The sequence below is a fragment of the Muntiacus reevesi genome, chromosome 2 (genome assembly GCF_963930625.1).
Source record: "Muntiacus reevesi chromosome 2, mMunRee1.1, whole genome shotgun sequence".
Taxonomy (NCBI): domain Eukaryota; kingdom Metazoa; phylum Chordata; class Mammalia; order Artiodactyla; family Cervidae; genus Muntiacus; species Muntiacus reevesi.
Window position 1 is genome coordinate 151,433,065 of NC_089250.1, and position 72,089 is coordinate 151,505,153.

Below are 72,089 nucleotides of genomic sequence, written 5' to 3' on the forward strand. Positions count from 1 at the left end.
GGGAGAAGTATAAATAACCTCAGATAATGCAGATGACACCACGCTTATAGCAGAAAGTGAAGAAGAACTAAAGAGCCTCTTGATGAAAGTGAAAAAGGAGAGTGAAAATGTTGGCTTAAAACTTAACATTCAGAAAACTAAGATTATGGCATCCAGTCCCATCACTTCATGGCAAATAGATGAAGAAACAATGGAAACAGTGACAGACTGTATTTTTTTGGGCTCCAAAATCACTGCAGATGGTGACTTGGCCATGAAATTAAAAGACGCTTGCTCCTTGGAAGAAAAGTTATGACCAACCTAGATAGCATATTAAAAAGCAAAGACAATAGATCAATGGAACAAAATAGAAAGCCCAGAGATAAATCCACATACCTATGGACACCTTATCTTCGACAAAGGAGGCAAGAATATACAGTGGAAAAAAGACAACCTCTTTAACAAGTGGTGCTGGGAAAACTGGTCAACCACTTGTAAAAGAATGAAACTAGAACACTTTCTAACACCATACACAAGAATAAACTCAAAATGGATTAAAGATCTAAATGTAAGACCAGAAACTATAAAACTCCTAGAGGAGAACATGGGCAAAACACTCTCTGACATAAATCACAGCAAGATCCTCTATGACCCACCTCCCAGAATATTGGAAGTAAAAGCAAAAATAAACAAATGGAACCTAATTAAACTTAAAAGCTTTTGCACAACAAAGGAAACTATAAGCAAGGTGAAAAGACAGCCTTCAGAATGGGAGAAAATAATAGCAAATGAAGCAACAGACAAATGATTAATCTCAAAAATACACAAGCAACTCCTGAAGCTCAATTCCAGAAAAATAAATGACCCAATCAAAAAATGGGCCAAAAATCTAAACAGACATTCCTCCAAAGAAGACATACAGATGGCTAACAAACACATGAAAAGATGCTCAACATCACTCATCATCAGAGAAATGCAAATCAAAACCTCAATGATATACCATTACACGTCAGTCAGAATGGCTGCTATCCAAAAGTCTACAAGCAATAAATGCTGGAGAGGATGCGGAAAAAAGGGAACCCTCTTACACTGTTGGTGGGAATGCAAACTTGTATAGCCACTATGGAGAACAGTGTGGAGATTCCTTAAAAAACTGGAAATAGAACTGCCATATGACCTGGCAATCCCACTCCTGGGCATACACACTGAGGAAACCAGATCTGAAAGAGACACGTGCACCCCAATGTTCATCACAGCACTGTTTATAATAGCCAGGACATGGAAGCAACCTAGATGCTCATCAGCAGACGAATGGATAAGGAAGCTATGGTACATATACACTATGGAATATTACTCAGCCATTAAAAAGAATTCGTTTGAATCAGTTCTAATGAGATGGATAAAACTGGAACCCATTATACAGAGTGAAGTAAGCCAGAAAGATAAATACCAATACAGTATACATACTAATGCATATATATGGAATTTAGAAAGATGGTAATGATAACCCTATATGCAAGACAGAAAAAGAGACACAGATGTATGGAACAGACTTTTGGACTCTATGGGAGAAGGCAAGGGTGAGATGATATGAGAGAACAGCATTGAAACATGTATATTATCAAGTGTGAAACAGATCACCAGTCCAGGTTGGATGCATGAGACAAGTGCTCGGGGCTGGTGCACTGGGAGGACCCAGAGGGATGGGATGGGGAGGGGGGTGGGTGGGGGGTTCAGGATGGGGAACACATGTAACTCCATGGCTGATTCATGTCAATGTATGGCAAAAACCATTACAATATTGTAAAGTAGTTAGCCTCCAACTAATAAAAATAAATGGAAAAAAATAATAAAAAGCAGAGACATTATCAATGAAGGTCCATATTATCAAAGCTATGGTCTTTTCATTAGTCATGTATGAATGTGAGACTTGTGCTATAAAGAAAGCTGAGCACTGAAGAATTGATGGTTTTGAACTGTTTTGTTGGAAAAGACTCTTGAGAGTACTTTGGACTGCAAGGAGATCCAACCAGTCAATCCTAAAGGAAATCAATCCTGAATATTCAGAAGGACTGATGCTGATGAGCTGGTGATGGACATGGAGGCTTGATATGCTGCAGTCCATGGTGTCACAAAGAGCTGGACATGACTGAGTGGCTGAACTGAACTGAACTGATACTGAAGCTGAAATTCCAATACTTTGACCACCTGAGGCAAAGAACTGACTCACAAGGAACTGACAGGCAAAGACCCTGATGCTGGGAGAGATTGAAGGTGGGAGGAGAAGGGGATGACAGAGGATGAGATGGTTGGATGGCATCACCGACTTGATAGACATGAGTTTCAGTAAACTCTGGGAGTTGGTGATGGACTTGGAAGTCTGGCATGCTGCAGTCCATGGGGTCTCAAAGAGTCAGATATGACTGAGTGACTCAGCTGAACTGAACTGAATTCCTCTCCTAGTCTTCTGCCTTGGGCAAAACATCCACTAGATTTTGGTGATGTTCAAAGAAGAGAAGACCAGATAAGTTCCTAAATGGTTTTCATGAACCAGATGAAGGTGGAACCAGATGACAGTTGGGCGTCTTCATTTCTCAGTAATGTGAGAATGTGAAACAGATGTCAGATTACTGAGTGGTTTGGAATGCCTGACCTCAGAACTGCCAGCTAGCCAACCTTTGGTTGGAAAGTTTGGGGCAAGAGCAAGAAGTAGATATTCATAAACCCACACTCCACCATTACCATCGGCCCACTGACCAGGTCACTCAAGAAGACACTGACTTTCCTTCACACAGAAGAGACCAATCAGGAGACAGTCACTCTTAAACACAAAGAACCATCTGTCCCATGATATCATTTAGAAAATACCTGACACAAAGAAAACCAGACCAACTATTTTGAAAAATTAAAGTAAAACACTGAAACAACAACAACAACAACAACAACAACAACAACAACCCACAAAGGGGCATCTATCTGCCAGAGGTGTAATGGTACCTTTTTGTATAGAAAGCACTGCCAGGCCTTTTTGTGAGCTCTTGAGACACGTACTCAAGGCAATATTGAATATTATCCAAGATATAGACTTAGTCGTTGTAGTATTGTTTAAAACAACTGAATTTACACATGTTGCTTGTGATAGGTTACATTTTGGTGGGGCTTGGGATCTTTAAGTTTCGGTTGCAGACCTATATTACCTGCAAACTCATGAAGACATTCAGAGGGACTATCTTGGAAAATGTATTATTTTAAATGTATGTTGTCCGTTGTTGTTCAGTCATCTAGTGGTGTCCAACACTGTGGCCCCGTGAACTGCAGCACATCAAGACTCCCTGTCCCTCACCATCTCCTGGTGTTTATCCAAGTTCATGTTCATTGCATTGATGATGCCATCCTGCCATCTCATCTTCTGACGCTCTCTTCTTCTGCCCTCAATCTTTTCCAGCACCAGGGACTTTTCCAATGAGTCATCTATTTGCATCAGGTGACCAAAATACTGGAACTTCAGCTTTAGCATCAATTCTTCCAGTGAATATTCAGGGTTGATCTCCCTTAAGATTGACTGGTTTGAGTTCCTTGCTGTCCAAGGAACTTGTTAGGAGTCTTCTGCAGCACCACAGTTCGAAGGCATCAATTCTTTGGCATTCTGTCTCCTCACAACTGTCATGACCAGTGGGAAGACCATAGCCTTGACTATATGGACCTTTGTCAGCAAAGTAATGTCCCTGAACCTTAACTTACCTCCAACTCTAGAAAAGACATCCCCAGCCTTATGGGAACAGAGCTACAAGAGATATGAGATTGTTGCCAGTTGGTGTAGGCATCTAATGTAGGTGTACCTATTGATGTAGGCAGACATCCCCAGCCTTATGGGAACAGAGCTACAAGAGATATGAGATTGTTGCCAGTTGGTGTAGGCATCTGATGTAGGCATACCTATTGATGTAGGCATCAAAATTCTATAGAAGTCAAATTTTGAGAGGAGAAAAAAACAGAGAGAATAAAATTGATAGAGAAGAGAAAGGAGCATAAGAACAGAAGGAAAAATGACTAAAGGGCATCAGAGACTCAGAGAGGAGTGTGTGTATGTCCTAAGTTGCTTTAGTCATGTCCAACTCTATGTGACCCCATGGATTGTAGCCTGCTAGGTTCCTCTGTCCATGGGATTCTCCAGGCAAAAATACTATAGTGGGTTTCCATTTCCTACTCCAGGGGATCTTCCCAACCCAGGGATGGAACCCATGTCTCTTATGTCTCCTGCATTAGCCATCAGATTCTTTACCACTAACACCACCAGAGAAGTAGAGACTGGTAAACTGGGATAGAAATGAAGACAGTTTAGGAGAGATCAGAAACAAAGAGAAGGAGTGACTATTTTTATCTCCTTATAGTTTTCTACCTTCTAATTCCATACCTGTGAGATTTCCAAACACACTGTATCCTTAAAATAACCCCCATCCCCATGGCCTACTCTTTCAGGTCCTTTATATCCCAAAGACAAGTGCATGTCCTCTTCTGCACAGAGCCACAAATTCAAGGTCCCACCCCTTCCCAGAGAAGTCTATTTAATCTTTGCCAAAATTCTTTGGAGTAAATATTAGCATTCTCCCCATTGTTAGGGTACCCATGAAATAAATCTTGCAAACCAAAAATAGTGAACATGGGCATAAACTAAGAGTGTCCCTAGCAAAGCAGAGAACAGAGTAACGAGATTCATTACCATTGCAGAAGAGGAGTTTCAGAGGACATATGATTCCTTGATGATCTGACCAAGTCAAGGTATCAGGAGGCTCAGATCAGGTATTTCCATTTTGCTTCTGAAGCTTCTGACTCCTTCTCACAGTCTTGTCTCCATTTTTTAGCACAACTGCTTACAAAATCACAGCCAGAAAGACAAAGCTGATCCATGTTACCCTATGATTAATGACCAAACTCTAAAACCAAAAGTTGAGAAATGCAATTAGGGTCCTTAAAGTAAGAAAATAAGCAACATATGCAAGTTTAAGAGGTGCTCCTTTTGACTCTAGTCCATAAATCACAGACAGGTCTGTCTCTGCAGCTGTTATTTAAAAGAACACAGTTCTGGAACAAAGGGAAATAGTAAAGCTGACCTAGCCATCCTCCCTATGAGCTCAAGTGCCTGGCAATTGATGTAGACATGGAAGATAGCTGCATTGTACTGCTTTTCTGTCCTTGTGATTCTGAAGAGACTGGACTGGAACCATTAGGAGGTCAAGTCATCTCTGCTCTAAGAAGAGTGGTGAGATGTTGATATGAGTTTCAGTTACATCTTGTGATGTTTAAGGAGTCCCTGGTTGTCTTAGAATAGAAGGGTGGAACTGTAGCTCTTTGCATCTTTAAGAACAAAGTAGCCAACTCTCCCTTTCTCTCATGGGTACCTAGAATGGGATTTGGGGCAGAAAAGAAGGTATAGTCAGCTGGCTCTAAGTTTAAAAATGTTCCAATCTATCCACTATTGTCAGCCACTCTAGTGCTTGTAAGCATGGACACTGAAGTCAGATAGTATTGGGTTTAAATGCTAACTTTATCACTTTTATTGTTGTTTAGTCACTAAGCTATGTCTGACTCTTTTGCGACCCCATGGACTGTAGCCCACCAGGCTCTTCTGTCCATGGGATTTCCCGGGCAAGAATACTGGAGCGAGCTGTCATTTCCTTTGCCAGGGAATCCTCTCAACCCAGGAACTGAACCCGCATCTCCTGTATTGGCAGGTGGATTCTTTTCCACTGAGCCACCTGGGAAGCCAACTTTATAACTTACTAGTTGCATAACCAGAATAAGTTATTAACCTTGCTGATCCTCACTATAAATGAGGATATTGACTACTTACTTCATGAGTTTACTGAGGTGAATGAGCTAAAAGCATGGAAAATGTTCACAAGACATTGTACAAATTCACTTTTGATAAATACTTGCTGTAATAAAAAATAATAAACTTAGGACAGACTTATGAAAACATTCTCCAGAACCAAGATGAGAAGTAACCTAGTCATGCTTTAAAAATTTCTGTGAAGAAGGGGAGAGAAAGGGAATAGGTCTGGGAGTGGTAGTTTTAATAGTTTTTCAGGTTTCTACTGAGTGCAGATAAAGGAGCAGGTTTACAGCTTTGCTGCAGATTTCTAAATGAGAAAAGCCTTGTACATGCATGCACACACACATGAACACATGTGTACACACACACATACACACACTCACACAGTCCTAGATCCCTCTATATAAGATGATGCCATCTTGGAGATCTTATCGTCTTTATAGATACCTGTTTCAAATTTTATATTTGTCTAGATGAATTATAATTATCCACTCCACTTCTGTTGAATTGCTAGTAAAATATCACTTACTGTTGTGTAGATGACAAGAAGCTAGAGAAGATAAGAAAAAGCTGGACATGTTGCCAAAAGCCTGATCTTCCAGGGCCTTGTAGTTCAATGCAAGAGACTAAACTTGTATTAAAAGAACATTATGGCAAAATCTAAGGAAGTATATTCATTAAAGGCTTTGTTTTGCTAAAGCAATCAATCCTACATAAAACATCTTCCTATACATCTTTAGGCACACATGCATATAGGTACTTAAGAACAATCTCTAGAAGTAGAATTACAAAGTAAAAACTCTGAACACTTTAAAAGTTAATATATATTGAAATGAAAATATTTTGCTAATACTCTCAGCCAAAGTGTATGAGAGCCCACAGCCAAGTTTAGCTAACTCATTATTATCAATAATTCTAAGAATTGTCAATCTTTAGAGGAGAAAAATAACAAAATGAAATTGCTACTTTTACTAGCGTTAGGTTCTCTATTCAGCATGTAATATGGAAAATACATGTTGTCAAAATTATTCTGGAATGTCTCTTGAGTCACTCACAATGTGTAATATATACAGCTGGAAATACACCGCCCTGAACAGTAATACATATGCATCCTGATGTGAAAGAATCACTGAACCCAAGAAAAGGAAGGAACAGAAAGAAAGCACCCACGCTAATGTTTGGCAACTCAAACCATCCTGCTCTCAAGAAAACTGTTAAACACTTTCAATTTTTTCATGAGCAGTGGAAGGTCTCCCACACCCTATTGTTTATGCCCAGGTGAAAAGTGACCCACATTCTATTTCCACGAGAGCTACCACAGCAGGTGAAAACATCTCTATAAATAAAAAAGTCTCCATTAGCTACACCTATATTAGAATCTACACCTTCACACTTAATTATGTCCTAACTTAAATATACCCTGCTGCTCATCATGATGGAGTACATCGTCTTTTTTGTTCTTGACCAGCACTGGGATCATAGTAAGTCTCTACAATATTAGCTTCAACCAAGAGAAATCCATAAAACAGCCCCCTCTCGAAAAGAGATACAGGTCCATGGGAGGGCCCTCAGTCAGCCTGCAGTGTAACATGCTGCCACAGATGTTCGTTCAGCAGAGTCCTGAGGAGGTGGCCCCCTTACAAGGCTGTGTGTCAGAGGAACAGGGTGAGGCTGGAAATGCAGTCATTCATGACAATGTTGTTTAACTTTGCTCCTGATTGTTCCCAGTGATCAACCCAAGCCTCCTTTTTTAAGGGGGAACTAATCCAAGGTAAAAATGCAGAACTAGACAATGTCAGTGCTAGAAAGGGTCTTATGCCAAACTGTAGCACTCTGTGAAGAAGGCAACTGAAATGCATGATGTGCCGCATGTAGTATTACCCAGAAGAAAAACTGTATCTCCATGACTAATCTACCTTTTAATTTCCCATTGAAGATATTCTTGTTGCTGCATTCATTTTATTTTCATTTTTTCCAGATCTAGGGAGAAGTGAATCCTCATAAGGAAATCACTCCTCTCTCACTTGAACACAGGAACGTATTCTTTGATAATGCTATTTATTTTTATCAATTGTTCCTTTAAATGCCCACGTAAAAATCACTTTTCTGTACTGTATGGTGTTCAAAAACCCAAAGAACAGCAGAGGAAGCCAAATGACTGATAAAGAGTTTCACATTCGCACCACTTTTAAATTCCATTGAGATATTGCACAGAGTGGGTGGATTGGAGTTAAAAATTAATGAGATTCTACTGTTATCCAGATACTGTATGGAAGTCTTACTGCACATTCTCCACCTTACAGTAATTCCGTGATGCCAGTTCTGGCATCCTTATGACCATTTGACATATGAAACAACTTAATCCCAGGCAGTTTAAGGAAATCATTCAAGATTACTTGGCAGAAATTGAGCAGAGATTTAGACCCAAATCCTGGTACTTCTAAAGCACATACTCTTTCAACTCCTACATATCACTTACAAGGCACAACTTTAGGAATTCTGTCTTCTACAATGCTGTTTATTTGGGTCACAAGAAGGTGCAATCTAGTGTCTTATAGAGTGGATTGTCCTCAGAATATAAACAATATGGGGGATATGTGTGTATACCTAGCTCTTTATATATAACATTGTAAAAACTTTTCAAATACATTTCATAACACTCCATAAGGAAAATAGTATACATTTAATATCCCATTTTTACAGGTGGGAAAACAGAAAAGTCACATGAACTCCAGAGGATCCCAAGGTGAGTGGCCAGCCTGGAAAGCAAGCCTCCTACCCCCAAGTCCAGATCTCTTCTCATCACATTAAGCTACTCAGAGATGTGAACAGCGGGAGCTCCAGGAATTCTGACATTTCTGACATTAAGTCCTTTCTCCCCCGTCCCCAAATAAGCTAATTTGTCTCCTTCCACTCAGTATAAGAAGGTGGGAAGTCAAATACTTAATCCACCTCCAGGCTCAGTAGCTGTTGGCTCGTCCTGAACTTAGCACCCCCTGCCTCCTGCTCTCACTCCCTCCTGCTCAGAGAAGCTACAGTAGGGAACATCTCCCCGCAGGGATAGGGTCAGACGTAGAGGAGTTCTGATGGGCTTCATGCTAGGAGCTGGCTCACAATGCTCGGATGCTTCCAGATGCTCTGTGGGGACAAATAGCAGCAGGAGAGGTTCCTACTGTGCCCCATTTGAGCATTGATCTGTTTACCGTATACAAACTTAGCCTCCAGATGGTCTCTGGGCTTTGCAGTCTTTTTAATAAATAAGTAAGCTAACATTTATAAAGAGCTTTACAAAACTCTGCCACATCCATAATAATCTAATTAAGTTCTGTACCCAATCCAATGCATATGTATCTGCATTTTTGTCATGTAGGGTAACTGCTTAGTGATGAAATTACTGAGTTGACTTAATTTGTACTGTTTGGCCTCCAAAAATCTCAGGCTCTTTTTCCCTAAATCATTCTTTCCATTTACTTAATGACATCAGACTAACTCTTGGTCATGGTAATTTCGCTAAGAAAGCGTTCAGAAACTTCACCTCTTAGTATGTAAGGTGTCCAGACAGCGAGCAGCTCTTGAATGCTACATGAGAACCCTTTCATAAGGACATACTTTAAAGGGAAGCAGAGACTAGATCACTCAGGCATATGTCCCCCTTTCTACTGGGTGGAAGTAAGGGGTTAGGTTTTGTGTGTGCTCCTGACTTGAAGTTTTTTTTTTTTTAATTTTTATTTTATATTGGAGTACAGTTGATTAACAATGTTGTGTTAGTTTCAGGCATACAGCAAAGTGATTCAATTATACATACACATATACCTGTATCTGTCCTTCTTAAAATTCTTTCCTAGTTAGATAATTATAGAGTGTTGAGCATAGTTCCCTGTGCTATACAGTAAGTCCTTGTTGGTTAACTATTTTAAATATAGTAGCCTGTATATGTCAATCCCAACCTCTCAATCTATCTCTCCCCCTAGCCTTCCTCCCCTAGTAACCATAAGCTTTTTCTCTAAGCTTGTGAATCTATTTCTGTTTTGTAAATAAGCTTGTTTGCATCTTTTTTAAAAAAATTCTGAATATAAGCAATAATATAAGATATTTGTCTTTCTCCATCTGACTAACTTCACTTAGTAAGATAATCTCTATGTCCATGCTTGTTACTGTGGCATTATTTCATATTTTAATGACTAAGTACCTGTTCATTGTATATATGTACAACATCTTCTTTATCCATTCATCTGTTAGTGGATTTTAGGTTACTTCCACAATCTCCAAAGTTATATTAACAGTCACGCATCTCAATATCAAAACCAAACAACAGCAACAACAACAACAACAACAACAAAACAACCCAATCAAAAACTGGACAGAAGACCTGAACAGACATTTCTCAGAAGAAGAAATGCAGATAGCCAACAAACACGTGAAAAGATGATCAATATTGCTAATTATTAGAGAAATGCAAGTCAAAATTACAATAAGATAGCATCTCACACCAGTCAGAAAAACCATCTTCAAAAATTCTACAAACAATAAATGCTGGAGAGGATGTGGGAAAAATGGAACCCTCTGACATTGTTGGTGGTAATATAAACTGGTTCAGCCACTATAGAGAAGAGTATGGAGATTCCTGAAGAAACTAAAAATATTTCTACATATGATCCAGTGATCCCACTCCTGGGCATACATCCAGAGGAAACCACGGTTCAAAAGGATATACGTGCCCCGATGTTCACTGTAGCACTACTTAAATAGCCAAAACAAGACTTGAATTTTTAATCTCCTCTTTTCTCTTCATTTGCTACAACAGGCCAAAACCACCTCATCACCAAAGCTCCAGTTGTCTTCCTCTATGCTAGTTTATTCTAAAATAAACTTCAAGTGCTTAATTAGTTTCTGAATTTATTGTTGTAGAGAAAGAAGCCTGTGTACGGGAAGCAGGAGGGAGGAGGCATGGCAGAGTGGTAGATTGGGCTTTGAATGTAGCTTCCTCTCTCATGCAGTTTAACATTCTTTTAGTAGAAAGGGCTTCCCTGATGGCTCAGCAGTAAAGAATCCACTTGCCAATGCAGGAGACACGGGTTCAATCCCTGGGTTGGAAAGATCGCCTGGAGAAGAAAGTGGCAACCCACTCCAGTATTCTTGCCTGGGGAATCCCATGGACTACAGTCCTGTGGTCCTGTAGTCCCTGCGGGGCTATAGTCCATGGGTCACAAAAAGTCAGAAACAGCCTAGCGACTAAACAATAACAAAATTAGTAGAAAGCCAGGCATATCATGCCATGCCACCTCTTCCAATCAATTGTGCTGTACTGTTTTCTGCCTTGATCCTCTGCACTTTGTTTCTGTTAATCTATGATTTCTGACTCCACTTCTTGGATCCCTATATTTCTGATCCTTTCCTTTGTTAAAAAAAAAAAAAAAATTCTCTCTATGGCTTAGCGATTTTACTGTCATTGTCATTTCTGCAGTCATGACCCTAATTTTTTTTCTGTGTATTTTTATTCCCACTACTCCTTCCTAACAACTGTATATAAAATATTCCTTTGAAAAAACCTGATTTTAAAGCACCCTAACATACAGCTACCAAGCCAGAGTGGGACAAAAATCATACAACTTTTGAACAGTTGCTATGCCTCAGTAGAATTTGTTTCCATTTATAAAATGAGGGAGTTCTACTACATCATGTCCTATGAAGAAAGGGAAAAAAAGAAGAAAAGTAAAAAGCAAGGAAAGAAGTAACTCAGTGAACACACAAGATGAATAATCAGAATCTGGGAGATGGAGTGAAATTTAGGGAAAATGAAATATATTGTCTTCAATTATACTAATGGAGAAACCATTATGTCAGTAGATCTTAGAAGGCACCAGTCATGGCTTTCATTGAGAATCATATGAAAGCTATGAACACTTAACAGAAGAAATGTATGCACATATAATTAAAGACATATGCATACAATTCCACTGAAGCCTACCCTAACCTTAGCTTGAGAAACCTGCAACTGGCATTCAGCTCAAGTCTCAGTGCAGTTGGTATTTGGGCTATACAAGATATTTAACTTGGAAAGCATGCTTATACGTCATCTTGAATTTTCTGTAATTATTTCATGTATATTAAATTAGTATGTTTAACTATGGCACTTGCTGAATATTTTTACATCAAATATGTAGGGGGAAAAGGCCAGAAGACAATATATAAACATTTAAGTCAAATTAAATAATCAAATTTATGGTAAAGATACCACTGTACAATAAATCCATTGAATTCTATGAAGATAATAAAACTCTTTTAAAGTGCATTTGCCAATCAGCAAACAAAAATTGTTTATCACATGTTTATCTACTTTTAATGTGGGTAATATGACTCACCTATTAAAAGCTTAGATGATTTGAGTTCAAATTATTATCCTTAGATATTTGAAGCTGAATGACAATCAGGTTAGGTTTTATATTAAATTGATACAATGAAAGTTAGAGAAAGAAAGAGGTGTCTGTTTGCATGATAAATGATTGTGTATCTAAAATGTTATTACAACTTCACTGAATTATGAAACATCATTAATATTATTAATCATGAAAACATACCAAATCTACTAGAGAAGGAAAAAAGGGAGAAAAGAAGGAACTTAGTAAACACATGATCAGAATCTGGGAGATGGAATGAAATCTAGGGAAAAAAATTTCTATCATCTTCGGTTATACCAATGGAGAAGCTATTATGTCAGTAGAATGTAGAAAGCATCCATTATGGGCTTCATTAAGAATCATATGAAAGCTGTGAACACTTAACAGAAGAAAAGTGTTCTAAAGAGAGAGAAAAAAAAATAACTCAGCATTATTACAAAGCATAATAAAGGATGTTTAAATTATTGATTTAACCTAAAGTATTTTCAGGTGATTTTATAGTCCTATTTAAAAATAAACATTGTACTAAAAATAGTCATTACACTCCTCAATAAAAATATATAATGCAATTGACTAGGGTTAATAGACTTAAGGTAAAAAACTATAGGCAGTATCTGAAGGCCAAATAAATGAGAATATATTCAAATGTCAAGAACTCTGGAACAGACCCATAAATGTGTTTTCTTAACATGTTCAGAAAGAAAGGCCAGTGAATATCAGATAAGGAGAAGTTGTCCAAATAACACATGTGACAGAATTTAAACTTTAGTATAATTGCTGGTGCAGCAAAATTGTTATGAAAATACACAGATATCTTTTTTCTTCCTACAGTAAGTGAAATGTGGCATGTAGTCACTACACAGGAAAAAAAAAATTAACACAAGTATCTGAACATGAGTAAGAATTTAAATGGGTTCATATCTGGCCATAAGATGAATAAGATGATGACTTTATAACCTTGTTACACTAGAAAATCCAGCTTCCCAGGTAGTGCTTGTGGTAAAGAACCTGCCTGCCAATTCAGGAGACATAAGAGACACAGGTTTGATCCCTGGATAAGGCACATCCTCTGGAGGAAGGCAGAGCAACTAACTCCAGCATTCCTGCTTGGAGAATCCCATGCACAGAGAAGCCTGGTGGCTACAGTCCATAGGTTTACAAAGACTCAGACACGACTGAAGTGACTTAACATACATGTATAAAATCCATTGTCTGATAAATTTTATTTCAGGGAGTCAGAGGAACTTACTTATTAAAATATCAGAAGTACTTTATAAAGTAGACTGTCACATAGATGTTCTAGAAAATACACTTCATATATTAAGCATTTATTAGTTTGTAGAGGGACTTCCCTCATAGCTCAGTTGGTAAGGAATTTGCCTGCAATGCAGGAGACCCGGGTTTCATTCCTGGGTCAGGAAGATCCCTTGGAGAAGGAAATGGCAGCCCACTCCAGTATTCTTGCCTGTAGAATCCCATGGACAGAGGAGCCTGGTGGGCTACAGTCCGTGGGGTTGCAAGAATTCGATACGACTTAGTAACTAAACCACTACCATTAGTTTGTACAGAACAAAATAGTCTGCAGTGAAAAATATGAAGTGCCAATATGAGTTAGAACACACTGGTTACAAGCATCAGAAAACCACACTCAAACCTCAAATAATAAGGAAATTCATTCTGTCACATGATAGAGATCCAAAGTTGGCCAATTTCACTGAGTTGGGCGCTCAGTGATGTATGTAGTCAAAGATGAGATTATTTCTGGACTTCGCTGGTGGCTCAGACAGTAAAGAATTTGCTTGCAGTACAGAAGACCTGGGTTTGATCCCTGGGTCAGGAAGATACCCTGGAGAAAGGGATGGCTATCCCACTCCAGTATTCTTGCTGGAGAATCCCATGGATAGAGGAACCGGGGGGCTACAGTCCACGGGGTCACAGAGTCAGACATCATTGAGCAACTAACACACTAAATAGGCTATTTCTCCACTTTCCATTCTTGGAAGTGTCTTCTTTCTTGGAGTGTTAGCAAGAGGCCAATTCACGTACTGCATGGTGATGGTGACGATCTCTTCTTGAGTTCTTTCATTTTGTCTAACTTTTCATGATTCTCTTTTACCAACTCAAATTGACCTGCTATTGTGATATAGTATTTCTCAATTTCATTCTGTCGCTTATGGTGATCTTTTTTAGCTAGAAGATGTAACTAGATTTTTTATTCGATTTCACTCACTCGCTTTTGTAAAGAATATTTAGAAATATGTAATGCTTTTAATGTTCCTTCAATCCCTTTTTCTTTTATTTCTGTAGCAAGTTGATATTTGCCCTTTTATTATTCTAAAATGCACATCTTCATTTGTAACTACATTTTAAAAATCTCCATTTTTTTGGTTTGTTTTATTGCTTTGCTAATGTTTTTCTTTAATTCTGAAGAGTTTCTTTTTGCAACTTATTTTCCTGTAGCTTGACAATAATTTTGTCACTCTGCTCTCTATATTGAGTGTCTGTTTCCTGGGAAATTCGCCACTGAGTACTGACCATGCTATAACAGATTATAGCTTGGAACACTATTGTGCTATATAACACTTTATTGTATAGTTGAAATTAGCTAAGAAACTTAAATGTTCTCACACAAATACATATGGATATATTTCAATATATTTCATGTATATATTAATATTTGAGGTGATGGATGTGTTAATTAATTAGTTGGGAGGAATACTTTCACAATATATGCCTGTGTCAAATCATCACAATATACAGCTTAAATATCTTACAATTTTATTTGCCAATTATGCCTCATTAAAGCATGAGAAAATAGTTTAGATGACCCAGAGTCCAGTTCTAATCTAGAGAATTCAAACTCAAAAAGACTCATATTAATTTCAGACTGGGATATAAAGGGGTATGCATTCCTATTCCCAGCCATCACACCATTTCACTGGATGATTATGGGAAAACCATAGATTTAATACTGGTAGGTAGACTATGGGACTTCCCTGATGGCTCAGCAGGTAAAGAATCTGCCTGCAATGCAGGAGACACAGGAGACAAAGGTTGATCCCTGGGTTGGGAAGATCCCCTGGAGTAGGAAATGCCAACCCACTCTAGTATTCGTGCATGAAAAATCCCATGGAAAGAGGAGCCTGGTGAGCCATAGTCCTAGGGGTTGCAAAGAGCCAGACATGACTGAGTGGCAAAGCACAGTTAAACTATACGCTACCTTCACCAGAATTATTTTTATTTAAATTGAGAAAAATCCAACCCAGAAAAGCTTAAGAAGACAAAAAAAAAAAAAACCACAACAGGAGAAAATTTGTTTAATGCCCAACAAAACTAGAAAGTTGAAGGAAATCTGCAGGTATATCTTTGGTTACACCTGAATTCAAACTCTGAAATAGTATCCAGAGGGCTTCCCTTTATTCCTCAGATAAGTATATTACTCCATCAACAACAGTAACATACTTATTTAAGTCCCAGAATCTAACAGAAGCAAGATAACTGATCAGATGGTCTCTATAACCTGTTCTCATCTTTAGATTCAGATTTTAAGAATTATTAGCATACTAATGCTCAGCATCAGAGCATTTGAGAGTCATGCTATTTTGAGTTAATTACTTTATTTCAATTTTAAAAGTATTGTTGAGTCTAACAAACTGTCTCAATTTTTGTCTTGATTCCTAAATATTTAGGTAGCGGTTCATGTTGAAGTCAGCTCAGGAATACTTAGGAGGCACTTTGAGATTTGGAGCTACACAAGCTCAGGGACAGTTGCTTCTTTACCAACCATACAAACTTAGTCAATTCCCTTAGCCTTTCAATTTCCTCACTGAAAAATAAGGATAGCAATATCACCCCCTACTTCATAGGTTTATTGCAGCTAATAAAGGACATCATGTATGTAAACTTCTAGAGCAGTGCCAAACATACAGGAAAAAAATGAAACAAAAAACTACTCTAATTCCAGTCCTTCTCCAAACCTAATCCTAACCTTGCAGTTTCTGTTTGTTTAAAAATACTTGAGTGCCTACTATGGACCGGCCCCTATGGTAGACATTAGAAATTCAAAGATGAGTATTACATTTTCTATATTGTTCAAGCTATTAAAATCTAGTGAAATGAAAGGATAAAATGTTATCAGAACCCTCATGGATGCATGCTCTAAACCTTCCATGCCACGCTGAGAAACAATCATCTCTTTCCTGATGAGGTTTTATAAGAACTCCATCTCCCTGAGAATTCTCTCTCAGGATGCAACCTGGTCCCACATACAGATAACTAATTGGCATGCTGTTCCACCTGTCAGAAAACACACCCTAACATATAAGCATGGTTGTGGCAACACAGGACACAAAATCAAGATGATGATCTCATTCCAAAATAAGATTCAGCATGTGATAAAAGATTGGGCTGACCCAGCCCTCTAAATTTAGCCCTAGCATATATGGTTTGGGGCCAATTATTTACTCACTTGCTAAGAGGAAGTCAGCAAAATTCTCTAATGGCCCAGAAAAAGACGATCAGTATCAAGTGTCGTCAACTTGAATTGCAGTAGTTTCTCCCAAGCAGAAAGTCCTGCAGTTTGGCAGTCAGTTCAGTTCCTGAGGGAATTTTATATGTCACTGTCACTGAAGCTAAAATGTGTATTCAGCCTCCTTGAATATGGACTAATGGAAGTTGTATTTGAACCCACAGTTCATGGACTGAGACAGTTGCTGAGGGACTGAGTTTCTAAATATAAATACGATAACTATGGCTACAGCTGAAGCATCTCTCAGCCCCTAAAATTGATGCATTCTGCCAATCACAAGGGACAGTGGAGAGAAGTATTGAGAAGTAACTTTCTAAGTTCACAATTTATTCACTAACTTTACTTGGGCATCTGTGTAGAATACAAGACTACCCGATTATAAATTATAAGAGAACATGGATCAGGTATATCTTTTCACCATTGTGTGTCCCTGATTTTTAAAAAAATGGTGTTCGATAATGAACTTCCAGTGTAGAACATGACACTCTGTAGAAGAGATATTTTCTTTTACAGGGGTCTTCTGAAGACCGCAGTTCACTCTATGACTTGCTTCCCTCTTCACACTCTGGGAAGCCAACTCTATACAAAGTGCTATTCAATATCACCATCTTACAGTTTTGTCTATTGATCTCAGTGGTAGAGCTGAGGAACTCTGGGGTTGAAATTCACATTACTCAGGAATATGTGGAAACCTGTTGAGCCAGTCAGTGCTGAAAAATTACGATAGCATGGCAGGCTGGATAAAAGCTTCATCACACAGAAGTTGAGGCGAGAAGAAATTTACAATGAGGAAAAAAGAGAAATACATGTGTAGGTCAAAGTTGCTACTCCATTTGTACAAAATCTTTCATTACTCTGAAAATGAAATGTGCTAATTTTGAATAAGTAAGAAAAAAAAAAAAATAAAGACTCCATGTACTATGACAAGGAATAGCATTGGTAAAGTACAAATGTCTTTTCTTTTTTTTTTTTTTTTTAAATATTATTTTATTAGTTGGAGGCCAATCACTTCACAACATTTCAGTGGGTTTTGTCATATATTGACATGAATCAGCCATATAGTTACACGTATTTCCCATCCCGATCCCCCCTCCCACCTCCCTCTCCACCCGACTCCTCAGGGTCCTCCCAGTGCACCAGGCCTGAGCACCTGACTCATGCATCCCACCTGGGCTGGTGGTCTGTTTCACCATAGATAATATACATGCTGTTCTTTCAAAACATCCCACCCTCACGTTCTCCCCCAGAGTTCAAAAGTCTGTTCTGTACTTCTGTGTCTCTTTTTCTGTTTTGCATATAGGGTTATCGCTACCATCTATCTAAATTCCGTATATATGTGTTAGTATACTGTAATGTTCTTTATCTTTCTGGCTTACTTCACTCTGTATAATGGGCTCCAGCTTCATCCATCTCATTAGAACTGATTCAAATGAATTCTTTTTAATGGCTGAGTAATATTCAATGGTGTATATGTACCACAGCTTCCTTATCCATTCATCTGCTGATCAAGGATATACAATGGAAAAAAGACAATCTCTTTAACAAGTGGTGCTGGGAAAACTGGTCAACCACTTGTAAAAGAATGAAACTAGAACACTTTCTAACACCATACACAAAAATAAACTCAAAATGGATTAAAGATCTAAATGTAAGACCAGAAACTATAAAACTCCTAGAGGAGAACATAGGCAAAACACTCTCCGACATAAATCACAGCAAGATCTTCTATGACCCACCTCCCAGAATATCGGAAATAAAAGCAAAAATAAACAAATGGGACCTAATGAAAATTAAAAGCTTTTGCACAACAAAGGAAACTATAAGTAAGGTGAAAAGACAGCCCTCAGATTGGGAGAAAATAATAACAAATGAGGAAACAGACAAAGGATTAATCTCAAAAATATACAAGCAACTCCTGAAGCTCAATTCCAGAAAAATAAACGACCCAATCAAAAAATGGGCCAAAGAACTAAACAGACATTTCTCCAAAGAAGACATACAGATGGCTAACAAACACATGAAAAGATGCTCAACATCACTCATCATCAGAGAAATGCAAATCAAAACCACAATGAGGTACCATTACACGCCAGTCAGGATGGCTGCTATCCAAAAGTCTACAAGCAATAAATGCTGGAGAGGGTGTGGAGAAAAGGGAACCCTCTTACACTGTTGGTGGGAATGCAAACTAGTACAGCCACTATGGAAAACAGTGTGGAGATTTCTTAAAAAACTGGAAATAGAACTGCCATATGACCCAGCAATACCACTTCTGGGCATACACACTGAGGAATCCAGATCTGAAAGAGACACGTGCACCCCAATGTTCATCGCAGCACTGTTTATAATAGCCAGGACATGGAAGCAACCTAGATGCCCACAAATGTCTTTTCAAATGATTTTATCTCTTATTCTGCTTTCTCCTTTGTAAACTGTGCATAGTAATTGTGCTAACCTTATAGAGCTTTTCCAAGAATTAATTCAGAAATTGTCTGCAAATGTACAGTTTAACTGAGTTTGACTAGGTAAAAATGATGTACAGTTTTACTTAGATGACACAACGTTTCAGTTATTAAGCAGGGAAGAGCAATAAGTTGTGATAATCAATGATTTTGGAAAAAATAAATTACATTAAGTTGAATAGTTATATTTTCTGTAGGGTATCTGAGACCAGAGTCAATAAAATGAAATATAATTTTCTGATATGGGGATGCATTAATCTACATTTTCTAAACTCAGCTGCTCTCACTTACAGAACCTCATTCTCTAAAGCAGCCAAAATCTCTTGCTCTATGTGTCCCACTTTGGGAACTTCTAATTAAGGTCAAACCATTCACTGGGAGACCAGCAGGGCCAGGACCGAGGTAAACCAAGTTCTTAGGGTGCAGTTCTCAGGGCCAACACTGTGCTTTCATAAAAAAAAACACTGAGAGTGTTTTTTTGTTTGTTTGTTTGTTTTAAGGGCCTCTTTAAATGTTGTGCCCTGGGCTTCCTACTTGCTTCAGCCGAGGACTAAGACCCTGAGAAAAAGTGTCTGCCCATGGACCTGAACGCTGTCCAGCACCATCCTGCTTTTCACTCTAATCTCTTCTCGTAACACTACCTTTGAGGATAACTTGAAATTCCTTAGAAACAAACACCTGAAACACCAAACTGTCTGCTTTCTAACCAGCCAGACTCATAATTACTATACCAATTATGTCAGCTTTGGGTCCATACCTGGGCTTTTTTAAAGAAACTATCAAATATTGATCTGTTTAATTTATCTTGGAGTTTGGGAGAAATATCAATAACCTCAGATATGCAGATGATATCACCCTCATGGCAGAAACCAAAGAAGAACTAAAGAGCCTCTTGATGAAAGTGAAAGAGGAGAGTGAAAAAGCTGACTTAAAGCTCAACATTCAGAAAACTAAGATCATGGTCCCATCACTTCAGGGCAAATAGATGTCAAAACAATGGAAACAGTGAGAGACTTTATTCTTTTGGGTTCCAAAATCACTGCAGATGGTGACTGCAGCCATGAAATTAAAAGACGTTTGCTCCTTGGAAGAAAAGTTATGATCAACCTAGACAGCATATTAAAAAGCAGAGACATTACTTTACCAACAAAGGTTCATCTAGTCAAAGCTATGGTTTTCCAGTAGTCATGTATGGATGTGAGAGTTGGACTATAAAGAAAGCTGAGAACTGAACTAATGCTTTTGAACTGTGGTATTGGAGAAGACTCTTGAGAGTCCCTTGGACTGCAAGGAGATCCAACCAGTCCATCCTAAAGGAAATCAGTCCTGAATATTCATTGGATGGACTGATGCTGAAGCTGAAACTACAATACTTTGGCCATCTGCTGCGAAGAACTGACTCATTGGAAAAGACCCTGATGCTGGGAAAGGTTGAAGGTGGGAGGAGAAGGGGACGACAGATGATGAGATGGTTGGATGGCATCACCAACATAATAGACCTGAGTTTGAATAGGCTCTGGGAGTTGGTGTTGGACAGGGAAGCCTGGCATGCTGAAGTTCATGGGGTCACAAAGAGTCAGACACAACTGAGCAACTCAACTGAACTAACTTATATTAGAATTTAAAATAACACAGAACTGTCATATGGCATTTATGAATGTTACCGAAAGACTCATGGATGCAATTAAGATCCTCTGCAAGGTCTTATATTCCACTTCTTTCCCAGACTCACACACTTGCATCGGCTAGTAATTTTATGCTTTCCTCAGTAAGTTGAAATTTATGAAAAGTAGCTTATAACATTCATTTACTTACTGAACCCTCAAGGGAAATTAATGGGAAAAGTTTATGGCCATGTGATTGAGAAGGGGCTTTTGGAAATATCAATAACAGCAACAAGGCTTTAGATTTGCAAAGAAGAGCTCCATCACAATGCCCTTTGAGAATTGTGAGTATTATCATGGGTTGGTAGAGCGGGGGAAAAGAAGAGAGGGCTAGAGGGAAGGAAAGAAACTCAAACTACAAAGTTAGTCTTCTTTAGGAGAACCCAGATCACATGATATGAATCCAGATTCATTACTTTGATAATTCACAGACAGAGCCCTGAACCCTCTCTTATGCTTAATATTCAAATTAATATAATTTAATTAAAATAATTTGAGATTCTATTTCCCCAGTTCATGCCAACCTTGATATTAGAATCAGAAAGTACCTGCTTGGAGCAGGCAAAATCAGAAAACTAGATAAGTAACAACCAGAAGTGAAAAATAAATATAGAGAGACTGTAAAAAGTAGACATGAATGGCACAAATACAGATGTTTAATAGATGGAAAAATAGTCCTAAGCATTTGAAATCCTGGAGGACACTGCTAAAATGCTGCTGCTGCTGCTGCTGAGTCCCTTCAGTCGTGTCTGACTCTGTGCGACCCCACAGATGGCAGCCCACTAGGCTCTGCCGTCCCTGGCATTCTCCAGGCAAGAACACTGGAGTGGGTTGCCATTTCCTTCTCCAATGTATGAAAGTGAAAAGTGAGAGTAAAGTGCTAAAATGCTACACTACATAATTAACAGTAGTCATAATATTCATTTGCTGTTTCAACACAAAACACCTGATTATGTGTCAAGCACTGTTCTAGTTAAGAATATAGTCTGAAATGATTAAGAGGGCCGAAGTCACCACTCTTGCAAGTTTAAGGTATCATAATGGAGGAAAATGAGATGCAAGAAATGTAACATAAAAATAATATTACATATATATGTGCATATTAATTAATATATATGCACATATTAATAACTCTGTTACCAAAGACAAGACATTCATTTGAAAAAAAATGTAATTAAAAGGATATCTTCAAAAGTCTGACACATGGAAAAATGTACTGTATGATCTCACTTTCTGTAGAATCTTAAGTCAAATGCTTTGAAGCAGAGAGTAGAATGGTGGTTACCAGGGACAGGGAAGTGGGTGAAATGGAGCCATGTTAGTCACAGGTACAAAGTTGTGGTTATGTGGGATGACTAAGTCTAGCAAACTAATGTATAGAATATGATTATGGGCTTCCCTGGTGGCGCTAGTGGTAAAGAACCTGGCTATCAAAGCAGGGGATGTAAGTGATGCATGTTCGATCCCTGGGTTGGGAAAATGCCCTGGAGGAGGGCATGGCAACCCACTCCAGTATTCTTGCCTGGAGATTCCATGGATAGAGGACCTTGGCTACAGTCCATGGAGTCCCAAAGAATCGGACATGACTGAAGTGACTTAGTACACAGATTAGCATTTTAGTGGTTTTAAAGAGAGCACTTGGTGTATGACCAGGAGTACTGAGAACAGACTATGGAAGAAAAGCATTTTCTTTGCATGTGCATTTCTATAGTATATGACTATAGCTAATAATACTGTACTGATACTGGAAATTTGCTAAATTTCAGCTTCTTTCATGATACACGAAAATGGTAACTATAGGAGGAGATGGTTATGTTAATTGGCTTGACTGTAGTAATTGCAGAAGACATGAGTTCAATCCCTGGGTCAGGAAATCCCCTGGAGGAGGAAATGACAACCAACTCCAATTCTTACCTGGAGAGTTCCATGAACAGAGGAGCCTGGCTGGCTACAGTCCATGGGATTGCAAAGAGTCAGACATGACTGAGCAATTGAGTGCACACACATAGTAATTATTTTACTATGAATACATTATTAAAATGTCATATTGTATACCTTAAATATATACAATCTCATTAAAAATGTTTTTTTCTTCCTTTCTTTTTCTTCATTCATAATTGGATCTTAAATAAGTGCATACTTCTTCCTTGACCAAAAGCTACCATTATCTGAAATTTGACTATATTTGCCTTATACTTTCTATGTCCATTTCTCCTTTCTTTCAGTGGAAAGAAAAATAGCAAGTAACAATGTGATCTCTAGAAAGCTGGCAAAAGAGAGACAGAAGATAAGGATCAAACATAATTAATCCATAGACTGGTACCTAAGCTCAGGGAAACAGAGTTAACTTTGCACATGGTGATACCAGAGGGTAACTGAACTGTGATTTGTTACAAAGGTCTTTGGAGTTCTGCAGACCTGACTTCAAATTCCAGTGTAACTACCTAGTAACTGTATGTACTCTCTGAGCCCCAATTTCTTTACCTGTAAAACCGGGTTTTTAGTAACACCTTTCTGACGGCATTACAGGGAAATTTACTTGAACATGAGGTAAGAACTTTCATGTTCAGTCCTAAAACATTAATGGGAGCAACATAAATGGTAGCTTCCTTTTATTTCTTTCATTTTTCACTTATTCTGCCAAAGTCCTGAATAAAAGTCAGATTGATTGTCCAAGCACTACCTCAGATGTATCCAACAAGATATGTGAATTTCTGGCTTGGAACAGGAGAGTACATGATCTGTGTTCAGGAAACACAGGTTATCATCAAGGCAAAAGAACCTACCTGGGAAGTTCTACTCTATAAATCCTAGATTCATTATTCACAATGCTAAGCTCAACAGTTTTGACAGCTCAACATGAAGTACCATCTTGGCTTCAGAAGCAAAAGAAATGCGTTTCTTCCATGGTCTGTCCACAGTCCACTTGGTCATATGCTAAAGTGCCCTCTCTAAAATCTCTAAAACCCTAATGATCCTGAACATGAAAACATGTACTGAGCTGCCATAATCACTAATGATCAAAGGCAAATGAGAAGAAAATGAGAGTACTAAAGAGAATTGACCAAATTTTGGATCCTGGCCAGATGTTCAAGGCGTGCCAACTGCTTTCGGCACAGGTCAAACCTGCTTAATTAGCAATAATGAGAGCTTTTGGAAGATCGCAGGTAAACTGAATGGTTACAGATAAATGATCTAACAGTTATATCTCAACCAGAGAAAGGACAGGATGCTATTTAACAACACACAGGTGGAACTGTAGGTTAATGACCTTGCATTTTATAATTTAATGGGGCACGCATAGTACCACACTGAAAGTAAATGAATTGTCAGATACAAATGCTTACAATGGCATTTTATAAATAAATTATTATAACAGTAGTTGCAATTAAATTGCTGTATTTTAATATGAGCTACTAGTTAAGTCATGAGTGGCTTGCTGCCTGGGTCTTGCTTAAACTGGCACCAAATAAAACTATTTGAGTCAGTTAAAACATTTTTGATTATACCCTCAAAATCTGTACAGCAGTAGAAGTACATAGGAATCCCAATTACGTAAATAAGAATTATTCATTTTTCCCCTTGCCTTTTTGATGGATTTCTACAAAAGAAAACAGTATCACAGTGAACTGGGTAAATCTGAGCCCTCTTTCATCTCAAGAAATACTGTCAATTCTGAATCAGTCTTCTAAAAAATTTTTCCCACAAAGCTCAGAATAAATCACAGCCATGTAATTTCATCATCCATTTATTCTTTACTACTGGAAAGATAACCCCCTTGTCAGAAATGTCACCAGTTGTGAGCTCTGGTCCTGTGCGATGGGGTTCCTTTGGGTCACCTGCCTCTTGTGTACTCCCATTGCGCCTGTGTTGGTCACCTTCTAGTACTGTTCTTCCCACGTTCCAATCAATTATTCATTCATGGGTCTATTTATGTTGGGCAAGGCCATGACCCACCTTGTTTCCACAGAAACTTAAATCTAATACATGCTAAAAATTATTAAAAGGAAAGAAGAAAGGAAAGCAAATTCACAGCTCGTCGCAATCACTAAGTGCCTATCTGTAATGACTCTGTTGTTGTTCAATTGCTAAATTGTGCCTGTCTCTTTGCAACCCCATCGACAGCAGCATGCCAGGCTTCCCTGTCCTTCGCTATCTCCCAGAGTTTGTTCAAATTCATTTCCATTGAGTTGGCGATGCTATCTAACCACATTCATTTTAGTGTTTGCCAACTGCAAGCATTTTCGTAGATGCAAAGATTTACATGTATAATTCCTGCCCTTAAATGAAGCACAGTCCATTTACTAAAATGTGTACCACGGGTGGCACTACTTGTAAAGAACCCGCCTGCCCATGCAGGACACCTAAGAGACACAGGTTCAATCCTTGGGTCTGAAAAACCCCCTGGAGGAAGAAATGGCAACCCACTCCAGTATTCTTGCCTGGAAAATTCCATAGACAGAAGAGCCTGATGGGCTACAGTCCATAGCATCGCAAAGAACCTGCCTGCAATGCAGGAGACCCAGGTTAGATCCCTGGCTTGGAAAGACCCCCTGAAAAGGAAATGTCAAACCACTCAAGTATTCTTGCCAGGAGAATTCCATGGACAGAGCAGCTTGATGGGCTACAGTCCATGGGGTTGCAGAAAGTTGGACATGACTGGACAATTAATACACACACATACTCACATAAAGGTAAAATCACTTTTTGCAGACACTACATTAAAAAACAATATGAGCTCTCCAGTCCTCACCAAGATGGCATGAGATAGGTACTATTATTATCTCTACTTTGTATATGAGGAAACTGAGAGAGAGATTAAGAAAATTTCCCCAATTCTCTCTCCTAGTAAGTGACACAATTTTCTGTCCCAAATCAACTGGCTCTACACTTAAATCAACAGCCTGCACACTTAATTCCTATAATGAAACTATCAAGACACTATATATTTAAAGAAAGTAAAGGCCTTTTTTCTCTATCCATTAGGGTGTTCAGAGACACTGATAGAGCGGAGGTTGACAATGTCTTAAAGGGTTGGAAGAGTCAGATGGAGAAAGACATGACTTAGTGGCTGAGCACGCACACGCAGTGTCAGTGACGACTACCTTAACTAAGACTCTCGTAAGCAATAAACAAGGAAGGAAAATGCTCATGCACTCACCTCTTTTGTCATTGTTCTGCTTTTTTTTGGGGGGGGGCAGAGCTGAATAAGGTTGAGAACAAAAGTTTCATGTGTCAATATTTTGATTAACAAGATATTTTACTAAATCCGGGTAGTGGGTAGTGGGTGATGGGGATGATTTTAGACCCTCTCAGTTATGAACTGCTTGAAGGAAACAAGATGGGCCCTCTCTTGCTGGATATCAGTCGGGTTGCTATCTCTGCAAGGACTAGATTTCTGGATTAGTCTATAATCAAGTCTATCTTACTGATCCAGGCACCAGTCTATTGGAGTCATAACACCTTGTGCTTAGTCTGACTTATTGCAGAGGACAGCTTCCTACAGGGCAGGCTCTGACCTTAAAGAAGGCCCTGGGGAAATTGCACTTAAGATCAAATTCCTGGGAAAACAATGAATCAGGGAAAGGGTCCTACAGAGCTCTTTGCAAGACAGAGTTACCTGGGAGTCATGAATATATGAAGATAATTTTAAGTATTTCAGGTCAAGTGAAATGAGTGAAAGTCACTCAGTAGTGTCTAACTTTTTGTGACTCCATGGACTATACAGTCCATGGAATTCTCCAGGATGGAATTCTGGAGTGGGTAGCCTTTCCCCTCTCCAGGGGGTCTTCTTAACCCAGGGATCAAACCCAAGTCTCCCACACTGCAGGCAGATTCTTTACCAGCTGAGCCACAAGAGAAGCCCATTTGAGATCAATGTTATCAATGATTACAGCTAATAACAGCAAAGGTATTTACTAACCAAATTACCATCATTTTTATCATAATTACTTCCTGACATCATTGGCCCCCTGACTCTGCTTTTGGGAGTTTTAGTTCCCATTGCTAAGTTGATTAGCAGAGGATAAGTACAGTTTGATGTCAGAGTGGTTGGAAGGTATTTGAGATAAAATTTAGGTACTTGCTACTCAAGCACTTGATGGGAATTCTTCCCACCTATAGTTTTCTGCAGAGTGACTATTTTAATATTATGTAACCCCATATGGCTAACTCCTATCACCTGAACTGGATAAGGGATAAACACCTGAGTAAGGGTGGACTACCCATAAACTGCCTATTCCTTGGCTTCGAAAAATGAACGAAGGCTATTAGACCTACGACTTGGAAATCTGAACCAACATATACAGAAGGGAATTTCTGATGGTGGAGTTTTAAAGTCCTGTGATCTTGATGTTGAGGCTGCTATTACCAGACGACACAGACACACAGCTTGTGGGAATAGTGTCTAGGAAAAATGGAATGAGCAGAAATGAGCATATGTGCAGAGAGTCTACCAAGAGAAGACAGAAGAGAAATTAAGAGAATATCACATAGCAGAATTGCCCTTCTCGAGAGCTGATTCTTAAACTTCCTGAGGTTTAGCGCTGATCTCTTTTCAGATTGTCTTGAGAACTAAGGTCACACAATAATGCCTCTTCCGGCTTCCTTCTGTTTGAGCATGTTTGTCTTCCTTAATATAAAAGTAGATCTCATTAGAAGAGAAACCCCATGTTTCTCTGGACTAACAACAGAACAAAAATTTGGCTTTCCTAAATATTCACTTCATAATGGTCAGTGCTGTGAGAATGACCTGGAAAAAACTATAAGCAGAAGTACCCATTAACACTTGAGAAAGTCATGAGGAAGCCATTCTGAATCTAGAGGTGATCAGGGAAGATCTGGCGCCTTGGTGGGTGCAGTGAAGGTCTCCACACTCGGAGGAAACAAGAAGGGGCCATGCAGCCCCACAGTCAAGATGTGCATCTGACTCCTCCACTGATATGTCATCCTAGGCTAGCTAGGACTTTTCTGAGCCTCAGTTTCTGCATCTGTGAAATGCAGATAGTAAAATCCAACTTGGGCAGGTTGGGGATAGACTAAGTATAATTGTATCTGTGTAGCTTCTAATATAGTTTTTCTCATGAATTTGAAAATTTTAATCCGTTCTCTTGCCAGACATTTTGTCAAGGAGAGAGTAGAGTGAACTTCAAGTCCCATTTAGACCCTCAGCTCTGTGCTCCTGTGTACGATGCATCTGAATGATGGTCCTAAATACATGGTATTTTGTAAATGTCATGTTGTCATGGGCGATTTATGTCAGGAAAACAATAGATTCATTTAAGGCAGTTACAGTTGATACTACTTTCCCTTATAGAAAAGGAAATAACTGCTAGAATAGTTGGACTGAAAATTTTAAAAGAATCAGAAAGGTTTTAAATCACTTAGGAAAGTCAGTACAGGTCAATGAGTTGTCAAAAGAACCAATTACATCTTATTGGTTTTAATGGAAAGTGGTTTGCACTTATGTATTTCAGATTAGTTTTTAACCTGATAAATGACCAATTTGCACCAAATCAGAAATAGGTTGACATGGAAAGAAAATGTATCCCAGATAAGCAACCAGCCAAGAAATAGTTGATCTCTATATGATGCAGAGTGTATAATTCAACATGAAGTGGAATGGGGAGGGGGGAAGGTTTGCCTAATTTTATGAACCTGGAGGATAAATTCTGCTGATAGATTTATGGGTTATAACAAACTGAAGTCCTTTTGTTGAAATGTTCACTTACTTCCTATGAAACCAAATGTTCACTTATTTCCTTTGAAACCAAAATCAGTTAATCTTGTGGCCCTTCAGATGGTATTTCCCCAGGATTTGATGGACTTTAAATCTGAGAGGAACTTATCCAATCTGACTCAACACCACAGATGGTAGTTGATCTGAGGCCTTGAGCTGTAGTAACTATAAAAGTGATAGAGACCTTCTCAAATGGTGTTTACGTGGAGGACAGAAAATCTGTTATAATTAATACAATCTTAGCTAGAAGTAGATGGGAGCATTATTTATAAATCCTGATTCCCTTTAAGGTGTCCACTGATAAAACTGCTGAAACTCTGTGAGAACTTGTTAGTTTCACTGTGTTCCTTTTGCTCTTTTTAGGAGAAATAAAAATTTAAAAAAACATCGAGCCATACAATTCTCATCTTCAAAGCAAAGGAATATGACAGGCAAAAAGAATATCTTGAGTAAATACTGCAAATTTGTTAAAAAGCATCATCCAAAGACAAATCAGAGGAAATGGTTTTATTTCCTGGTTTGGCAGATCCCATATTTATGTTTTAAGTTACCACATTCAGGAAAAAAAAGTTCAATTATCACTGACAGTCATGGAAATTTAAAAAAAGCAAGACCTTTTAAAGTTCCACTAAACTGAGTTACCTCAGCTTTGTATTTTCTGTCTATCTACATTATTTTGCCAACAAAGTCCATCTAGTCAAAGCTATGGTTTTTCCAAAAGTCACGTATGGATATGAGAGTTGGACTATAAAGAAAGCTGAGCACCGAAGGATTGATTATTTTGAACTGTGGTGTTGGAAAAGACTCTTGAGAGTCCCTTGGACTTCAGGGAGATCCAACCAGTCAATCCTAAAGGAAATCAGTCCTGAATATTCATTGGAAGGACTGATGAAGCTGAAACTCCAACTTTGGCCACCTAATGTGAAGAACTGACTCATTTAAAATGACCCTGATGCTGGGAAAAATTTAAGGCAGGAGGAGGATGACAGGGTGAGATGGTTGGATGGCATCACCGACTCATGGGACATGAGTTTGAGTAAGCTCCGGGAGTTAATGATGGACAGGAAAGTTTGGCGTGCTCTAGTCCATGGGGTCACAAAGAGTCGAACACGATTAAGCAACTGAACTGAACTGATTAATCACACACACACACACACACACACACACACACACACACACACACACAGGGACTTCCCTGGTGTCTCAGTGGTATAGAATCCATCTGCAATGCAGGAGATGTGGATTTGATCCCTGGGTCAGGACAGTCCCCTGAAGAAGGAAATGGCAACCCATTCTAGTATTCTTGCCTGAGAAATTCCATGGACAGACGAGTCTGGCAGGCTATAGCCCATAGGGTCACAAAGAGTTAGACACAACTGAGCATGCATGTGCGCGTACACACACACACACACACATACATATACATATATACAGAATAATATATATTTACAGGCACACAATTATAATCTGACATTTGTATATACTACAAAGTGATAGTAGTATAGTGGTAGTATTGACTTTTTTAGTAACATTAACTCTTCTAAACTATGAGCACAAGATATCGTTCCATTTATTTATTTCTTATACTTATTTCAACAATATAGTTTTCAGAGTAGATATCTTTTACCACCTTAGTTATATGTATTTCTGTTTTTGTGTTTTTGATGCTATTATAAATGGGATCAATCTTTCAACTTATTTTTCAGAAAATTTGTTAGCTTATAGAAATGCTTTTAAGTTTTATATGTTTTTTACCCTGTTTATATACTGAATTCATTGATTAAATCTAACAGTTTTTCAACTGAGTCTTAAGGATTTTATATATGTAAAATCATGTCATTAGCAAATAGAAAATATAATACTTCCTCCTTTCTAATTCTGGTGCCTTTTGTTTCTTTTTCTTGCCTGATTATCACATTAATTGATTCATGCACATTGAACCATCCTTGCATCCCAGGTATAAATCTTACTTGGCCATGGCAAATGATCCTTTTAATGTGCTTCATAATTCCACTTATTAGTGTTTTGTTGAAAACTCTTGCATCTATATTAATCAGGGATATTGGCCCATGCTTTTCTAGTGGTGTCAATTTTAGTATCAGGGTATTGTTTGCTTACTAAAATGAAGGTTTTGGTATCAGGGTAATGCTGGCCTCATGAAATGAACTGGAAATGTTTCTTCCTCTTCAAATTTTAGAAGAGTTGAGAAAGACTGGTGTTACTTCTTTTCAAGTTTGATAAAATTAATCAGTGAAATCATCTGGACTTTTCTTCATTGTGAAATTTTAAATTACCAATCAATCTCCTTACTAGTAACTGGTCAATTCAGATTTTCTATTTTTTCCTGATTCAGTCTTAGTTGTATCTTCCTGAGAATTTTTTCCATTTCATCTAGGTTGTTCAGTTTATTCACATATTGCTTTTTATAGTAGCCTAACAATCTTTGAATTTCTGTGATATTCATTGTAATGTCTTTCTTAGTAATAATATTGTTGATTTGGGTCCTTTCTCTTTTTCCCATATTAGTCTAGTTAAAGGTTTGCCAATTTTTTAAGGAACCAACTGTTAGTTTGGTTAATCTTTCTATTTTTTCCTATTCTCTTTCCTTTACTTTTATTCTAATTTTTATTATTTCAACAGAATTAGAGCTTAATTTATTCTTCTTTTTGTCATTCCTTAAGGTACAGAAATAGTTTCCCTTTGGGGGTAGGTCTTTCTTGCTTTGACTTTTTTATGTGTCCTTTTGTGTAATTACAATAGAATTTTCCCTTGTGGCATCATGAGATTTAGATAAAATAATTTGAACTTATAACACCCTATTTTATACTGACAACTTAAATTTGATATAATTAATAAACTCTACACTTTTACTGCTTCTCCCTCTCACATTTTAAGTTATTGCTGTTAAAATTTTAATGTTTTGTTTAAATATTGTATAACTAAAATAAAATTTTTAATAAATTTTAATAAAAATTTTAGTTTAGAGTAGTTTTATACTTCAGAGAAGGCAATGGCAAGCCACTCCAGTACTCTTGCCTAGAAAATCCCATGGACAGAGGAGCCTGGTAGGCTGCAGTCCATGGGGTTGCTACAAGTCGGACACGACTGAGGAACTTCACTTTCGCTTTTCACTTTCATGCTTTGGAGAAGGAAATGGCAACCCACTCCAGTGTTCTTGCCTGGAGAATCCCAGGGATGGTGGAGCCTGGTGGGCTGCCGTCTATGGGGTCGCACAGAGTCGGACACGACTGAAGCGACTTAGCAGCAGCAGCGTTCCAGGTGGCACTGGTGATAAAGAAACCTCTGCTGATGCAGGAGATGTAAAAGATGCAGGTTCGATCTCTGGATCAGAAGGATCCCCTGGAGAGGGCACGGCAACCCATTCCAGTATTCTTGCCTGGAGAGTCCCATGGGCAGAGTAGCCTGGCAGGCTACAGTCCATAGGGTCACAAAGAGTCGGACACGACTGAAGTGATTTAGCAGCAGCAGCAGCAGTTTTATATTTACAGAATATTTATGAAGATATTCTAGTTACTTCTCATATAAGCCTTTTAAAATATTGACCTTGAGTTTTCACTTTGATGAATTTGGGCAACTGTAGACAAAACATATAACTGCAAATCATCCAGATAACTGCAGCTTTCATCGGACTAGCACTGTCTCTGGCTGGCACCCCCCATTTCCTCTTGCTTCCTCACTCTGATGAAGCACATTGCCACCTCGTGAAATTTCTACCCAGAGGTCCACAAAGACCATGGCTAATACCTCCTGCGGAACTGAATCCTCCCAGCGGTCATTTGCGTGAACTAGAACATGAAGCCTTCCCAGTCAGGCCTTGACCCTACAGAAGCTTCATTAAAGAACCAGAGATACAGAACTCAGCTAACCACACCCAGATCTTGACCTGCAGAAAATGTGAGATGATAAATGTTGTCTTCAGCCCCTAAGTTTATGCAGTCGTAGGTAGAAAAACAGTACAGGGAGCCATGTACTGTGCTAACAACTGGGGACACAGCAGTAATCGCCATGGCCCCCTCCCTCGTGGCACTTGCAGTACGGGGCTGCTAGTGACCCTGCAGGACTCCATGGCCCAGAGGTCCCCAGTTTTCTTTAACAATGAGACCCTGAACTGCCCCTAGATCACAAAATTTAAATAGAAGGATGGGGTATCTTCTTACCAAAAGTTTATGTTTTTCAAATGGGCTAGAATAATTTTCTACATGCACTCACTGCCTAATTGACATTTCCCTCCTGGTTTATATTCATAGAAACTTGCAGGAATCACTCTTAATACCCAGATTTGCAATCTCAGAGCCAAGTGCTATAGCGGTGGGGCCTCATTTGCATTCATGAATATGCAGCAGCACGAGCTCCTTGCTTGGGATTTCTGGCCTATGTTGGGCCTCAGTGTTGTGTGTAATGCTGTGAATTTTTCCTTCCTGAACTGAACTCAGGAAATGAAGTCAGAGCTGCAGAGCGCAGAACAGAAGTCCCTTTCCATTTTCTTTCTACCACAAAATTTCACATTGGCCTCACCAGTCCCTGAACTGTTTTTGCTTTTGAGTTCAGAGAAAATTGACGTGATTTTGCTTCTTCCTCTAGTCCTAAGGTTAGAAACATGGTGAGTAAGCTATCATAGTCATGTGTGAGTGCTCAGTCCTGTCCAACTCTTTGTGACCCCATGGACTGTAGTCAACCAGGCTCCTCTGCCCATGGGATTTTCCAGGTAAGAATACTGGAGTGGGTTGTCATTTCCTTCTCCAGGGGATCTTCCCAACCCAGGGATCGAACCTGCATCTCCTGCATTGGTAAGTGGATTCTTTACCACTGAGCCACCTGGGAAGCCCCAATTGTAGTCAGCTGCTCTTCAAATATACTACACAGGAAAAGAAAAACAAATACATAAGAATAAGCATAAGTATGAATATATGATGATCTTTAAAAGGTAAACAGCCCTCTTCCAGAGATTCAAGAGAGAGAGAGAAAGAGTGTAACATCTGATATTTCAAGTAATGTTAATTTCATTTGATGGGCACTTATCATGTAGATGAGAATTCTTTGACATAAACTAAGAAGAATTCTGGGAACCATTTTGGTTTATGTAAGAAAAACTCTTATTGTTTCAAAAAATGTACTGGTCAAAATAGATCTATTGGAATCATAATTATCTTCCTCATTATCAGCATCTTCATATTCCTCTTCGATTTCTTTCTTGGGGCACAAATGACCTCCAGAGTATAATAAGTGACTCCTTGGAGAAAGAGGTAGAACTACTTTTCAAGCTAAATTTGATGCTGGCTAAGATCTATTACCAGGCCCTAGCTCTCAAAGTGCCACTGCCTGGACTATGTCTGCAACTGGCTGAGAAGGTAAGCTGGGCATTACATCTCAGCTACTTTAGATGCTCAGAACTAAATTTACAGTCAGTGAGTCATTGCTTTTAAAATATCACAGTACCTTTAACAAGAGGATCACTTCTGTTAGACTGGATGACCGGAGAAAGACTCAACCCAAAAATGGTGTGAAAAGGGGAAAGATAACCAGCATTCAGAGAGCACCCACTTTTCGCAAATGTATCTTGAATTCAGTCAGCTGTCCCGGGAGATATTTGTTATTATTCCCATTTCATAGTCAAAGAAACTCAGGCCTCGAGGGTAAAGTGACTTGCTAAAGTCACAAAAAATAGAACACTGGAGATGCAGAATCCAGTCATGTCTGCTTAATTTTCATTTCTGGACTCTCTCCACCCTACCCTGAGACACAAGAGATGTGCACCTTGGCCTTGGCTCTGTCTCTAGAGGGGTCAAAACTAGGCCTGAAAGATGGGAAGATATAATAATTACACCTGGGGAATAATTCCAGTTTTCTTTAGAAGAGTCTTTAACTCCAGAAAGAATAATAAGAGGCTCACAAAATCCTGCCTCAAGCATCAACTACTACAGAAACACCTATTGGACTTATTTTTAAAGTATAATTACTCAGGCCCACCTCAGACTAACTTAATTAGAATCAGAATTTCATGGTGAAGAATTCATAGAAAAATTAGTTTTCAACTTATTCTCTGAGGGATTATTTGGTCTCCAAACCACATTGTAAGAAATAGTACAGTATCTCCTACTATACATATTGATGTTCTAAGCTATAGCTAGGCAGTTTTGATGTTTCCATTTAATCTGGGCCCTTTTAAAAACTCTGATATCAATTAGAATATTTTCCAACACTGTATACAAAAATAAACTCAAAAGGGATATAAGACCTAAATGTAAGACCATATACTATAAAGCTCCTAAAGGAAAACAAGGGCAGAATATTCTTTGACATAAATTGCTGCAATATTTTATTGGATCTGTCTCCTAGAGTAATGGAAATAAAAACAAAAATCAACAAATGGGACCTAATTAAACTTAAAACCTTTTGCACAGCAAAGGAAACACAAATAAAATGAAAAGATAACCTAGAAAACCTACAACTGGGAGAAAATATTTGCAAATGATTCTACAGAGAGATTAGTTTCCAAAATATATAGATAGTGCATACAGCTTAATACTAAAAAGAAACAGGAAAAGATGTGAAGAAGGCCTAGATATTTCTCTAAAGACATATGACTGGCCAATAGGAACAAGAAGAGATGCTCAACATCTCTTACTATTAGAGAAATGAAATCAAAACTACAATGAGGTATCACCTCACACCACTCACTTGGCCATGATTAAAAAGTTTACAAATGTTAAATGCTAGAGAAAGTGTGGAGGGAAGGGGACTCTCCTCCATAGTTGGTAGGAATGTAAATTGGTACAGTGACTCTGGAGAATAGTATCCAGGTTCCTCAAAAACTAAAAATATAGCTACCATATGATCCAGCGATCTCATTCCTGAACATATATACAGAGAACAAAACTCAAATCCAGAAAGATACATGCACCTCAATGCTCACAGCAGCACTGTTTGCAATACCCAAGACATGGAAGCAACTTCACTGACAGATGGGTTGATAAATCATCACTCATCTATGAATGTGTGCAGAGTAGTCCTGTGTGATTCTTTGCGATCCCGTGGACTGTAGTCCAGTAGGCTTCTCTGTTACTCCTCCATAGAGTTTTCTGGGCAAGAATACTGTAGTCAGTTGTCATTTCCTACTTCAAGGGATCTTCCCAACTCAGGGACCAAACCTGCATCTCCTGCACTGCCAGGCGGATTCTTTATGACTGAGCCACCTGGGAAATGGACTATTACTCAGCCATAAAAGGAATGAAACAATGCCATTTGCAGCAACACGGACAGACCTAGAGATTATCATATGAAGTGAAGTAAGTAGAAGGAAAAAGACAAATGTTATATGGTATCATTTATGTGAGGAATTTAAAAATATGATACAAATGAACTTGTCTACAAAACAGAAACAGACACACAAATATAGAAAACCACAGGAGTTACCAAAGGGGTTAGTTGGGGTCATTCAGTTCAGTTCAGTTGCTCAGTCGTCTCCGACTCTCTGCAACCTCATGGACTGCAGCACACAAGGCCTCCCTGTCCATCACCAACTCTGGGAGTTTACTCAAACTCATGTCCATTGAGTCAGTGATGCCATCCAGTCATCTCATCCTCTGTCGTCCCCTTCTCCTCCTTCCTACAATCTTTACCAACATCAGGGTCTTTTCAAATGAGTCAGTTCTTTGCATCAGGTGGCCAAACTATTGGAATTTCAATTTCAACATCAGCCCTTCCAATGAACACTCAGGACTGATCTTCCTTATGATGGACTGGTTGGATCTCCTTGCTGCCCAAGGGACTCTCAAGAATAGAATCTTCTCCAACACCACAGTTCAGAAATCATCAATTCTTTGGCACTCAACTTTCTTTATAGTCCAACTCTCACATCTATAAATGACTACTGGAAAAAACATAGCCTTGACTAGATGAATCTTTGTTGGCAAGGTAATGTCTCTGCTTTTTATTATGCAGTCTAATTTGGCCACAACTGTCCTTCCAAGGAGCAAGCATCTTTTAATTTCATGGCTGTAGTTACCATCTGTAGTGATTTTGGAGCCCCCAAAAATACAGTCTGTCACTGTTTCCATTGTTTCCCCATCTATTTGCCATGAAGTGATGGGACCAGATGCCATGATCTTAGTTTTCTGAGTGTTGAGCTTTAAGCCAACTTTTTCACTCTCCTCTTTCACTTTCATCAAGAGGCTCTTGGTAGTTCCTCTTCACTTTCTGCCATAAGGGTGGTGTCATCTGCATATCTGAGGTTATTGATATTTCTCCTGGCAATCTTGATTCCAGCTTGTGCTTCTTCCAGCCCAGTGTTTCTCATGATGTACTCTGCATATAAGTTAAATAAGCAGGGTGACAATATACAGCCTTGACGTACTCCTTTTCCTATTTGGAACCAGTCTGTTGTTCCATGTCCAGTTGTAACTGTTGCTTCCTAACCTGCATACAGATTTCTCGGGATGTAGGTCAGGTGGTCTGGTATTCCGATCTCTTTCAGAATTTTCCACAGTTTTTTGTGATCCACACAGTCAAAGTCCTTGGCATAATCAATAAAGCAGAAATAGATGTTTTTCTGGAACTCTCTTGCTTTTTTGATGATCCAGTGGATGTTGGCAATTTGATCTCTGGTTCCTCTGCCTTTTCTAAAACTAGCTTGAACATCTGGAAGTTCACAGTTCACGTATTGTTGAAGCCTGGTTGGAGAATTTTGAGCATTACTTTGCTAACATGTGAGATGAGTGCAATTGTGCAATAGTTTGAGCACTCTTTGGTATTGTCTTTCGTTGGGAAAGAAGAAAAATAAAATGTTGGGGTTGAGGGGGACATAAACTAGAAGTCTGAGATTAACATATACATACTAATATATGTAAAATAAAGAGCAAGGACCACAGCTTCCTTACCCATTCGTCTGCTGATGGGCATCTAGGTTTCTTCCATGTCCTGGCTATTATAAACAGTGCTGTGATGAACATTGGGGTGCTTGTGTCTCTGTGGTATATATACACCATGAAATATTACTCAGCTGTTAAAAAGAATTCATTTGAATCAGTTCTAATGAGATGGATGAAACTGGAGCCCACTATACAGAGTGAAGTAAGCCAGAAAGATAAAGAACATTACAGCATACTAACACATATATATGGAATTTAGAAAGATGGTAATGATACCCTATATGGAAAACAGAAAAAGAGACACAGATGTACAGAACAGACTTTTGGACTCTGTGGGAGAAGGCGAGGGTGGGAGGTTTCAAGAGAACAGCATCGAAACATGTATATTATCTATGGTGAAACAGATCACCAGCCCAGGTGGGATGCATGAGACAAGTGCTCGGGCCTGGTGCACTGGGAAGACCCAGAGGGAGCGGGTAGAGAGGGAGGTGGGAGGGGGGATCAGGTTGGGGAATACATGTAACTCCATGGCTGATTCATGTCAATGTATGACAAAAACCACTACAATATTGTAAAGTAATTAGCCTCCAACTAATAAAAATAAATGAAAAAAAATTTTTAATAAATAAATCATATGACTGATTACAATGGAATAAATGATTTACAAAGCAAAAAAAAAAAGAGCAAGGACCTATTATATAGCAAATGGAACTACTTTCAAAAATATCTTGTAATAATCTATAATGGAGAAGAATATGAAAAAGAATATATATATTTATACACATTATACACACACACACACACATATAAAACTGAATCACTTTGCTTACACATGAAACTAACACATTACAAATTAACTACACTTGAATTTAAAAATTGTTAAAAAAAAACAAACAAAAAACCTTCTTGGATCTGTCATATTAGGGTTAGTAGACGTTGCCCTTGTACTGGAATGCATGTTTATAATGGGTAATTAAATATTATAATGGTGGCAGTTGACATTTATTTATCTTCGACATACTTTGGTTAGCTAGATATGGTAGAGAATGGGAAACTAAGCCAGAATTTTTATGGATTCTCTCTCTCCTCTGAGTCTCATTAAGTATAAAGCTATCTCTTCATTTGAATTACTGTCCAAAATAAATACTAAAAAATAAGAATAACATTTTAAAAATAAAGCCTCAAGTACCATCAATTCTCCTTCCTATTCTCCTATCAATTTCTAACAATGAAATGTCCCCTCCCATTTTATGCTGCAAATAGCATCCCAGAGTCAAAGAATAATCTGAATGCATCTAATACAGTTTCCAATACTTTCCCCAAGATACTTTCTTAGGCTGAACTCAGGGTAGAAATGATGATGCCTCCCTGTATACCATTAGCAGGGGTCAAGTTAATTAGGGAGCCCCAGTATATGGCCTAGTAATAAGTTCCCCATTACTCAGTATCTGCAGAGCTAGGGTTAACCCTGGAGGTGTGAACAAAATAATTTGTTTGGATTCAATATTACTAAAGTCTTTAGAATGTTAGATCTTCTCTAGAAGCATTTGGGAAATACAGTGGTTAAGAACAAGGACTTTAGAATCAGTTTAGAATTAGCTGAGTGACTTTAGGCCAATGAACCTGAGTTTCCTTCTCCTTAAAATAGAGAAAATAACAACAAATGTTCAATAGAGTCTTTACACATTATGTCGCTCAGTTGTGTCTGACTCTTTGTGACCCCATGGACTATACAGTCCACGGCATTCTCCAGGCCAGAATACTGGAGTGGGTAGCCTTTCCCTTCTTCAGGGGATCTTCCCAAACCCTGGATTGAACCCAGGTCTCCCACATTGCACGTGATTCTTTACCACCTGAGCCACAAGGGAAGCTCTTAATGCAATTTAGATTATTTTAATAGGAAAAGTAAGTGGTGGACAACTCTTATCAACATATTTAGTTGCAATGAGGGGAGACAGTGACACCTCCATGAGTTTCATGGAAGTGTTCTCTCCTTCTTATATTAATAGGATTAGGTGTCTTAGACCAAAGGTATCAACAAAGCAGGGATGTCACCTTTATCCTAATCTGAGCATTACTTTTCTTTCTAAATATGTACCCAAAAAAGTATAATCAGTGATATGACAAGTTCCATTAACGTGACTGGAAACTAAATGCATGACCCAAAGCTTATGTACACAGAGCATACAATTTACATCAACCCCTGTATTAAGGGAAACTAATCTAAGACAAAAGAAGATACTTCCTTGACATTAACTAACCTATATCAATGAGTTCTATTCGGCAGATATCATTATCCATGTTTATAGGTGAGAAAATGAGGTTTAGGTAGATAAATTCTCCAGGCATTTAACTAGTAGGTATCAAATTGAAATTTGAAAACAGTTATTTAACTATCATGCAATACTTAATAAACATTAGCACACATTTGTACCTCCAATATGAGCCAGTTGAAAGAAAGAAAAATAAATACCCATCAAATGCAGTCTATAAAAGATAGATTGAGGAGGCGACTTTTGAATCTTTGGCAGTGCTAAATGATGATGTCTTTCTCTTCTCAGTGGTTCCACTAGAACACAAAGAACAGGAAGTTCTTTGATGAGAAATGAGGGAGCCAGCTGAGCTCTGGATACTGTCTGACGTAGGACTGTCTGCCCCTGTGATCTAGAAGGGCTGGGCATGATCATGAAATGACATCTTGGTCAAGTAAGCATATCCCATTTCACCACTGCCAAATGCTCACTGGAGGCATGAGTTCACTTGGGGGAAAACAATTGGCTTCCCTTGATAGTGAGGAACAGAAATCAGACAGTTATCATGAAGGGATCAACTGGAAGGCACCAGAAAGTTACTCTGTAGCCACCTGTGGTATTGTGCTAAGTCGCTTCAGTCTCATCAGACTCTTTGAGACTGTAGCCTGCCAGGCTCTTCCATCCATGGGATTCTCCAGGCAAGGATATTTTTCAGTCATGTGTGTTGTGCTGTGCTGAGTCGCTCAGTAATGTCCAGCTGTTTACAGCCCCATGGACTCTAGCCTGCCAGGTTCCTCTGTCCATGGGGATTTTCCAGGTAAGAATACTGGAGTTGGTTGCCATGCCCTCCCTGCCATGGGATCTTCTGAACCAGGGATCAAAACCAGGTCGTCTGCATTGCTGGTGGATTCTTTACTGTCTGAGCTACCAGGGAAGTCCAAGAATACTGGAGTGGGTAGCTTGTCCTTCCTCCAGGGGAACTTTCCAACCCAGGAATCAAACTGGGGTCTCCTGCATTGCAGGCAGATTCTTAATAATACCTCACGTCAAATAAGATATAATGAAGATAAAGGCAGTGTGAAAATTTATTTAAACTATGCTTTTAAAAAACTGTCTTTCTTTTATTCCTTCAAAGAGACTTTAATTATGCTAGATGAGCCAGTAAAAAACTGTTGAGAAAGTTTTTTTTTTTTAATTGTGGTATAATTGCTCTACAATGTTGAATTGGTTTCTGCTGCAAAATCAAAGTGAATCAGCTATGCACATGTGCTCAGTCTTGTCCAACTCTTTGTGACCCTAGGGACTGTAGCCCACCAGGCTCCTCTGTCCATGGGATTTTCCAGGCAAGAATACTGGAGTGGGTTTCCATCTCCTTCTCCAGGGGATCTTCCCACCCCAGGAATTGAAACTGCATCTCCTGCTTTGGCAGGTAGATCAGCTATATCTATACATATATCCCCTTCCTCTTGAGCCTCTCTCCCACCCCCCTGCCACCTAACTCCTCTAGATCATTACAGAGGACCAAGCTGAGCCCCCTGTATAATACAGCAGCTTCACACTAGCTACCTGTTTTATGCATGGTTCACTAACAGGTTTTTAAGATACTTTTCCTTTAACTAATGCCTTAATCTTTGTCAATTCAAAGGAACAGAAATGAAGTTGCCTGAATATTTTAAAAAATTAAAAGTGAAAAGAAATGGCATTCTGTCAGATCTAAAAAAGAAACAAATAATACACTTATTTGTCTGTCTTATTTGTGTCAGAAAATTGACATAATTCAGATTTCAGAAGACTTAAAGGGTGATCTCCTAATTTCACTTCTACCAAGAGATTTTCTTAGGCTCTTTCATTTCCACTTCTCATAAAATAATTGATTTCTCACATGTATTAAAGTTTTAAATATTATAAAGGACTCTATCAAGTTTAAGTTAATTATTTCAATGATGAAAAACTTAGTTGCAAATTTATTCTACTTTAACTACTCCTGACTTGGATCAAAGCCAGAGAGTCATTTGAAAGGAATAATTTTATCTTCATCTAAACATTCTTAAAGGAAAGTGTGATGCTCTTACTTTATCTCATACAAAATTGCAATTGCCTCATTATAAATATGTGTCTGAGCTTAAGTACTTGCCTCACAAAATCCCAATTATTAGGGAGAGGAAAAAATGAGTGGTTTGAATGTTCAAAGCAAGAAACAGAACATTACTTTTAAAAGAAAAATAAGTAAAATGGTTGAGAAGTAACTATAAACTGAGCTTTGGGTTTCACAAAGATATTTTTATGAAATATTCCATATATGAAACATTATTTTATGCCTAGGAAAAGCTTCATTTTTACAGCCTGAACACTATGAAAATCCTTGGCCTCTTTAAACTGTCTTCCATTTACATACTAAAAAAAAAAAAAATCCTTTAGTGGCCAGATCTCAGTAAATTTCTAGTAATATCAAACACCCTTCATTCCCTCACTAGCACAGAAAAGGCAAAAATCATCACTATGCCCTTTCTAGGATCCAGTCTCTAAGTGCCTGCCTGCCCTCTAGGAGAGTCTACACATCGATCCAGCATAGAAAGCATATCTGTTGAAAGTAACTGATACAGCATCTGGGAGGAGAAGAAAGGTGATAAAACAGAATTTTTCTCCCAAGTTCTCAGAGTGACAAGCAGATCTAAGTAGCTATTGACTGGTATCATCCTTAAAAACAGCAGGGCAGACCATTCCAGTGAGATACTGTATTGACCCATAAGAGTCATATGCAGCTAACCAAATCTATTTCTAGGAAGTGACCTCATGTTGAGTACCAATGCACCTGCTGCCTGTGCTGTTGCTCCCCAGGTTTTCTTTTAATAGTTTTGCACGTCCAGAGGTCAACCCATTGGTTTGATGATCTTACTGAGATTCTTTATCTTTGCTTCTTTCATTGCCCTTAGATGTGATCATAGACTTCCAAATGATAGACTCCCTCCCCTTGGATGAGTCATGAAATCTGTGAGTAAAAGAGATTGAGTCAAGGTGAGAAGCTAAATCTAAACCTAAGAGTCTCATTCATCTCTCCAAAATTCACATGGTATTTCAGAAAAAAAAAATAAAAACACTAAAATGCTGAAAAACAATTTTCGTTTTTAGACCAGAAAATAAGAATTGTGAAAAATACATAATAACAAAAGAAATCCAAAAAGGAACTGAGGAAATCATGCAAAGGAAGATTTCCCTGGAAGTATCAAAAGAACCAAGAATTAGCAACCACTGAGGACAGTGAATACCAGTAAATAGGAAAAATTAATAGAAAACAAAATTATTTGCTCCAAAAAAGACTACAGAGAACAAATTGTCAGACAGAATAAAATCAATAGCATTAAAATAGGATATTGATTACATCTAATTAAGTAAGATTAGATCTCAGAGCATATCTTTCTGATGATCATAAGTAAGAAATTGTGAGATCAATAAAAGACATAAGCATTTAAAAAAATAATAAGCCAAAGTTCAAGATATGATTGGTTGGTATTCAAAATCTGTGTGTTTTTTGTAGGTCTTAGAGTTGCTAAAAAGAAATTGGAGAGCAAAATATGATTGATTACAAAACTTATAGAGTTTACAACATAATAAAACAGCAGTTGATAAGGAGAAATAGCAGGAGTTCTCAGAAGCTGAGAGAAAACTCTTCAATGGCTTTCATAAATATAATATGTTCATCAACATCCTGTAACGAATATAATAAGTGTATTCATAGGAATGTTTGTTAACACATCCTTCAGGTCAAACACTATTATTATTTTTGAAAGCATCTTCCCTGTCCTTTAATTTTCAGGTGGTTTGTTATTCTTGATTTTATGATAGTTGCTTAGAGGGAGATTCCACTGGCTTCCCTGGGAAGGTAGAGGGTAACTCTACTTAAAAGGCTCATTGGCTCTGAGGTCAGCACATCAGATCCTCTTTCGGCCCAGGTTTCCTACAGAATACATGAGAACCCTTTAACTGTCACCATGGATTTCTGACCTGAGATGATGTCCCCAAAAAACTAACCAGAAGAGAGAACATCTGCAGTCTATAATAGAAACAAGGAGTATTGATGTAGATGAGAGAGAGAGAGAGAAATAGTAACACAGCAAGTGAATCCCATGGCCTCTTACCTAGAATTATTTAGACAATAGAAGGGTTGTTTTTAACATTGTGGTAATATAATAAAATGTAATTGACCTTGTAATGATAAAAAATTTGCTATCAAATTATACACAATCTATTTACAAATAAGAGGAAAATCAGGTAAAGAAACATAATACAAACCTGCTACATTTTCATTTGAATGCAGAAAGCTTTTATTAAAAACAAAATTAGCACAGACATAGAGAACAGACTTTTGGACATGGAGGGGAGAAGTGGGGAACAAACTGAGAAGCTCGCACTGATATCTATACACTATCACGTGTAAAATAAATAGCTAGCAGGAAGCTTCTGTACAGCCCAGGAAACTCAGCTCAATGCTTTGTGATGACCTAGAAGGGTGGAATTGGGGGCTGGGAAGTGGGCAGGGAGGCCCAAGAGGGAGGGGAATACATGTATATATATGGCTGATCAGCAGTATTGTAGAGCAGAAACTAACACATTATAAAGCAAATATATTCCAATAAAAAATCAAAATTAAATGATGATAACATTTTAGCTCATTGCTAGGGAGAGTCTCAATTCAGTTTAGTTCAGTCACTCAGTCGGGTCCAACTGTCTGCGACCCCATGGACTGGGGCAGGCCAGGCTTCCCAGTCCATCACTTACTCCTGGAGTTTACTCAAACTCATGTCTGTTGAGTCGGGGATGCCATTCAAACATCTTACCCTCTGTCGCTCCCTTCTCTTCCTTCCTTCAATCTTTCTCAGCATCAGGGTCTTTTCCAATGAGGCAGCTCATCGACTCATGGGGCGAAAATATTGGAGTTTCAGCTTCAGCATCAGTCCTTCCAATGAATACTCAGGACTGATCTCCTTTAGGATGGACTGGTTGGATCTCCTTGCAACCAAGGGACTCCCAAGAGTCTTCTCCAACACCACAGTTCAAAAGCATCAATTCTTTGGCAGTCAGCTTTCTTTATAGTCCAACTCTCACATCCATACATGACTACTGGAAAAACCATAGCTTTGACTGAATGGAACTTTGTTTGCAAAGTGATGTCTCTGCTTTTTAATATGCTGTCTAGATTGGTCATAGCTTTTCTTCCAAGGAGGAGGCGTCTTCTAATTTCATGGCTGCAGTCACCATCTGCAGTGATTTTGGAGCCCCAAAAAATAAACTCTCACTGTTTCCATTGTTTCCCCATTTATTTGCCATGAAGTGATGGGACCAGATGCCATGATCTTAGTTTTCTGAATGCTGAGCTTTAAGCCAACTTTTTCACTCTCCTCTTTCACCAAGAGGTTCTTTAGTTCATCTTCACTTTGTGCCATAAGGGTGGTGTCATCTGCATATCTGAGGTTATTGATATTTCTCCCGCAATCTTGATTCCAGCTTGTGCTTCATACAGTCCAGCATTTCTCATGATGTACTCTGCATATAAGTTAAATAAGCAGGGTGACAAAATAGAGCCTTGACGTACTCCTTTCCCTATTTGGAACCAGTCTGTTGTTCCATGTTCCATTCTAACTGTTGCTTCTTGATCTGCATACAGATTTCTCAGGAGGTTTGATATTCCTCTGTCTTTAAGAATTTTCCACAGTTTGTTTTGATCAAGAACAGATATAAAAAGGAAAAAACTAAAAGATATAGGTATATTGATATTGTTGGCTTTAATCTCAATAGCTGTTTTATAGATGCCAACTTCCTCAGTTTCTCCCTCTGATTCTATCTACAAAGTCTTATTGATAACAAGAAGATATTTCAAATTCTGTGTTGTCTTAATCACTTTGTCCTTTTGTTTAGTCTCCAAATCCTGTCCAAGTCTTTTGCAAACCCATGGTCTTTAGCCCAACAGGCGTCTGCATCCATGGGTTTTCCCAGGTAAGAACACTGGAGTGAGTTGTACTTCCTTCTCCAGGGTATCTTCCCAAACCAGGGGTTGACCCCACATCTCCTGCATTGACGGGTAGATTCTTTATCTCTGAGCCATCAGTGAAGCCACATCTTAACCACTACATGTGGGCTTAGCTCTAACGCATGCATCTACCACACAACAAACAAGACTAATATCAGATTTATGGCACCAAGATTCATCCCAGAGCCCATGGTTTTGTGTGCTTGGAAAATGCTGGGAAATATTCTGCTCTGGGGAGGAAAGTAGGCAAGGCATCACCCGAAGGAGGGAAGTCCAATAATTCCAGCTCCAAGAGAATGGAAAGTAGGGCCTGCTTGTTACTCTGCCATATGGCAAACTCTAAGACCAGAATAAGCATACCAGGATTTTAAAGGGGAAAAAAAATTTTTTTTTAATTTTAAAGGGAAAAAAATGCAGAGGAAACCAGGTAAGCCTGGAGTTGTAACTCTATCCCTGAATGAAGGCACGAGAAGTTTGTGTGGAAGTGTTCTGGAGAGTCCTAGGAATGCCCAAGGCCATCTGTGACTTTTTGAGCCAACTGTCAGCAGTCAGGCGGTGCTGGGTCTCACAGGAGTGAATCTGCTAAGTGTATCTACTGTGTTCTGTCAATGTAGCCTCAGCACAGAGGGATCGATTTCAGGGGCAGCAGCCAGGGTCCTTGTCTAATTATGTTGTCAGTACTAGGAAATCTTCAGGGATCATTCTTATGGCTGATATAGGCTGAAACAACATTTATTTTCATTATATGTTTTAAACTAATGCGACAACATCAGCCAGTCTTGCCTAATACCTATCTAGCAAGTTGGAGTCATTCAGTTCAGTTCAGTCACTCAGTCATGTCTGACTCTTTGCGACCCCATGGACTGCAGCACGCCAGGCCTCCCTGTCCATCACCAGCTCCTGGAGTTTACTCAAACTCAGGTCCATTGAGTCAGTGATACCATCCAACCATCTCATCCTCTGTCATCCCCTTCTCCTACCTTCAATCTTTCCCAGCATCAGGGTTTTTTCAAATGAGTCATTTCTTCACATCAGGAAACAATTGGGCTGTATATACAGGAATACATTTGTGCTCAGTTGTGTCTGACTCTTTGCGGCCCCATGGACAGAAGCCTGCCAGCTTCCTCTTTTCATGGTTTTTCCCAGGCAAGAAGGGAAAAGGGGGTTGCCATTTCCTTCTCCAGGGGATCTTCCCAACCCAGAAATAGAACCAGCATCTCGTACATCTCTTGCATTGGCAGACAGGTTCTTCACCAGTTTCGCCACCTGGAAAGCCTCATATTGGGCAGTATACAGAGATTATATATAATCTCTATTTTAAGATGGTAAAAGATAGGCATAAAATTTCCAAATTCAGCTTTACCCAGCTAGGAAGTTAGCATATTGGGCAGAGCATCCCAGCTCTGGAGCCTATTTTTCTAACTACTGTTCCTGAACAATGTTCACCTCACTTGTTGGGACACCATCTTCAGGGGATAGAACAAAGAACCAGCCCACAGTTTCAAATTCAGAATTATCCTTATTACCATTCATTACCTCAAGTCAGGACATATTTTATCTCTTAAACATTAATAAAGACTCTGATTCATGAATTACAGAACTTGTTTTTCCTTAGACTATTAGAGCATTTTGAATCAAGAGGAAAAGTAGAGCTGTCTTAGGTACTGGATTTCAGTTAAGAACTCAGTCAAAAACAAAAGTTCCATTTCCATCATATGAGATTGTTCCATTTATCAGTAGATGTAAGACCTAGGGAGGGGGTGTGGACAGTAGTAGATAAAACCAACAACTTTTAAATCAAGAGTTTTAATAAGATCTGTTTAAAAATGTTTATAATATCTATTTTGAAAAATACATAAGGAAATATTTAACTGTTGAGCTAAACATTTCGGATATGATAATAAGCTACAATCACATTTCCTCCAATGTACTATTCCCAGAAATAGGGACTTTGATTTGATTTTACTATGCACTGTTTTTTGCTACATTCAAACAGATCTCGGTTCAATAAATTATTTAGTAAGCCCTGGATAACCAATCTAGTACCTCTGCACACAAAGCATTTGTGATTTAAGTAAATGTATTTTTGATAAATGAGTTCTGCCTGAATGATTTATCAACTTAATGTGGAATTACCCTACAATTGTATAGTATTAGGCCTGTTTTTCTATCTGAACCTTTTATTGCAAGCTGAGAAAATGAAAGCAAAAGTATAAGCTATTTCCAGTTGGAGGTTAGGAAAGAATTAGATTTGTGTATGTTGGCAGTGTGTGGCTCAAATAATGGAAAATAAAGTAAAAGGAGTAAAGATACAGAAAGTTTACTTAAATCTGTATTTATGGAAGTGATCTATGTGTGCTGAATAAAGGGGAAAAACACCATTAGATTTAACTAAGCTTGCTTAACAAAATATGGCTCTCACATCATAAACTTTTCTCTAAGGGAACACAGCCTGCTTATATTTACTCAGCTTAACATTAAGCAGAGTTGAAAAGTAAAAAGGCTTCTGGCATAGTTTGAATGGATAAAGTTATGGCTAAGAAGCACACGAAGTATATCCCCACAACATCTTTGAGAAGACCCGAGTGCAGGGGTTTATAACCTTTAAGAGGCCTTATTGACTCATCTCTGTGGCACGTGAAGTGGTGGGGTGAATTGTAATGACTTATATCAGAAGTTCATCAGCATAGATTGTGACATAACTTTAGCTTTTGTCAAAGATAAACGCAGTCAGACAGTAGTTAAAGTGGTGAAACACACTTTATTCAGTCACTGAGAGTAGGGGAAAGAGCCAGGCTCCACTAAATCTGTGCAGGGGTGACTGAGCCTTTTAAACAGACAGTGAGGGATGGAGTGACAGTGACCAGGGACTCCAGTAGTGAAGTGAGGAATGACAAAGAGCTGCTCAGTGTAAATGCGACTCTGCTAGCTGGCAATTATCGAAGCTAGGATCCTGTCCTCCTATAGTGACTGGAAACAGAGGCGCTCTCCTTCCTGATGATTATATTTCAAAGAAATGACTTTCAGGTCCTTGAGAAAGATACTCCAGAGATGTAGGAGATACATGTACATCTCCGAGAAGTGGAAGTAGTATTTGTAAGTTGTTTTTAGTAAATGTTCTAAGAAAAGGGGATCAAGGGCCTACTGTCAGATGCTGGCTAGAAAGAACAGTAAATTCCACTGGCTGCCTTGAGCTTTCTCAGGCAGGTATTTTAATGAGGGGGACTAGGGTCACCCTGGGGACATAGCTTTATGCTGCCAGAAGCCATGCTAGAGTTTGGCCTCTCTTCGTGCAGAGGTTTGGAAGGAGATATATGCCAAGGATTCTGCAATTCCCACCTAGCTAAGGAAAGGATGAGCACAGGCCTTTTAAGGCAGTACACAAAGATAAGTTTGGAATCCTAAATACATAACAATGCAAGCTACAAGACACATAATTTACAATTTAATTAAATATGTACTGAAAATATTATTTTTGCCTGACACTGTGACAGTCATAAGGGTTACAAACAATACAGAACTACTTCATGCCCATGTTGAATTTTAATCTAATGACTGAAACTAGCACTAAAGCAATAGTGGTACATATAATTAACAAATATTGTGCTTCCAAAAATAGAGTGCCTAGAAATACTTAAGACCATCTATATTTTTTGCCAAAAAAAATTGAATGTGAATCTGAAAAAAACCTCTAAAACTAAATATAATACAGATGAAGAATATGTTAAACAACACTAAGTGTATGCATTCAGAAAGATTCAGACTGTCAGAGATTTTACAGAGCAAAAAAGCTAGATCTTTTTAAAATTAATAAATATATTATAGAGAATCAATACATTAAAAGATAGCATGCATGGACCATATCTTGATCCTGATTAAAACAAGAGAGAAACAAACTATATATTTGATTCTACCAAGAAAATACTGAATATTGTTAATAATTTTGAATTTAAAGATGATTGTGTACTTTTTTTAAAAAGATGTAAATTAGAGATACACACTAATATGTAGTTAAGTAAAATAATATGATGTCTTGAATTTGTTTCAGAATAGTCTGGGGCTCAGGGTTTAACGTGAGTGTTAGTGAATTAAGATTGACAAGCTCTGTTGATGTGGGGTGATGGGTATATTGGGGGTAATTATGCAGGTCTCTTGAAACTAAGAAGCTGAGTTCTACTCTAGATGGCAAATAGAGTATAAAAGAAAGGAACTTGTAAGAAGAAGCTGGTTATATAACATTCTTACGGATTTGAGGCATGCTCGTAATAAATGGGAAGTCATCAGCATGTATAAGGAGGGAAGTGACAAAATTACATTTTGTTTTGTGAAAGAACAGTCAATCTCCTAAGAGACTGGATGAACACAAGAATGATGAGTCTTCTGCATCACTCCAAGTGAGTGATAATAGTGACAGAAATAAAGACACAGTAAAATGATTCAAGTTAGTTAGATGGTAAAATCATTAGTAATTGGCAATGCACTAGGTAGAGAGAACTGGAAAGAAAGATAGCAAGGAAACCTCTATGATTCTAATTCACACAATTTAATGTTGGTATCATTTGTCAGACTAGTGTACAGGATATATTTGAGGAGTAATACTCATGAGGTCTATTCTGGACAGAAAATTTGAGCTGCTTTTATAGCATGCAAGTCAAAAAGAAATGTAAAAGGTTTTCTACAACAATCTTTAACATTAAAAAAGACACCTTAGTTGGAAATACAAATTTAAGAGTCCCAAGAAGATGAGATAAGAGAAAGACTAATGAATACAAAGAGGGCCTAGGTGGGAAAGAGAAGTCGCTCAGTCATGTCCAACTCTTTGCAACCCCATGGACTGTAGCCTACCAGGATCCTCTGTCAATGGGATTTTCCACGCAAGAGTACTGGAGTGGGTTGCCATTTCCTTTTCCAGGGGATCTTCCCAACCCAGGGATCAAACCTGGTTCTCCTGCATTGCAGACAGACACTTTACCCTCTGAGCCACCAGTGAAGTAGTACAAAATTTATTTGTAAATTTTCACAAATTTTGTTAAGAAATTTGACTTTGTATAGAATGTCAGGTTTATTAGCACCAAGTTATTATTTCCTTTTACTATCTTTTTAATGTCAGTAGAATCTACATTGAAGTACTTTTTCATTCTTCTTACACTTTTTCATTATTTTTTGTGTGCTTCAAATTATGATTTTTATGTTACCCAGATTATATTTGTTGCATAATGAATAATGAATGACTTCAGCGGCCTAGAAGCAAATTCAGATTTGAATTGTGCAGCAAATATAATCTGAGTTCAAATTAAAATTTGCTTCCAGGCCACTGAGGTCATTCATTATTCATTGTGCAACAAATATAATCTGGGTAACATAAAAATCATAATTTGAAGCATAAAAAAATAATGAAAAAGTATAAGAGGAATGAAAAGGTACATCAATATAGATTCTACTGACATTAAAAAGATAGTTAAAGGAAATAATAGCTTGGAATTAATAAACCTGACATTCTATACAAAGTCAAATTTCTTAACAAAATTTGTGAAAATTTACAAATAAATATTTTTAATGGAACAACTCAATGCCTGGTAAAGAAATTAAATTCATAATCTAAAAACTTAAAAGTAAATCAACACCACCACCACCACCAACAGTAAAAATGATATAAAAATAAATTCCTAGGCAAGATGGATTTACAGGGAAATGTTAATGAATATTTTTAAAAGAAGAAAAAAAAGCACCTATGTTACACTTACTCTTTCTAGAATAGAGAGAGAACACTTTTCAACTTACTTTATAAGGCGAAATACCACTGAATTCAAAATCTGGCAATGTTATGAGAATAGACATTTAAAGCCAGTATCTCCAATAAACACACATGCAAAAATGCTAAAATAAATAATACCAATTAAAAACAGTCATCCTGCATTATGATCATTTTTATTCGAGATATTTAGGATTATTTTCCAATTTGAAAAATTCATTTCATATAATTAACTACATTCCCAAAATTAAGGATAAAGAGTATGATATTGACCAAGAAAAAGAAAAAAAATAACCAGGAGTTAGTGAAATTCAATACTCACTTATATAGAAATGTTTGAGGTACTAAGAGTAGAGGAAATTTCCTTCATATTGTGAAGGAAACTAAAGAAAGTCTACACAAAGCACTATATTCAGTGGTAAAATATTGAGCACTTCCTCTGAGATTGAAAGCAGTATAAGGAAATAAAAGGCACAGACTTTTTCTTTTAATCAGTTTTGTTCACCACTGACATGTCTGGAACATGGAACTGTGCCTGGCATATAGCAGATTTTCAATATTTAATCAATTAATGTTCATACATCACTTATCTTTGCCTTGAGGATATATAAGAGGAAAATATGGGAAAGATTTCTTTTTTCCAAAAAAATACCAGATGGAATCTTAGAAGCTGTTTAAGTTGCTCCAAAGTTTATTTCACAAATAAGATTAAACCCAAAGGATTACAATTAAGAACCATGAGAAATTCTACAGGGGGTGGAGGAGGTGAAAGTAAGTCTAAAATATCAACTTTTAATATTCTGTGATGATTGTAACTGCATATATACTTTTTAAATAGTTTTTAAGCTCCATAGCTAAGGCAGAGAACAAAATTATATCAGAAAATAGTTTTCTAAAGATGGTAGACACCAATTTTCCAGCAACCAGAAAAGAGCTATGGAATCATTTCCATAATAACTGCTATTAAACTACTTCAGCATTAATATTGCTAACAAAAGGCATGTACTATATAGGATAAATGGCCTCTCCTAAAATTTATTTCACTAAGACACTGACTTAACACTTTTCACAAGTAATATAAGAGATATCAGAGTACAGTTTGCAGTATGGTTGCCTGGAGCTCCAGACAAAAAATAAACTTCTGTGGCTGGTAATTACTCCTTGGGGAAAATCCCAAGTCTAATTTCATCTTTTAGTATGATATATATGATCCAAAACATATTTATGAAAGCCAGTTGGCATTTCCATGTCTTTGACTTTGGGAATTATTTTTATTGCTAAACATTTTATTGCTGTTGTCTTTCACATTAATTTTGGCCATTACTCATAAGGCATTTTGATTTTCACTTCCCTGTCTACCTTGAAATAGGACTTTTAGAGGTTGTTTGCCCATGTTTTCTCCCTCAAGAGAAATAATTGCACAAAGAAAAGTATGAAAATGAATGGTTAATTACTGTACAGACTAGACACTCCACAAAGGCTGGCTGTTCACTGGTGTCCTCCAGGTCCAGACTAAATTGAAAGCCACTCAGTCGTGTCCAACTCTCTGTGACCCCGTGGACTATATAGCCCATGGAATTTTCTAAGCCAGAATACTGGAGTGGGTAGCCTTTCCCTTCTCCAGGGGATATTCCCAACTCAGGGATCGAACCCAGGTCTCCTGTATTGCAGGCAGATTCTTTACCAGCTGAGCCACAAGGGAAGCCCAGGTCCAGACTAAAGAACCTCCCTAAACGTGGGGGCTTGGAGTTATCATAAAACTCACTGCTATGACATCCCTCTTGCTCACTGTAATTAGTTCTCCATTCAACAGCCAGAGTGAATTTTAAAAAACAAATTGATTTTATTTGTAATAGCCAAAATCTGGGAAAAGCCCAAGGGTCCCTCAATGGGTGAATGGTGAAACAAATGTACATCTACACTATGGAATACTACTCAGAAACAAAAGGGAATACGTTGTTGATAAATACAAGGTAGATGAATCTCCAGATAACTATGCTGAGTGAAAAATGCCAGTGTAATCAAAATGTCCTCCACTGTAGGGTTCCATTTGTATAGTATTCTTGAGATGACAAAATTATAGAAGTGCAAAACAGATTACTGGTTACTAGATTTTAATGAGAGGGTAATGTCTTGTACTTTATTGTACTATGGTTTTGCAGGCTATTACCACTGGAAAAATTGAGTAAAGGATGCTTGAATTTTCTCTGTATTATTTCTTACAAATATATGTGAATCTTTACCTCAAAATAAGATTGACCAAAAAATAGTACATTGAAACTAAAATTAAAAGTAAAACATGGGATAAGATAGAGAAAAGGCAAAACTACAGAAATATCAATGAAATTTGCCTATGGAGAGGTCAAAACTCTGAGTTCATTTAAGTACTCAGGATGTTATGTGTATATTTGATTAAAAGCCTTTCCTACAGAAATATAAATATTTGGGAGTATAATTTTCAGCTACATGTTACCTAAAAGATGCTGCTTTTCAGAAACTTGTATCCTGTGGTTTCAGAGAGTGGAAACTCATGTAGAACTTAGAATACTTAAATTTCCTTGCATGACTTTATGAGTACCTTAATTAGTATTATGAAATGTGTGATTAAAAGCTACAGCATAGAAGGTGGGGAGATTTTCTTAACAAAATTGGGAAATAGGTGGCACTATAATCAATGAATATGAATTCCAATTAGCATCACTATTTAAATGAATTTAATAAGAATCCTATTCCAAGACGGAAATGTTTCATCTTTCAGTTACTCATGAATGTCACCAAACTACATGAGAAGAGTGCTAGAATCACACATAGCTGGACGCACTGGGATTCCTTGGGTTCCATTGCCATACAAGATGTGATTCCTTTCGAATTTGTGACAGTCAGACATTTTAAAAATATCACCTGGGAAGATATAAGCTACTGTGGGGGAAAACCTCCTTGTGATTTGCAAGTCATGTGGCTGCTATTCAAGTCTCTGAAATCTTCAGTTGCAGAAATATTTACTTGAGGTTTGGTTCAGTCCATGGGGTCAAAAAGAGTCAGACACGACTGAAAGACTAAACAGCACATTTTATTCAACATAACTTTGTTCTCTTTAATACTGTCTTAGTTGTGTCTACTTGGGCTGTTTTTTAATTCTCTAAGAGTCTCAAGTACATCATCTCTAAATTGGAGCTAATAGTAGCACTTCATGGGTCTGTTGTGAATAAGAAATGAGGTAAAACATGTAAAGCAAGTAACACGAACTCAGACTTGATGGATAGGAAGTGAAATGTAAATGTTAATGTTCTCTGTCATGATCATCACTGATTATCTACTGTGGTTTCTAATCTACGCAGGATTGATTTTTCTGTAGGAGGAAACCTTGACACCTCAGAACATTAGCCCTAATTTGGTCTTTCCTACAGCATATGCTTCATGTTCCCAAAGAATGAAGTCACTCCTTCCACTTTTTACAAATAGTTGAGCCAGAAACTGAAGGATGAACTAAAGGACATCACACATGGGTTGCATATGAAGGTATCCAACTGCACTCAGAGTGGCGTGGTATGAAAATCTGACCAATGAGTCCATACTCAGTTTTGTGCTGTGTGTGATTAGTTGCTCAGTCATGTCTAACTCTGCAACCCCATGGACTGTAGTCTGCCAGGCTCCTCTGTCCATGGGGATTCTCCAGGCAAGAATACTGGAGTGGGTTGCCATGCCCTCCTCCAGGGGATCTTTTCAACTCAGGAATAGAACCCAAGTCTCCTGCATTACAGGTGGATTCTTTACCATCTGAGCTACCAGGGAAGCCCAAGAATACTGGAGTGGGTAGCCTATCCTTTCCCCAGGGGATCTTCCCAACCCAGGGATTGAATCCAGGCCTCCTACATAGCAGGCAGATTCCTTAGTGTCTGAGCCACCAGGGAAACCCTACTCAATTTTAAGAGGTATCAAAACTGTCAAAAAATAATCTCACTAAAGAAACCAATGTGAAGAATTTTACTTGGTATGAGTTATTATTTTATAAATGATATTGCTATCTCTACTAGTTCTATTTGAGGTCTTAAAGCCACTAGTAGGCAAATTTTCTGTTAAAATAACTTTCCTTTATACTCTTTATTTCTGCATGCTTTAAGTAGCTCCTCCTCATTATTAAAGATCAATTATTCCTTGAAAAGCCTTAGTGCTATTCTACACAAATATTTTTATTTCTAAGATCATCATGACATCTAATTTCAGCAATCCATTTTGGCTTCTATATTTCACAGAGAAGACTTCATTACATCCTTATGCTTATTTTCTAGTTCATTGACCCACTCTGCCTAATCCCCAGTTCTCCTACTCTAGCACCTAGATAAAGACAATTAATAGAATGAAAACCTGAAATATGTTTGGATGGGTTTGTGCTGGAATTTACAATGTCTTTAGTGAAGTTATCCACCTCTATTCTTTGTGTTTTGGATGGATGTATCAATCATATGGCAATTATCTTACAATCAGTAACCAGCCCCTCCCTCAACAGTGTTTTGTTCAAAGATGGCTTTTAGAGTCATTTTAAGGAATTGTAATAATAGAAATAAATATTTTCACTGAATAATTTAGGACATAACAGCTATATCAGAATATTAGTTTAAGGAATCTAATCTCCAGGTTTCTGTTAGATAAGGAACCTTCCTAGACAGAAAATGATTGGAAAACATGGCCAAGAGATGCAAGAGACAAAGTCTGATGACATAATCTGAACTACTGGACCTATGTCTCTATGACATGAAATCCACCACCTCTTACCAAGTCTAGAGATGTGCCTTCTATGTGTGTGAGTGCATATGTGTTCATTCATGTCTGACTCATCGCAACCCCACAGACTGTAGCCTGCCAGGCTCTGCTGTCCATGGGATTTCCAGGCAAGAATGCTGGAGTGGATTGCCAGTTCCTACTCCAGGGGTTCGTCCCAACCCAGGGATCAAGCCTGGGTCTCTTGGAGTGCTCCTACATTGGCAGGTGATTTCTTTACCACGAGAGTCACCTGGGAAGCTGTGCCTTCTATTGCTACATCTAAATCCAATCAATCAGCCACAGAACTGTTAACTGTACTTTTGAAATGTCTCTGGATTCTACTGTCTGCTCTCTTCTCAATTCCACTTAGTTCAGACTCCCTTCACTTCTCACCTACTTATTTCAAGTCTCAAACTTCCAGATTTTTATCCCTCTCCCAACTTCATCCTCCACAATCTCCTCAATCATCCTTCTGTATCACAAAATATGATTAAGTTTTTGATATATCTAAAAGAGATCCGTTGTCTATTGCAGTGATTTTTTTCTAAAGGCTGGGACTTTTATTTGGGCTATGGAGAGAGAAGATTCACTTTTTCTGTTAGATATAAATCCAAGAGAATATAGCCTTAGGCATACCTGATAGTCAACTTGTGATCAAGAAAAAGAGTATTCCAGATAGAATTAACCTGGAAAAAATGTTAACAGTATCAATACTAGAAAGTAGAGAGAGAGAGGAAAGGAAAAAAAAAAAAAAAAAAGACACAGAAAACATCTTTAAGCCCTTTTATCCTACTGGGCACAATCTCATCTCAAGCAGTATGAAAGAAGTAGTCTGATAAGGAGGTCTGGATTCTGAATTTTAAGGGATACAAGTAACTTTCATTTAAGTGCTCTACAGATGACCCTTTAAATATCATGAGATATTTCTGCGACTTTACTGGCTCACCAGCCTGTTTCTTCTGTTAACTTTCCCTCTCACTGTGAGATCCCTGTTCATTTGAATTGTAGCCTTTCTGAACAGTTTACCATACAATATTTTTCCTGTCCTATGTGCTTGACTTTAAGTGAGATATTTTTGTGTAGTATTTTAAAATATCTGTGCAAGATCAGTTTTTGAAAAGATGAGTTATGTGTTATCTTACACAGGGAAGTGAATACAAATTTCTATCTCCTTTCTTTGAATTGGTAACTTAAAATGTGTTAAATTTATTTTAGGTACTGAATTTAAATCAACATGTAATGTTCTGTTTTTTAATCCCTTCTTTGAAATTGTTGGTGAATATTTGCATATTTTCACATTCAAAAATATTCAAAAATGCTCTGAAACAAACTTTTCTGCTCTAAATATATGTGTCATTGTACACTTTAGCTAAAAGTAATACAATCTGACATCAGTGTTAATGAGAGAAAAAAACTGAAAGATTTTACTAAGAAGAATTGAACAGTGAAAATATGTCCTATGGATATGAAAAGAAAGAAGATGAGACTCAGTGAATAACAGATTGATTAGAGCTAGAACAATCTATGGACCACACAGATTTTCATATATGGAGGAAATAAAAGGTTAGAAAAAGCAAGTGTATAAGGGAAGTATCTGTGTAACAGTAAAGCCTATTGATAACAAGATTTGAGCTGTTACTAGAATAAAAGACCTAGGTTTAGGGTTTCTCTCTTCCAAATTGTAATTTTAACTTCAACTTCTGGGATAAGGAAAGAAAATGAAATTGGAGCAAGGGAAAGACACGAGGCCAGGAGACATGCTGATCCCACCATGTTTCTTTTATTTCTTTCTTAATAACTACAATATCTTTTTTGCTTCTCTGATCTCCCAATTTACTTCACAGAATTACACTAGGTGGTAGGTTGGCCATGATATATAAGGTTTTGAATTAACCTACTGTGAGCTCAAATCTCAACTCTGCACTAACGTGTGACTTGAGTTATCTGGAGTAAGTTGCTGCACCTCCTTGAGACTTGGTTTCCTCATATGTAAAATAGATGTGCCAATAATATCCCACTTACAAGTATACTGTGAGGGCTAAATTAGTTAATATATGCAAACACATGTGCCTCCTCTGGATTAACCATTCTATCAATATTGACCATTTGTATTATCATCTTTATCACTGACTTGGCTAGAATCTTTTTTCTTTTTTTAATTAAACATCTGACAAGCTTTTTATTATTGAGGTTATTTAAAACCTTAAATTTCTGGCTGTTAACAGTTTCTCCAGGTGTTAGAATGCTCTGTTTTCTCACCAGGTTTAGGAAATATCTTTGTCCCTTCTTCTATTTATTCCCTATTTATCTAGTTATTCTCTATTTATATTCCTCTATTTATTAAGTCTGTTTATTTTCCTAACTCTGACTTCGGAGAAAGTCATTTCATTGTTCCACCCAACATGCCCAGAGCAGAGCTCAACTCTTAAAATAATTGATTCTATCCATTACCTACATTCTTAAATTAATGAGTATATTGCCACTTCCTCAAAATGCCTGCCAAGAAACAGTAGTGGCAAAGACTCTTGGCTGCAACATTGCTGTAATGTTCAGAACTTCTTGAAGAGTTTTAGTTGACTGACTAAAGAACAGAGCTACTGAGCTGAAGCAAAAGAATTGGGCTTAAAAATTCACTGAGATTTCAAGATGTGATTTCATATGCCTTCAGTTCAGTTCAGTTCAGTCCCTCAGTGGTGTCTGACGGTTTGCAATCCCATGGACTGCAGAGTACCAGTCTTCCCTGTCCGTCACCAACTCCTGAAACCTACTCAAACTCATGTCCATCACATCAGTAATGCCATCCAACCATCTTATCCTCTGTCATCCCCTTCTCCTCCTGCCCTCAATCCCTCCCAGCATCAGGGTCTTTTCCAATGAGTCGGTTATTCACATCAGATGGCCAAAGTATTGGAGTTTCAGCTTCAGCATCAATCCTTCCAATGAATAGTCAGGACTGATTTCCTTTAGGATTGACTGGTTGGATCTCCTTGTAGTCACATGCCTTGGCTGGGTAAATCTGTTTGTCTTCTCTGTGAGGTGGGATAAGAATAAAAGGTAAACCCTTAGGAATATTTCAATTGAAGTGCTTCCCTAACCTCCTCTAGCAGTCTCAAAAGTTTTTCTGGAAAAAAGTGTAGATTTTAAAAGACCTTTTCCTTCCCACAAGGGCCCCCTGTCTTCACAGGTGTTTCATTGCTTCCATCTGCCTGGAAAAATAGTTCTTTGAATTGGCAAGTTTGCTGGTTTGACCATTTTATTTGTCTTTATTTGAGATTTTATTTGAGAAAGTCATTCTCATGACTTCCCATCCTTGCTCATCGCCAGGGCAGGAAATAATAGAGGCCTAACTTTACATGACAACCTCACATGACAGCTTATCAGAATCTGACCCTAAAATCAAGGCAAGGCCTTTCAATGGGATGCCTCAGTGACTTAATGTAAGTTGTTGTTGTCTGGTCGCTAAAACATGTCTGACTCTTTTGCTACTCCATAGACTATAGCCTGCCAGGCTCCTCTGTCCAGGAGATTTCCCAGGCAAGAATACTGGAGTGGGTTGTGTTCCCATCTCCAATTTTCCACAGTTTTTTGTCATCCACACAGTCGAAGACTTTGGTGTAGTCAGTAAAGCAGTGGTAGATGTTTCTGGAACTCTTGTGCTTTTTTGATGATCCAGTGGATGTTGGCAACTTGATCTCTGGTTCCTCTGCCTTTTCTAAATCCAGTTGGAATATCTGGAAGTTCACAGTTCACATGTTGCTGAAGCCTGACTTGGAGAATTTTGAGCATTACTTTGCTAGCATGTGAGATGAGTGCAATTGTGCAGTATTTTGAGCATTCTTTGGCATTGCCCTTCTTAGGGATTGGAACAAAAACTGACTTTTCCAGTCCTATGGCTACTGCTGAGTTTTCCAAATTTGCTGGCATATTGAGTGCAGCACTTTCACAGCATAATTTTTTAGGATTTGACATAGCTCAACTGTAATTACATCACCTCCCCTAGCTTTGTTCATAGTGATGCTTCCTAAGGCCCACTTGACTTCGCATTCCAGGATGTCTGGCTCTAGGTGAGTGATCACACCATCATAATTATCTGGCTCATGAAAATCCAGAATATACATATATTTGATATATATTGATATTTGGCTGCTATTGGTATTTCTCATATATATAATAAAAAGGAAATTTATTGTCCTCCTATTTAATTACCTCAATGTTTCTCAGGCTTCCTAGGTGTTACAGTGGAAACGAAACTGCCTGCCAAGGCAGGATATGCAAGTTTGATCCCTGGGTCCAGAAGATCCCCTGGAGAAAGAAATGGCAACCCAGTCCAGTATTCTTGGCTGGGAAATCCCATGGACAGAGGAGCCTGGGGGCGGCTACAATCCACAGAGTCACAAAGAGTTGGACTTGATTTAGCAAGTAAACAACAGCAAATGTTTCTCAAAAATTTATTTGCACATTTGACCTCAAACCATAAATAACTTCCTTGGTAAAATTCTTTATCTTTTTTTATCATGATAAAACAAAACAAAACCAAGAGTGCATTCTTCATTAGAGAAACATGCAGACTACAACCTAAGCTCATAATACCGGCATGAGTTTCTGATATCATGCAATAAGGGGAGATATGCAAGAAATACTCTTTATCATAATTGCAAGTTCTATAATGGAGATAGATGGCAAAACTTTTCTGAAGGTTATACTTTTAAATGCCCAGATTAGAAGTAGTTATGAGATGACTTTTAAAGTGTGGGTGCATTTGGAAATCATTTGCCAAGCCTATTTCCATCATAATAGGATCTTAGAAGTGAGTGCAGGTATAAAAAGGGCCCATTACAGAGAGGTCACCTGATAAGGCCCTAGTGACAATACCGTATTGTTCCCTTCAACACTGACTTCAGGGCTTTGTCCAGACTCATTTGAAATATGTGCAGATTTCACCTTCCCCATTATTTTTAGCTTGAATGCCTATTTCCTAATGGCAGTAATGATTAGTCTGCCAACACATTCATCTTCCTTTAAAGATGGAAATAAAAGAGACTTCTTGGTATTCTGGGCAAAGAGCAGAATTGGCTTACAGTTTCTAGGTGACAATAAGTGAATAGTTGAAGTTGCACAACTATTTCTGGGCCCCATACTCCCTGAGACAAGCATTATTTCAAAGGAATGAAGAAAAGAAAGCGGAGATTAAGGAAACTGGAAAGTGTGCTGCATGGGCTAGTCAGGCGGTGCTAAAGTTACCTTGGAATTACAGGCTTCCGCTTCACCCTGCTGTATTTAGGTGTGGAAAATGTGGAGAAAACCACTTCTCCTTGAGAGGAAACCGGACTCATATTTGTCATGTTTTAAACTATAACTTCAAAATGAAATATCATCTAGTTCTAGATTTCACTGCTGCTGCTGCTAAGTCGCTTCAGTCGTGTCTGACTCTGTGCGACCCCATAGATGGCAGCCCATCAGGCTCCCCTATCCCTGGGATTCTCCAGGCAAGAACACTGGAGCGGATTGCCATTTCACTACTACATATCAAAAATGTTCAGCTTTTTAACTAATAATTATAAATAAGAAAATAAAAGTGCAGAAAATAACCAGTAAAATAATAAGGCTTAATATGATGCCATCCATTATTTCTCCATAATGGTAAACTACACCTAAGCCATCTTCTGTGATTGTTATTTTATATGTCATTTGTTAGTTGCTTCATCCATCCCCTGAGAAGGGCCTTCCAGGTTCTACAGATGCCTTTTGATTTCACACTACCATTTTCTCAGAACTCAAGCAAATACTACCATCTTTAATTGCTGATAGATCCCCACTCACCAAAGCATTGCAGAAGGCACAGGGAGACAAAGAGATGAGGAGACAATCTGGGCAGAACCATCAGAGATCACTGAGTCCTCCTCCCCTAATATATTAGAGGAGCTGTTCCAAGAGCAGGACTTCCTGTTTTAATAGCTACATTCTAATATTCTGAGTATAATAAACAATTGATTTGATAAATCAAATCCTGTATGAATCAATATCACAGAGAAAAGAACTATTAGAAATGCATAGATGACATACGTGATGGACCAAATTGAATACTTCTACAAAAATTAAGTAAAATATCGAGATTATAAAGAAAAGCATGTGAGGGCTGATTTCCAGAATGAAAAGTAGTGAGATCTGACAGATACTGTGAACCCAACATCGAAAGTTTGGGTTATTTTTTTAACTTGAGGGTTATGATATCTGGCAGCATATCATATTACATCTCTCCCCCAAATCATTAAAAGCCCTTTGGTGGAGATCAAGACAGCAGAGTAGGAGGACACAGAACTCATTTTATCCCAGAAATGCATCAAAAATGCATCTACATGCAAAACAGCTTTCACTGAAAACTAACTGGAAATTGGCAGAAAGACTCCCATACAAACAAGGCTGTAAGAAAGATCCACACAGAATCAGGTAGAAAGGTAAGAGAAGCCATTGTTGGGTTGGGACCTGTGACTCTGGAAGCAGCCTCAGAGAAAGGGAACATTACACATGGAGAGTGGGGAGAGATCTTTCCTGGGGAGTGAGTGGTTTGACCCAAATATTGGACACCGCGTCCCTGGGGATTGACACAGGGGAGACGAACTTCCTTGCCTGGATGGAGGACCAGTGGGAATAATAGGAAGGCTGTGGAAAGCCTGACTCTTCTCAGGAGGGGCATATGCATGTTCGCTTAATCCCAAAGCAGGATAAAGAGGATGTCCTGAAACTGAATCAGATGCTGACCAGTTTGCTGCAATCACCCAGGCACATGCCCCAGCTTGAGCTAGTAAATGTTCCAGCCCTCCTGCAGTACCACACTGCAAGGTGAAAGGGAGTGGCTGTGAGATACAGAAGGAACCAGGACCCAGAGCAGCATCTGAGCAGGGCAGAGGCAGCCTTTTTTTTTTTTTTTTTCCCAGAAATTTATACATGCAATGCATCAGAAACAGTGAGGGTCCCTGACCCAGATCACCAGATTATCCAGATTACTGGATTAACATAGCCTGCAGCCCAACCTGCGCTAAGTACCCACAGGGCCCCTCTTGTTCCAGCGCTGCTCCTCTCTAGGGAAAGGGTGCTGGTGGTGTGAGCAGGGACATCACACACTTAAAGAGATGGAGCCAGCTTGGACACAAACCTCCGAGGTTCTACCAGCAATGTAGAACTGACACCACACCAAACAGGGCAGTGACCGGCACTGAGGTAAGGAAAACCCCTGGCTCACACCAGCTCAGTCTCTGCCTACCCACACCCAGGCCCACCTCCCACCAAGGTGATGGCTGAGGAAAGACATGATTTGTGATCATGTCAAGTCCAGTTTTCTCACCAAAGCCACTGGATACATGCTGACCATGTAGGAAATGCTCCCACATCCCCACATGTATAAAGACACTCCTACAACAGCACAGTGAGTAACTAACTGTTCCACTTCATTTCATACAGAGAAAGTTGAGCAAAATGAGAAGACAGGGAAATTTGTCTCAATTGAAAGAGCAAGAGAATATCCCTGAAAAAGCAAATAATGAAACAGAAACAATTTATCAGATAAAGAAATCAAACCATTAGGCTGGCATACATAATGAAGTCTAAAACAGAAAAACAAATATCATATATCAATGCACATATATGGAATTTAGAAAAATGATACTGATGAACCTATTTGTAAGACAGCAATAGAGATGTAAATGTAGAGAACAGACTTGCGGACATAGTGGGGGAAGGAGAGGGTGGGATGAATTGAAAGAGTAGCATTTAAATAATGTACAATACTGTGTATAAAATAGATAGCTAGTAGGAATCCTCTGTTATAATACAGAGAGCTTAGCCTGGTGCTCTGTGATGACTTAGAGGGGTAGGAAGGTGGGGTGGGGTGGGAGGGAGGCTCAAGAGGGAGGGCATATATATGTGTATATATATATACACACGTATGGCTGAGTCAAATTGTTGTATGACAGAAACCAATATAACATTGCAAAGCAATCATCCTCCAATTAATAATAAATAAATAAACATTTTTTAAAGAATAACTGAATTGGGATAAAGAAGAGATGAACACAGCAAAAATTTTAGCAAGGATGCAGAAAATACAAAAAATAACGAGCCAGAAGTGAAGAATATAATAATTGAAATGAAAACACTCTAGAATAATTAATAGCAAACTAGCTGATGCAGAAGTACAAGTAATCTAAAAGATAGAATCATGGAAATCACCCAATTTGAACAATAAAAAGAAAGATGAATTTTAAAAGAACAGTTTAAGGGCTCTTTGGGAAAACATCAAGCACAGCAATGTTCACTTTATAAGGGTCTCAGAAGGAGAGAGGAAGATAAGGGGTCCAAAAATATGTTTGATTAAATGATGGTTAAAACTTCTCAATCTGAAGAAGGAAACAACTATCCCAATATGGGAAGCATAGATGGTCCCCAAAAAGAAGAACCTTGACCAAGGTATATCATAATTAAAATCAAAAAAAGTTAAATATAGAAGAAAAACTCTAAAACCAACAAAAGTAAAACAAAGAAGACTCCATAAGATTACCAGCTATTTTCTTCCACAGACACTTTGCAGGTTAGAAAGGAGTGACAGGAACAACAAGCAACCTAGGATACTCTGCCCAGCAAGATCATCAAATGATAAATAACTCCTTGAACAAGCAAAAGCTGAAAGAGCTCATCAATGTTAAAAGTGAAAGTGAAGTCGTGTCTGACTCTTTGCGAGGCCATGGACTGTAGTCTATCAGGCTCCTCCATGCATAGGATTTTCCAGGCAAGAGTACTGGAGTGGGCTGCCATTTCCTTCTCCAGGGGGTCTTCCCAGCACAGAGATTGAACCTGGGTCTCCTGCATTGCAGACAGGCGCTTTACCATCTGAGCCACCAGGGAAGCCCAACTGACCCTAAAAGAAATGTTAAAGGGTCTTCTCTGAGTGCAAAGGAAAAGTCTCCAATAAGAAGGGATAATCTATAGGAAAGGAAAAATCCCCCTAGTAAAAGCAAATATATAGGAAAGGCTCAGTATTAGCCACTTAAATAAGCTAGTGCAATAATTAAAAGAAAAAAACATTGTAAAGTTAACTATAACTATCATAAAAAGTGCAGAGATAAGCATGAAGATGTGAAATAGGACATAAGATGCATAAATCATGGGCAGGGGAATAAATAGATACAGATCTTTTAGAATATGTTTGAACTTAAATGACTACCACTTTAAACAAGCATTGGAGTTGGCCAAAAGATTCATTTGGGTTTTTCTGTAACATCTTACGAAAAACCTGAACAAACCTTTTGGCCAGCCCAATATACATAGTTATAGGTCAACATATATGAACTCTATGGTAACCACCTATCAAAAACCTATACTAGATACACAAAAACTACAGAGAAAAAATACAAGCAAACCATCAAACCACAGTGGAATAAACAAACAAAAAATATAATGGAGAATTTTTATAAAAATAACCAGAAAACAAGTAATAAAATGGTACTAAGTGCATAATTATCAATAGTTCCCTAAATAACTAAAAATTGAACTATCTTATGATCCAGCAATTCCACTTTTGGTTGTATATCCAAAGAAAGCAAAAACTAATTCTAAAAGATACATGCACCTCAATGGTCATAGCAGCATTATTTACAATAGTCAAGATATGCATATAACCTAAGTGTCCATCAATAGATTGACAGACTTAAAAAAAATGGCATATATGCACAATAGAATATTACTTTAAAAAAGATAATTACTTTAAAGAATATTACTTTTAAAAATTACATGAAACATAATGAATTTCTGCCATCTGCAACAATGTGGATGTACCTAGAGAGTATCATGCTTAATTAGTGAAATACATCAGACAAAGACAAATACTCTGTGCTGCTGCTGGTAAGTCGCTTCAGTCGTGTCCGACTCTGTGTGACCCCATAGATGGCAATCCACCAGGCTCTTCTGTCCCTGGGATTCTCCAGGCAAGAATACTGGAGTGGGTTGCCACTTCCCTCTCCAGTGCACGTACGCATGCTAAGTTACTTCAGTCGTGTCCGACTCTGTGCAACCCTATAGACAGCAGCCCACCAGGCTCCTCTGTCCCTGGGATTCTCTAGGCAAGAATACTGGAAATACTCTATATTATCACATATATGGAATCTAAAAAATAAAACAGTTGTGTATCATCAAACAGAAACAAACTCATAGAGAACAAACTAGTGGTTACCAGTTGGGAGAGAGAAAAAGGAAGGGGCAAGATAGGGTTACAGGGTTAAGAGATTAAAAACTACTATGTATAAAATAAATAAGCAGCAAGGACATATTGTACAGCACAAGGAAAATAGCCATTATGCTGTAGTAACTAAGAGGGGTATAATTTATAAAAATATTGTATTATTAAATTGTACACTTGAAACTAATTTAAATCAGTTATACATTATTATAATTATTAAAAGACAAAGAACATTTAATATTTAATAATAAATGAATAAATCCCTTTAAAATTCTTAAAAATCCTGAATATGTGTGCTCCAAAATACAAGAACAAAAATGATTGAAATAAAAGGAGGAATAAAGAATTTGCTATTATATCCAGATATTTCAACATTCCTCTCGGTAATTGATGAACAACTGAACAAAATAAAAGTGCTGTCTTAAGACAACACTGTCAACCAACTTGATATGTTCATGGAACAGTCTTCCCAACTACAGCAGAATACACATTCAGTACACATAAACATTTACCCAAATAAATTATATTCTGGATCATCATACAAGCCTCAATACATTTAAGAGGGTTGCAATAGCTCAGAACATGATTTCAACAACTATGGGATTAAATCTTAAAGTAGCTCTTAAGAATTTGTAAAACGGTAATTATAAATGTATTAGGGGTGTGACTGGGAGAATCCAGAAATAATTTTGCTTCAAATGAAAAAAATAAAAAACACTCTTTAATAGCAAGGATTATGTCATTTATATCACTGAACCAGTCCTAACACAGTGATTACCATACATGAAGCACTTGAAGAAGACTAGCTGAGTGCATAATATCTGAAATATTAAGTCATCACACACATATTCACATAGACTTCAGAGTATCAAAGACTGATTTCTCTCTTCAGTGATATTGTCAAAGGCAAAAAATATGGTCGGTCAAGATCTTTACTTATAACTACCTTCATTCTATTCTGCTTATAGTTGTTGGATAAATAGTATCTCTACTCCCTGCTCATTGAGCTCAAGGAAAAAAATTAAGTTAGGAAGATGGAGAAGTAAAATAATTTATATAAAAGGGGAGGGGAAAATGAAACTAGCATAAATGAAAATATGTTAGGATTTAGGTTCATATTCTGTAAGAAATTCAGGCACATTCCCTATTGTGCCTCATATAAAAAAGCTCTGATACATCCTTAGGGTATTAAAATGTCTTGGAAAGGCCAACATAAAAGTAAATATGTACTTCAAGGAGATAGTGTATATTTTTGGAAGGTCCATTTAGATAAGTGGGACTTGAGACTTCCAAGAAGCGTGTACAAGTAACAGCAGATGTTTCTGAACACCTCTACAGGATAAATGTGTGTGCAGGGAGAGGTGGCGTGGTCTGAAGAATTAACAGGACAGAGACGATGCAACTGTGGGGACACAGATAACAGAGAACGAGACAGACACTTCACGTTACCACCCTTGACACGCATCAACTCTGGCTATTTCTGTTTTCAACCTGCCAAAGATTCAAATTCCTAGGAGAGAGTCAGAAAACCTTAGATCTTTCCCCCTGCAAATGTACCAAGTTGTTTACTTTTCTTACTGACTTAAAAATATGTAAGCATTTAAATTGAATACACATTGTTAGTGTTTTATTTCCTTACTATACACCTGATATTACAACAGAGTTCCACTCAGTTAAAATCTAACAAATATTGTCAGTTTTCCCTGACTTACATTTCTGCACAGAACATATGAACATATAATTTTCTTATCATTTTCAAAATGACTAGCAAAACTCAACATTGCAGGTCACATAGAGCCTTTTAAAAAATCTAAGGTCACAAGCTGCAAATGTTAAGGGTAAATGATGACATAAGAAACCACAATTGTTAGTTTCAGAACTGTTGCCAACTTGCATGAAGTTCCATGTGCTACACTGTAGATGGTTTGAATGTCAACATAGATACCATATCAGAGAATTTAAGGATTAAATCAAGTAAGTGATGGCAGTTAATTATATCCTTAAAATATGGGGTCTGATATGTTGCTTTATTTCAAATATGATTATTAAGTGTGACTTTAATATTTAAAGGATGACAAGTTCTGGGACTTCCCTGGTAGTGCAGTGGATAAGAATTTGCCTGCCAAAGCAGGGGACATGGTTCCATCCCTGGTCTGGGAAGATTCCACACGCTGTGGTGGAACCAACCCCGGGCACGACAACTACTGAGCCCAACTCTAGAGCCCGTGAGCTGTAACTACTGAGGCTGTGACACAGCGGCTGAAGCCTGCTCGCCTAGAGTCCGTGCTCAGCAATGACAGAGGCCACCACAGTGAGAAGCCCGTGCGCTGTGATGAAGAGTGGCCTCTGCTCGCAAAACTAGAGAAAGCCCTTTCAAAGCAATGGAGACCCAAAACAATGGAAAAAAGAAAAAAAAAAAAAAATGACATGTCCTGTGGGTTGGAGAGGACATGGTACTTCAACTGACGGTATAGCCAAGACATTAGTAGAAGAAAACTGTTTCTAAGAAGGAAAATTTAAATACTCATTAGCAATAAAGGAAGCGATCAGTCAGTTCAGTTCAGTTGCTCGTCATGTCCTACTCTTTGTGTTGTGCCTGACTCTGCGACCCCGTGGACTGCAGCACACCAGGCTTCTCTGTCCATCACCAACTCCCTGAGCTTGCTCACACTCATGTCCATCGAGTTGGTGATGCCACTCAACCATCTCAAAAAGGGATGCTAAGCAGATAAAACATCAGAAGTCCACTATATATGGTTGTGATGGGAAAACAACACTGATCTATTCACATGTTAAAAGCATTTTGTGCCAGAGTCTGTTCTAAGACTTACTGGTATTAACTCATTTAACCCTCACAACAACCCTCATTATCCCTACCTTGAAGATAAAGAAACATATGTATAGGGAACATAAGAACTGATCTAAAGTTAGGCATGAACCCATGTTACCTGACTCCAGAGTTCACCCTCTACTCTATATTGCTCCTCAAAAGTGTGCTGCCTGTGAAACAGAGCAGCCAGTTTTGAGCTAACAGACACAGTGTACAAATGTAAAAAGGAAAAACATTAAGTTGCTAAACCATTTCATTATGCCATTTTACTGCATTTATTGAAAGAGTATTTGAACTTTTATTTTATAAACCAGAATCCAATTCCCAGCCTCAATTTCACTAAAGCTTGAAAGATTTAAAAAAAAAAAAAAAAAAAAGACCCTCACTTTCACACATGAAAGTTAACTTCTCAACGATTCACTGCTTATAATTGAGGTTTGGAGATGGAGCTTTTCAAAAGTCTGCTATCTTCTTCAAAATTCAGAGACTTCAGTGCCTAAATGTTATCAAAAGATTCCTTTTGTTACACATTCAAAGATTAGAACTTCTTTCTTGAAGCAGGTGAGGTTCACTAACACCATGTCATTTTGGGTCTCATCACAATAATTGAATCAAGTCACATAATTGGAAGCTTAGTCAAGCATAACAGGCATTAACAGGTGATGGTACAATCTGATACCACCCTTAAATCTTGCTTGCAAACCCAGGCCATTTCACACTAGAAAGGATTTAGAGTCTCAGGAAGGACAAAGAAAAAGAAACCTCTGAAAGAGTGTTCACAAAGCAAGAGATACCAATGCCATCCAGAGAATGCAGAGATAACCGAGTTTAGTTCACCCAGGGCCCATGCTGTAAAAAAAAAAAAAAGCAGAAAATGTCAAATATGAAGCTTTTACTGGATTGGCCTCCAAACCAGGCAAATAGAAAATAGCAGAGCTTATAAAATATAATTTGCAACTAACCACTAAACATTAAAAACATCAGTATTCTATTCATTCTAATTTAATAGCAATGAAATTTTGTTATACTCTTGAGACCTGTGTTTTGAACATTCTACCCTCTAATGTGTGTGTTCATCACTCAGTCGTGTCCAACTCTCTGCAATCCCATGGACAGTAGCCTGCTGGGCTTCTGGGTCCATGGGATTCTCCAGGCAAGAATACTGGAGTGGGTTGCCCTTCCCTTCTCCAAGGGATCAGACTTTAAATAAAATGTTGCCTTTATACAACACAGTGCTACATGCTGATGCCACCATCTAACATTAACTCAAAACAGATGTGTTCTTTTTCTCAAAGACTGTTCAGTATCATGGCTTTGTATAATTATTACATTTTTATACTATGATATTCATCAATGGGCAGAAACTATAGTGGAGACTTAGAAGATCCAGAGTTAGGGGAAATCTTAGAAAACAATTTGTGGCAAAACACGTTATTAAAATAATTGCCGTATAAACTAAGGGTGCCTTTCTACACACACTCAGAGTCAGCAAATGTCAATGCAAAGAGAGATATGAACAGGAATTGCAAAGGAGAGGGGACAATGGAGGGAGAGAGACACTTTAGTGAAAAGTTAATTATAGTACAATTTTAAAGTAAACTTGTCTGGTTCAATTAAACTGAGGGAAAGATTACAAAATATGTGAATTCACTCTATGTTGTTATTCCCTTTATGGATAAATTTCTCAAGGGTGAGGATTCAGAACAGATCTTGTTTACAAAGGAGAAAGATGATTTTTGTAGGCAGGTAAAAGATTCCACTGATCTGATAAATGTCAAGGACACCACTCAACTGCATGCGTTTTCAATTCATTGTTCAGAGACAAACTTCACCACTGTATTCACACAGAAAATTTCCTGCCGATACACCCAGTTAGTCATAGGAATCTTTATGCAAGAGGTTACAGTAGGTCTCATTTTTGAGATGGCAGGAGAAAGGAAGAATAAAAATCTTCCTCAAAACTCCTGATTTCTGCATTGATTGTTATCTGATACTTCTGCATTCATGATTTGGAGCTTAGTTTCCTTCTTCTAGAGTTTGGGCTGAGCTTAGTAACTTGCTTCTAATAAGTAAAGCATGAAAAGAGAAAAATAGTACCTTTACAGAGAGATACCCAGCAGGTACACCATTTGCCGAATGACAAAGGGCAACAACACCCATATTAAATAATGCTGAAATGAGGTATTCCCTGATGTAAGCAGGGCACTTCACTTATGTGATATTCATTCCCCATTTCTATAACCTCTGTCTAATCATGAGCAAAAACCAAAAAACCACATTTGAGGGATATCCTACAAAATTATGCAGTCTTCAAGTGTGTCAAGACCATGAAAGACAAGAAAAGACATAAAAGGTGTCAATGAATGGAGCAGACTAAGGAGACACAAGGACTAAATATCATGGGGTATCTTAGTTTGGATTCTGGAAAAGAAGAACAGCACCAGGAGATAATCTGGAGAAATCTCAAAGGAGTTTTTCAGTCAGTACAGTTCAGTCACTCAGTCGTGTCCAACTCTTTGCAACCCCATGGACTACAGCACGCCAGGCCTTCCTGTCGATCACCAACTCCTGGGGATTACTCAAACTCATGTCCACTGAGTCAGTGATGCCATCTAACCATCTCATCCTCCGTCATCCCCTTCTCCTCCTGCTTTCAATCTTTCCCAGCATCAGGGTCTTTTCAAATGAGTCAATTTTTCTCACCATCAGGTGGCCAAAGTATTGGAGTTTCAGCTTAAACATCTGTCCTCC